The following is a 72,089-nucleotide window of genomic DNA, read 5'->3' on the forward strand; positions in this document are numbered from 1 at the left end:
TCCAAAACATCTTCCTCTTTCACATGATGCTACAGAACCGTTTGGATGTTGTAATGTAAACAGCAGTGGTTTTCAGAGTGGGGTCCCAGGGACCCCCAGGGGTCCTTGACAGTGTATATAACATCTGTTTTAACCAATTAAAAAACCAGAACATATTTTAAAAAATGCAAAAAAAACAACTATTTGTACTATTTCTGAAACATTTTAACAACACAACTCTTGTCATAAAAAAAGTTTGAGAACCAAAGTTGTGTGTGTGTGTGTGTGTGTGTGTGTGTGTGTGTGTGTGTGTGTGTGTGTGTGTGTGTGTGTGTGTGTGTGTGTACAGGTGTTGCTGAGAGACTGTGCTGCAGGCTTCGCCACAAGCAAACTTAAAGTGTGGTTAGAATGAAAGACCATTGTCCAAAAGGACGGCCGCTCTATGACTGGCCAGTCAGTTGCCAGGGGCAACAAGCCTGCCTCCAGTGAAAACCCAGTAATGCCAGTGTTAGTAATACCAGTGTAAACCTAGTCTATACATGCTAGGGTTAGTAAGGGCCAGTGTAAACCTAGTCTATACATGCTAGGGTTAGTAAGGGCCAGTGTAAACCTAGTCTATACATGCTAGGGTTATTAAGGGCCAGTGTAAACCTAGTCTATACATGCTAGGGTTAGTAAGGGCCAGTGTAAACCTAGTCTATACATGCTAGGGTTATTAAGGGCCAATGTAAACCTAGTCTATACATGCTAGGGTTATTAAGGGCCAGTGTAAACCTAGTCTATACATGCTAGCCTAGGGTTAGTAAGGCCAGTGTAAACCTAGTCTATACATGCTAGGGTTAGTAAGGCCAGTGTAAACCTAGTCTATACATGCTAGGGTTAGTAAGGGCCAGTGTAAACCTAGTCTATACATGCTAGGGTTATTAAGGGCCAGTGTAAACCTAGTCTATACATGCTAGGGTTATTAATAGAGGTGTAACGATATAGTAACTGAATCAAAAAATCGAATTATTTTGCAATGAAAACAATCGATTGTATGGAAACTAAGTATTTGTGCCTTGTCAATTTTAAGAAAGAAAATGAAAAAGAGGGGTCTAATTACTTTTCCATTCCATATAGCTACTCTTGGTCTATCGATAAATGTGTGTAATCTCTGTGTTCATGTCAATGTGCGGGTTTGTCCATATGTGTTGAAATATAATGTCCATGTATTTGCTAGAGAATCACAGTGTTTACTTATTTAACTCCATAATAATAGATTTTTACCTTAAAAACAAACCTGCACTATTGACACGTTTCACACTACTACTACTACACTACTAGTTAGTACTATATCGATTTTAAATCATTGAATCGTGTCATATCGCCATGAATTAACCAATATCGTCCATGTATGGTATCGTCAACCATGTATCGTGATACGTATCGTATCACTATTAAATGTATCGTTACACCCCTGGTTATTAATGCCAGTGTAAAACCTATTCTATACATGCGAGGGTTAGTAATGCCAGTGTAAAACCTATTCTATACATGCTAGGGTTAGTAATGCCAGTGTAAAACCTAGTCTATACATGCTAGTGTTAGTAAGGCCAGTGTAAACCTAGTCTATACATGCTAGGGTTAGTAAGGCCAGTGAAAACCTAGTATAAGTGTGGCGGAGAGAGTGGCAGCCCCAGCCTGAAGCCTCAAAAGTCTAGTATCTGCTCTCATTCCAAAGGGATGTCCCTTTGGAGTGATGATTAAGATATTGGACTTTAACGTGGGAGACCCGGGTTCGAAGCCGGATGGGGAGGTTCGGATGACCTCCGTTACATTGGTGCCGTGACCCGGATCCGGGCTTCCCCGTAGCAGGAGGTCAAAGGGGGATGAGTGTGGCGGAGAGAGTCGCAGCCCCAGCCTGAAACCTCAAAAGTCTAGTATCTGCTCTCATTCCATAGGGATGTCCCTTTGGAGTGATGGTTAAGATATTGGACTTTCCCGCGGGAAAAACCCGGGTTCAAAACCGGGTGGGGAGGTTCGGATCACCTCCATTACTTAATATGCTAGTGTTAGTATAGGGGCCAGTGTAAACCTAGTCTATACATGCTAGGGTTAGTATAAATCCAGTGTTTTGTGGACAATCATAAGTTAGCTGCAGTCAGTGGTTCTCAAACATTTTCATGTCAAGTCAGTGACCCCCCCTCACTCACTCACTCACTCACTAATAAGTTGACAACCCCTCTCTCTCTCTCTCTCTCTCTCTCTCTCTCTCTCTCTCTGCTCTGACAAATCAACTCTCTCTAGCCAATCCCAGCCTGGACCCTGTCTGTCTGGACTATGGGATGGTGGACACAGCAACACAAGTGGAACAGTGTGTAATCGAACCGTGGTGATGATGATGATGAAGGTGATGCTGCTGCTGGCATCATCACAACACACGCACGCGTGCGCGAGCACACACACACACACACACACACACACACACACACACACACACACACACACACTGCCACACTCAAACACACAAAAGCCATGGACACAACTGAACTGAATAACATTACAGCCAACGACATAGTATTAAACAGAACGTCACGTCACACAATAAACTTTAAGCTTTGTTAAGCAAGCCATCCTGTTTTTTCCCCTCATTTTTACCCAAATGCCCCCCGTTCGTCGTAATTACCTTGACAGAAGAACGAAAGGACTTCTCCCTCCTCGTGTCGTCCGTAGAAACAGTTGTCAGCTGCAGAATACAGTTGTTCTGCTTGTTTTAGGAGCTTAATGAGCAGTCCTGCTGCTGTGTGTACGTGCGTGTGTGTGTGTCTACTGTAACAATAAAAGCTGCTTTGCTGTTATTGAGCACACACGGCAGGGGGGGCGGGGCGGCGGGCTCACCGCCGTTGACTGACACCCGGCGCGGCCAATCGTGTCGTCGCCACGGCATAGCAACATTGTGTCCATTGGTCGTTTCTTTTTTTTTTTCCTTTTTTTTTCTTTTTTTTTTTACTTCGGCGCACGAGCGGTGTCGATAGCCCAAAAAAATTAGAACAGCTCTACAAGCTCTCAAGTCTCAACACCACGAAGTGTTTGAGAGCTTGTAGATCTGTTCTTTTTTGGGGGATTTATGCACGTCCAGCCATGTTTCTGTTTCATCTTGTGTTTTTTCTTTTTCATAAGTTAACACCTCAATGTAAAATATTATAGTTTGTCCATGTCAAAAATGTAAAAAAATAACATATGAGAAAAATGGTCCAAAATAAATAAATGTAAAGATACACTGTATCAACTTCTTGTTTGTGCCAACAATGATTGGATATACAGGTGTTGTAGCAACTGTAGACATATTAGACCTCATTTCTTGACAAATGCATTTCAATACGAGATAACTTGCTGAGCCACTTTCCTAATGGACATTTCTATATTCTGTATAGACTATACTGTTTGTATGATGGCTGATGGCTGCTATAGATAATTAGTTCAAATGACATCCAGCCATATAGCTATTATTATAAGGAACTGTTATCCCAGATGATTACAAACTATAATCTCAGTTGCGTTCATTCATCATCTATACCTTGAGTCATCTGACACCATGAAATAGCAAGGATTAAGTGATGAACATTTTTATCTGAATAATTCAACTCTGAATAATTAAATATGTATTGCATATTCAAGAATACCCAGTGTTAATATATTTATTATTAAAGAACACACACACGTTTGTATTTGTACCTTGTGGGGACATTACATAGACTTCCATTCATTTTCTGTGGCCTTACCCTAACCCTTTTCCTTGTGGGGACCAACTTTTTGTCCCCACAAAGTAGGGAGGTCCCCAGAATGTGACTGTGTTAACATTCTTTAGTCCCCAGATGGTGGGTAATACAAAACCACACACACACACGCACGCACACGCACACACACACACACACACACACACACACACACACACACACACACACACTATTGAAACATGTTTGTCACCTATACTGTACATCTTTTTCATCAAGCAAGCCATGGACAAATAAAGGCTTTTTAAAACTTCACTGAACGGAGTGCCTTGGATTGGAATTCTTTTAAGTTCACCTTCGCCTGATTTTCTCACAAAGATGTTGTGGAAAGAACCCCTCCATGACCTACAGACATAGTTAGTACACACACTGTGTATGTTTAGTGAGGTATCAATTAGATCACAGCCAGCTTCTGACTGGACAATATGAGCTGTCAACACCAGACTGTCAGCCTGTAAACACCTTCTGATTAGAATAGGGAGACATTGACAGATTTTTTAAAACTACAATGTTAATATTGTTATACAATAAATGATCATTATTGCATGAAATTAATTGAAAAGCCTCACCTGTAAGTAACTCGTTATATTAGCATTACTTTGACTCTAGCGCCACCTCCTGATATAAACAAATAATGTCTAGTTGTCTATAGTTCAGTGTTCCTAACCCTTCCTTTTTTCTGCATGGGCACACTTTTCATGTCCCAAGAATCCAGGGGCACGCCAACATAATACGGGGGTGTAAATATCGTCACTGTCGGGAAGAAACCTTGTATCTCCAAGTTTCAAATTTGTACGTTACTTCGCAAAGTAAAGCCCTGCTTCATCATACAAGGCTGTCGCACAACAGTAGTGAAAACAGCAGATCTACAAGCACGGTGCGAGGCGTTGTGTGCTTGTAGATCGTCTGTTTTCACTAGTTTAAATCATTTTTAAAATGATAAATACAATACTGGTTTTCAAGCAGTTTCAAGGGGCACACTTGACCCTTCTCAGGGGCACACCAAAGGTCCCCAGGCACAGTGGTTGAGAAACACTGGTCTAGTTGACAACTGAACTGAACAACTATAGGCTACATATAGTGTGCAGCAGTGCACACCAAAATAAGGCAAGAGAAAACACACAACAATATGTGATATGCCATCTTTCATTTCCACCCCGGCACTGATTATTATTTGACAAAGGTCTCATTCAGTCAAAGGTAGTTTAGTATGACCTGGCTCTCAATCATGTCATGTGCATTCCATCCAACATCCAGTTGGCCAACCAGCAGATTAGAACCAGTGTTGCCAAATTTGGCATGAAAAGCAACCAGGTATATGTAAACAAGCCCAAAAGAAGCGACTATAAAGTCCACATGAGCTCTATATAGCCCAATACAATATTTTAAAACATTACAACATTGCGACACGTTGCAACTGACATTTTTTTAATGAATCTCAATGAATTTCAGTAGGCTACTCATTGAATTGGGTACAAAGGACTTTCTTGGGTTTAAATCCTATTAGTAGACCTTGTACGTGAATTGTACAGTGTCTGTTTTTTCCTATATGCGGACTGCTGATGAAGTATTCAATCAATCATCAAGGGGGAAAAGTGCAAAATGTGTGATATTTTAACAACACAAACTTGGTATAAGGGTCCCTGGCAAATATTTTCAGATGGGGGTCCGTTGGGGGGTCCTTGACATGAAAATCTTTGAGAACCACCGATTAAAACAATATTTATGAAGCAAACCCTAATACTCTTTAGAAAGAAGCCCAAACGAAACCCACAACTACCAATATTTACAAGATACTTTACAAAAAAAACAAGCCCAAAGTCGCTTCTAATAACAGACATGGCAACACTGACTAGAACGTTTTCTGTACTATGGTTCAGTAGAGACCCTCAGGCTCAGCAGGAAATGATACGCTGTCAACATACGCCATCTAGTGGCCACAATGAATAACTACATGATCACAGAAAATTATGCTAGTATAGAGCCCTCTCTGGTCAACCATCATAGGGTTAAATGGTTAAGCACCAAATCCAGCTCAGTTTAGTAAAAGGACGACAGTGAAGCAACGGTCATGTTGTTTTATATACAGCACTTAATACTGGTAATCAAATCCAAAACAAAGCATCCCATTACAAGCACACATGATTCGTGAAGAACACAAAGGACTTAGTGAAAAATCCCTCTGGGAAATCAAATCCACTGATAGCCAGAAGGTCATGGCACAGATCAAGTGGATTATATAGATTAAATAACCCTTCGACTGTTGGTTGTTTGCAGTGGCAGACAGTAGCAAAGTACATTTACTTGAGTACTTGTAACTGTATCTGTATTAGCATCTGTATTTTTGGATAATTATGACTTTCAACCCAAGACAAATATAGTACTTTTGACTCAACTACATTTGGCAATGGAAAACGTGCATTATTAACAACTTACAATACTATGTCAAGATAAATAGCAAATCTCAGCTCATCTCAAGCACACAGCAGGCTGCAATGTGACTCATTGTGAACCTATAGATCTGCTAAATCTGGAAAAGAAATCGTTGAATTTATTTGGGGCAGGGAAAACTTTAATACAGCAATGCGTTTATGTTAACCAGAATATATAATTTGTAGTTTTGAATACTTTTGAAAAAGAAAAGGAAATTTACTCCAGTACTCTAGCACACATTTGACAGAGCAACCATTCACCTGTGGAGTAATATTTGAGCAGAAGTATCTATCCACCTGTTTCCGCGGGAGTTTACTGGAGATTATTTGGACCACACTTCCGGTTTAACAGCAGACATACAAGCTCACGTCGCGTCGCAGATGCAGCCCGTTGTGAGCTTGTAAATCACACTCGGCTGCGGCGCCAGAAGCTCGGTACAACGTCTGCGCAATGCACTGTGGGGCGTTGGAAACCCGTGGATACTTTGTTTCTGGCGGTGAGTACTTTGTGCTAGACTGGTTCGGAGTGGATCCATCTTTGAGGCTGCAGTATGTCTGGCTGCTGCCACATGTTCATCTCTTTCTACTATTCAGACGTAAGAGTTAACACTACGGATGGACATCTACACTACAGATGGAATTAATGGATTATTTATCCATAGTGTAAGTGGCGGTGACACTTGGGTATTTTAACTTCAATTATGTCCTTATTTTGAAGTTATTTATTTTCTTTATTATTTCTTGGTTTTTTTTGTTTACTTTATTTTGATACTTCGGTGGCTTTATTTTGGCATTTCCGGGTTTATTTTAGTACTTCCTGTTGCCAGACTATATAGTCGACGCCCACTAAATTCACTCAGATTCACACAGACTGCAGAGCTAGAGTGAGACAGTTGGAGACTGGAGACAATAGCATAATGCTTGGAAGCAACACAGCAAGGTATTAAATGTTTTAAGCCTTTCGACATTTACTGATTGTAAAAGTAATTTGGTTAAAGTAATATTGAATCATTTTGAAGTAATGTTGATCAGTTTGAGTAAGGTGTTCATATTGTATCCACAGTACCTGCTGCGATGCTGTGCCTATTATTTGAGAAGTTCCAAGGTGGCAATCGATTTAGACCTAGCATCCCCCGGTTAGCCGAATGAGGTACAGGATATTTCTTTGTTTGTCTTTGAGGTTCTTTTGATTTACTTTGGAGTTATTTGTAGTTGTTTGATATTTCATGTTTTGCGTTATTGTTACATTCTGTTTTGTTCCTTTCTTTGCTTTGATAATTTGTTTCCTATTTAAAATGAGTTTGAAATCACTGCATTATAATTGAATTATCTTATTGTTGAATTTGAGTTATTGAAAGGTCATTGATTTGAAATGCACTGATTTTATTGTTGAAACATTGAAAGTGATTGAAATCCATTTGATTGATTTTATTGGTTATGTGAAACTGTGAAATTATGGAATGATTTGTAATCTAATTTTGTCATATTTATTCTAATTTATACAGTTTTCACGGTGTTGACAAGCTTCATCTGTTAAAGAAGTTTCTGAATAAAAACACCCGTTGAGACCATTCAACTTCGTCATCTTTTCAAACCGAGGGCCGCTACAGTGAAAACTCATCGCAGAAGCCACTCAACGTCGGCACCAACACCTTGTCTACAGCCATCTTGCTTCAAGTCATCAACCCACCATCAAGTTTGTCTCACACCATCACAGAAAGGTCACTTAAAGGACAGTAGGCCTACATTGAAAAATATAAAGAAAAAAAAAAAGAGAGAAAAAAAAGGGTAAAAATGAATTAAACTAAAAGGGTGAAACTAATGTAGTTTCTGTTAAAGGTAATGCTGCACATGCCTACTTAATGTCAAGAGTCGGAACTATTCAAGCTGCATTGATGCATAGATGAAGAGATAATTAAAGGATACATTTGTAAGTTGCAAAGTATTGGTTTTGTTTTGACAGAATTCCTTTGGGGGTTAAAGTGGTAGTCTGTGGGGCTTCGTTAAAGGTTAAGTAAAGAAAATGTAAAAACCCAGACTAAATGTACCCCAAAGTATTATAAGTGGTCAAACAACAAATACGAAGTAAAGATGCAAACAAATGTCAACCCCTGATGAGATTGAGTTAATATGCAGCAGCCCATCAATTCTGAAAAGGGAATAGTCAATAAACAGAAGATGCAGGAAGCGGAAGTAAAGAAATATGGAGGGGGTTTCACAGAGGCCTATAAGGCCTGGATGGAGATGGCAAGAAAAGTTAGAACGGCTTTAAGGACACTTTGTTCAGAAGAGGACCTTCACAAGATGAAGCAAAGTATTCGCATTCAACATAATGCAACAAGTGAGCTTTATGAATTGATTCAAAGTAACTGCACTGCTAGTCCAGAAATTACTAAGAAAATGGATGCCTGTATCATCATTACCACAGAGCTGTGCGACCTGGTGCATAAAAGGCTGGAAACCATGGTTGAGAGGAGGCACGAGAGTGAGGACAGAGAAAAGGAGATGGTGGAGGAGATGACAGAGACCATTTCCCTACGTGGCCCTTCAAGTCAGGAGATGGTGGGAGAAATTGTGACGGTGGGAGAAATGGAGAGTGAGTCCACTTCCACAGATTGCCCTGCTGATCAGAAGAACCAGAGGTACATGGATCGAATTGCAGTAATAGAGATGCCAACTCCACCCTCTACCGAAGTGCTAACCGTCCCAGAACCAGAAAATGATGAAAATTGTGTAATCCAAGATGATGCTCACCTGGTGCAGCCTCTCAGCGATGACATCAGGCAGAAAGAAGAAGTAAATGTAATAGACAGCTCACAGCAGTCCAAAGCGCATGGGAGCAACCTGGACACCTACCAGGAAGTGAGCAAGAGCAGTTTTATGAGTAAAGCCGCTCACTTAGTTAAACGTACACTGGAGCAGAAAAGGAGAAGGAAGAAACCGGTTGAAAAGAGAAGGAAGAAACCAGTTGAAAAGAGAAGGAATAAAACAGTTCCAAAAACTCAACCACCCAAAGAGCGCTTTCTGTGGAGACCAGGAACCATTGAAGGGAGCCATGCAACTCCTAGTCCGGCCTTCCCACCACCAGCTGAGATGAAGAACATCACCATAGTTCCCCCAGTTCCGTTTGAAGCCACAGGCCCCGGTCCTCCTCAATCCCAGGAAGACCCAAAACGGTCCATGAGCAACAAACCCTTGAGTCCAGTCCACAAAAAGTCAAATGTTCAGACTCTGCCCAACCCTAACCCTGTTGTAAAGTCAGATAATTCCAACAAAGGGGATTGTAACTCCTTTGGTTGCAATTGGAAAGCTATCTGCCACTACGAACACACTGAGGACAATTTCAGTATTGACTTTGGCTGCTTCACCGCTTGGTAAGGGAGAACCCACCCTGAAAAAATAGAGTTCTGATTTATAAAAGCAAGATCTATCCTCAAACCTTTTGACCATATAAAACAATGTTGTGAATCATGTTATTGTTCATTTATTTATAACATGATTGGTGGGAGTGTAAGTGGCGGTGACACTTGGGTATTTTAACTTCAATTATGTCCTTATTTTGAAGTTATTTATTTTCTTTATTATTTCTTGGTTTTTTTTGTTTACTTTATTTTGATACTTCGGTGGCTTTATTTTGGCATTTCCGGGTTTATTTTAGTACTTCCTGTTGCCAGACTATATAGTCGACGCCCACTAAATTCACTCAGATTCACACAGACTGCAGAGCTAGAGTGAGACAGTTGGAGACTGGAGACAATAGCATAATGCTTGGAAGCAACACAGCAAGGTATTAAATGTTTTAAGCCTTTCGACATTTACTGATTGTAAAAGTAATTTGGTTAAAGTAATATTGAATCATTTTGAAGTAATGTTGATCAGTTTGAGTAAGGTGTTCATATTGTATCCACAGTACCTGCTGCGATGCTGTGCCTATTATTTGAGAAGTTCCAAGGTGGCAATCGATTTAGACCTAGCATCCCCCGGTTAGCCGAATGAGGTACAGGATATTTCTTTGTTTGTCTTTGAGGTTCTTTTGATTTACTTTGGAGTTATTTGTAGTTGTTTGATATTTCATGTTTTGCGTTATTGTTACATTCTGTTTTGTTCCTTTCTTTGCTTTGATAATTTGTTTCCTATTTAAAATGAGTTTGAAATCACTGCATTATAATTGAATTATCTTATTGTTGAATTTGAGTTATTGAAAGGTCATTGATTTGAAATGCACTGATTTTATTGTTGAAACATTGAAAGTGATTGAAATCCATTTGATTGATTTTATTGGTTATGTGAAACTGTGAAATTATGGAATGATTTGTAATCTAATTTTGTCATATTTATTCTAATTTATACAGTTTTCACGGTGTTGACAAGCTTCATCTGTTAAAGAAGTTTCTGAATAAAAACACCCGTTGAGACCATTCAACTTCGTCATCTTTTCAAACCGAGGGCCGCTACACATAGTGAGTGACGATTATGTCATATTGGGGTGAGATATATATCTGTTGTGAGCTTTTAGATTGGCTATTTGGGAATTGGGAATACATTTTTCAGCTATTACCAAAAATATCCACAATCCTACACAATATCTAGCCTCAAATCATGATATCGGTATCGTATCGACATACATTGACCAACCCTATTATAGAGTGGGATTATTTGTCAACACATTGCTCAGTTCTGTTACTTTTGTCCTGAAATGACTGAAAGATTGAAAACTAATCTCTCTGACAGACGCAAGGACCCTCCCTAATCCTCTGAACAAAAGAATGACCCACTGGATGCAAGTGCAGAGAGGCCAGTCTATAAATAAGCATCACGGTGCTCTCTCAATGGCAATCACTCTCTTTTTTTCCCCCTCTGTTTTTAACACAGTTTTTAACCACCAACTCCAACTTAATAATTTAGGCACAATAAGTGCCCAACACTCAAATAGCAACCAAAACCATACACAAAAACCAATACCCTCTTCCTTTGTTTCCTATTCACCAAATCCCTTTGCCGAAAATAGCCAAACTACAAGCCCATAAACACGTTGCAACGTACTGTGAGTGAGCTTGCAGATCTGCTACTTTCGCCTATTATGACACACGGCTGTTAGGTTCACGTGGTTACGAGAACTCGCAAGATTTGTCGCAGAAATTGCTTTAGTGTGCTCTGAGGACAATGTTCCTTCCAGTTGTGTGGTTGAGCACCAGTTCATTCAGTCAGACTCAGTACATACTGTAGATTCAGCCAGTACAACTACAGAGCTTGACAGTGCTTGCAACCAACCAGAGAAGCCAGTGTTGTTTTGGCCGTGGCATGGTGGTCGTTTCACTGTGCCGGTGGGCTCGTGGTGGTTGTGGCACGCAGGATACCTCGCAGCACCTTGTGGTTGTTGAGGGGCTGGTTCTCTTTCGGGGGGTAACAGGGGCCTCGCTCCGTCACATAGGAGTAGGGGAAGCGCAGCACCCACAGGCCATCGGGAGGCAGGACGATCTCGGTCTGCTCTGGGTAGAAGATGGGGCAGGGCGGAGGGCCTGGCTGGACCTGAAAACACCACAGACAAAAACGTTTTGTTTTACTGTAACTTATGTCACAATTAACTCATACCTCGCGATCCCCGCAGAAACCGTAGATTTCCCGCTGTACCGCGCTGCCATGCCCGTAGAGCCCGTAAAGTTTAATTAGCTTTAATCATTATGAAAGGATTAAAAGTATTAGCGCAGATTTTCGCTGATTCTGGCTCTTTAGGCCCGCCCCCCTAACTGTACCCGGTCATTTCCGGTCTGGACCGGATCCAGCTTTCCGTATCCAGTCTGAGCCTGGGCCATAGTCCCGCCTCCATTGGTTTACTGTGTAACAGAAGTGGAAGCTACTCGGCGATGGAACATGGGCTCGACACAAACTTTCTTAAAACAAATATTGACTCTCTGGTGGCACCAATCACACATCTGGTAAATCTGTCCATAAGAAAATGCACTGTCCCAACTCAGTGGAAAGCTGCTGTTATAACACCTATATTCAAATCTGGCTCAAAAACGGACATATCAAACTATAGACCCATAAGCATCTTACCTGTTATATCAAAAGTGGCTGAAAAGTGGATTGTAAAGTCTATTGTTAAACATCTAGACAAAGGCTACACCCCTCTGCATCCTATGCAGTTTGGGTTTCGAGCCTTCCACTCCACTGAGTCAGCAAATTGCTTATTCATTGAAAAATTAAAGTGTGCTTTGAACAAAGCCCCATGCGCAATGGCAGTATTTTTGGATTTCAAGAAAGCATTTGACTCTGTCAGCCATCAGGTCCTCTTGTCCAAACTAACACATTTCAACTTGTCCCCAGAGGCCATCAAATGGTTTACATCATACCTATCAAATAGAGAACAGTGTGTTAGTATAAATGGCATCAAGTCTCCTTATCACACTTGCTCGGTTGGTGTCCCCCAGGGATCAATAGTAGGACCAATTCTGTTTTCTCTGTTTATAAACGATCTACCTGATGTATGTAAAGATGTACATATTCAGATGTACGCAGATGATGCTGTTATACTGACTCATGGAAAGAGCTATGCAGAGGTGTCAACGGTTTTAACTTCTGTTCTGACCAGCGTTCAGGACTGGCTTACAGACTCATGCCTGCTCCTGAATGCAAAAAAGACGGTCTGCATGGCTTTTTCCAAAAGACCAGTTGTGATGGAATCATCAAATGTGTTTCTGGGTGGAGAGGAACTTGAACTTGTGTCAGAGTTCAAGTACCTCGGGGTCATGTTAGACTCAACCCTAACCTTTAAAAAACATGTAAAAAAGGTTACAAACACAATCAAGTTCAACCTTCAGAACTTTAAACAAATCACACCTTTTTTGGCAGTTAGTGCTGCTAAATCGTATCTCCAATGCATGATCCTATCACACATTGAGTACTGTTTCACAAACTGGTCTTGCGCAGGTATAACGACTCTCAAACCCATTGAACAGCTATATAAGAGTGCGCTTAAGGTATTCGATAGGAAACCCCACTCATATCACCATTGTAATATTCTTCAGAGGTACCGTTTTTTGAGTTTCGCTAATTTTAAGGTTTTTAAACAGGTCAGTATCATATATAAGACACTAAATGGTCTATGCCCACCTCCCCTAAAGGAATTCATAAAAAGGAAGCCTGATAGAGGACTCAATACTAGAGCAATCACTAGAGGGGATTGCGAAGTACCGTACCGGGTAACCGCTTTTGGAAAAAACACCCTTTCAGTGCAGGGATGTTCAATCTGGAATGACCTACCTCTAACAATAAGAGACTGTTTGTCATTTCCATCCTTCAAGTTCAATCTAAAAAAATGGTTAGTTGACAATCAAACCTGTGACCATGTATAGTTCTAAGAGTACAGCTCATGCCATGTACGTATATTTTTAACTATCCTTTTTTAATGTAGGGTACTGTTAGTAATATGTGTTGTTTTGTTGTTTTTTTTCTTGGTTCAGGAAAAATAGTATTTGTATGTATGTTCTTAGGCGCCCTCTCCTAATGTAGGGTTACTGTTTGTTGGTATGTATTGTTTTGTCTTCATGTGGGGACTACGGATGAAATTTAGCATTCTTGCTAATTCCGGCTTATTTACATTGCATTCATGTAGTGTTCATTAATATGCATTGTCCCGTCTAAATAAACAAATAAAGTAAGTAAAGTAAAGGAACGCTCGTTTTTCAATCGGATTTTTGCGTTTGGAAACTTTGATCCAGTCTCTACACGCCTGGATTATGATCCCCGCACATATCGTGCGTTTTGTGCGCGAACGTGTCCACGTGTTACCATAGCGCATGCCTGGCTTTTTTTCAATGTTTTTTCATGTAAACACTGGCGGATAAGCAGGAATACAGCGTGGCAACGGATATGTCTTTTTCAATGGGGTTTTTTGTATTCGAAAGCTTGTCACCGAGTCTACACGTCTACTAGATGAGTCGCGCACAGATTGTGCACGATGCGTGCGCGTGCCCACGCTAAAAGGTAAGGACAATTTGGCAGCTGCTTACTACAGCTATGTTTAAAATGGCAGAGAAATTGTTAATCACATTAAAAAGAGCTTCATGTACATTAAGACACTTTTGGTCCGCAAGAGGCTAACCATGAGATGGTCTTGTGAGTGTGTGTCTGCCCTGGGATTGGGGGATCAGGGTTCAATTCCCCAGTCAGATAATACTGTAGGGAACACTATACAAATAATTGTACCCAATGCCTCCCTGCATGGTATTCAGCATCAAAGGTTGGATTGGGGGTAAGTCCCTGCAACATACTAGGGTAATGGCTAATGCCCTATGGGCCATATGGCTCGGTAGAAAGTACTCATTATGCAGAATGTCCCGTTTCACAGGTTTTTCAATGAATGAAATGTAGAAAAATCATTTGAAAATAGACGATCTACAAGCTCACAATGCGTCGTCGGCTATTTTCGGCTATCAAATGGCAGAAATTGATATAGGGTTGAATTGATTTGTAATTCTAATCAAAATCTCCTAACTAAAACGAGTCTTTTAACGGCTCTTTGAAAGGAACGGATCCCAGAGATCCGTCTCACTTCGTAAGAGCCATAAATCCCATCTCTACCCCAGAGCCGAAGGAGGCGTCTACGTCTACGCTAAACAGCTTACCTGTGGGTTGAGCGTGATGTCCAGGGGGACGTCGGGCACCACCACGAACAGCCGGGTGAGCTGGGCGTAGTGCGGCTTCAGGCCTCGGCCCTGGGCGGGGGAGGGGACGTAGAGCGGCATGTCGGTGTTCAGCACCCGGGTGGCGGGCTCCTTGGGCCCGCCGGGCCCCAGCACCTTCACGATCTTCTCGGGCCCGGCGCTGAGGAAGCGCCGGCCGCGCACGTCCTCGTACTCGAAGCCCACGAAGACGCGAGCCACGTCGTCCCTCCTGCGGCTCCTCCCCCCGCCCAGCCCTCCGCCGCCGGCGGCGCCGCTGCCCCGCTTGCCCCCTGCCGGGGCCTTGTTGGGCGCGGGCCACGAGGACGACGAGCCGTCATCCAGCGGGCCCCCTCCTCCCCCCTCCGCCAGCCCCCCCGGGCCCCCTCCTCCTCCTTCCTCCTCGGAGGAGCGCGAGCGGATCACCAGGTCCCAGGGCAGCAGGAAGGAGGAGCCCGGGAGGAAGCCCGGCTGCTCCAGGCCGGTGTGGAAGTTGTAGGCCTTGGCGGGGCCCAGCTTCACCAGGGACCAGCTGGAGAACTTGGGCAGCAGGCCCTTCAGGCAGCCCGAGTGCAGCATGCCCGGGAGGTACTCCACTGTGGAGGGCTGCCGGTCCACCAGGCTGGGACGCTTGTGAGGCACCTGCTGGGAAAGCCAAAGGTTTTTTAGTAAAAGTTTCAATACTGCTGATGTAGAAGTGCTCTGTTACAAGTCAAAATAAAGTTGTACTTGAGGAAAAGTACAAAAGTATTGGCATCAAAATATACTTCTAGTTGCAAAGCTAAAAGCACTCAATATGCAGAACGTCCCATAGAAAAATGTGGCTAGTAACTGAAAGGCCCACTTCATCTCTGGGACAATCATATCTTATTTTATTGGGTTATTTTGCATCACTAGTCATGCTGAAATACTAAAATATCTCAAAACACAGATTGAACACAAAAAATAACTGATTGTCCCAGAGGTGAAGTGGGCCTATTAGTTTTCAATTAATTGTAGTGGAGTAAGTACAATATTTGCCTGAGATGTAGTGGAGTAGAAGTAAATCACACCTGGTGTTAAGTGAGCGGTGCTATTTATGAGTTAATTTCATTAAGCGTCCTGCAAAGCTTGCCCAATGTGAACCTGGGCGTACAAACAGACACCAATTTCAATTACGTTAGTCTTGTGTGACCGCAGCTGTTGGTACTGCATACACAGGGATATAGGGACCAAGTTTGCACCGCTCAAAAAGAATACCTGAGAATTTGCCTAAAGTAAATGTACTAGGGTTCCTACATTACTTTCCACCAGTGTACCTGGGCCTCGCTTCCCACGCCATCTCCGTAGGCCCCGAGGCTGTCAGTGGACTGTCCCAGGCTGAGGGCCAGGCTGAGGCTGGTGCTGTCCCCCGGGGTGTGGCTGTGGGCCATGGTTGTGGCGGTGCCGCCACCACCGGCGGCGGCAGGGGAGGGGTCCTTCAGCCGCTCTCCCTCGCCGCCGGGCCCAGAGGAGATCTCGGACGACGGGGGCTGCGGTGCGTCGTTGCAGGCGGGGGCAGGGTCCGGGGTGCTGGGCTGGAACACTGGGAACTGGATCCTCTCCAGCTTCCCGCAGCACTTCTCCTCCACCATCTACCCACACCAGGAAGGGATTGAAGAGTTTAAAAGCCCTGCTTATGGCTGATCTATACCTGGTTGTCAGTCTACAACAGTGGTTTTCAAATAGTGGTCCGGGGACAGGGGGTTCCACTTCCAGGTGGTCCCCAGCTACATGTTGGAGAGTTGGTAGTCAAATGGACCCTTATAGATCATGTTTAACTCTTGAGAGTGTAAAATGAAACCAAATGGACCCATAAGGGTCCATTTGGTTTCATTTAACGCTCTCAGGAGTTAAATTATTGTTAAGCACCTGCATTACCTAGAGCCCTTATCAGAGTCTGCGGTGAAGAGCCTATCACCGCAAATTTTAGGTGATAAGCTATCCACCTGAAGTGAGAAAACAAGTGGAGGCCATCATAGTCAGTCACGGTGAAGTCCTATCACTGTGACTGACTGGTCTAGAGATCGACCAATCAGTGAACGGGGTGATGGGCCGATCTGTCTGAAAGTAAAAACAGAGAGATGTGTCGGGGTTCTCGGTGGATAGCTCTTCACCGCGAGTAATGACGTAATGTTGTAGTTTTATGACTTAAAAAGACTACACCGCGGTGGATAGCTTACCACAGCGGTGCCTACTATGATAGGGGCATAAGTCTACACAATTAGAGAATGTAGAAGTTGTCTCTCCTAATGGCACCAACATCAATACAGCATGGAATTGTGGACAAAATCATATCCAACGACAACAAAATATTCTACGCTTTGGGTTGGTCTGTGAGGCTAAATCTCATCAAACGGCGGTCCGTGGTTCAAATGCCCCAAAAATAATGGACCTTGAGGTGAAAAGGGTTGAAAACCACTGGTCTGACTCTGCATACAAGCTCACAATGCGTCATGGACTCAGTGCCGCAGGGGTTGGGAACTGACTGACATCGAGTAGAGGGGACACATCTGAGAGACGTATGGACACAATCAAATCATATTATTCTTTTCAAACCAAATACCTCAATATCGATTTTGAGATGAGGAGAGGGCAACTGGACGGTACAGGGTTCCCACACATTTTTACCAATTCATTTGCAAAACCTTTCCAGAATATTTAACCCAATTTCCAGGACTATATAACAATCATTCAGCGCAATAACGAGTCTCTTACTTCCATGTGCAATGCCCAAAGACAGGCGGTGTAGCAAAAATAAAGCATAGAATTGTATAATTCCTTTCCAAATTTGTGCCAATTGTTTTTACTACACAGTTTGTGGATCTTGTAGATCTGTTCTTTTTGTCACATACATAAGGCTGCAATCACACCGCCCGTTGCGAAAAAACTACTAATGCTTCATATGTCGTGTAATGTTATACGTGTTTTAGAAAATGTTATTTTACTAAAATGTACTAAAGAAATATTTTTTTCCAGGACCCTTGATCAATTCCAAACTTTAAGATTTTTCTAATTTCAAAACATTTCCAGGAATTCCATGACCGTGGGAACCAGGGTTGGAATTTCGTCATTTTAGGGGCAAGGCCACTTGGCCGTTGGTGTTGTCCATTTTTTGGGGGCACAAAGTGCAGGAAATCCATCAAAATCTTAGTCCATTGAAATAAATAATTGAATTTAAGGGTTAAGGATGATTCTTAATGTAAAATGTAGACTGGAGTGAAATAAATCAATTGAGGTATTTACAATCTGATCCATGCTCAGCCATGCACCAATCAAAGTCACTGGATTGGTTTAAAGATGGGACACTGGTGTCTACCTGACAAGGAAGAGACATTTGTGTCTCCATATTGACAAGAAAGAGACAGTGGTCTGCATGGGGCATTAAGGCCACTGTGGCCTCAGGGCATGCCAGTTTTTTGGAGGGGCACAAGGCCACACTGAGGGCCTACCTGAAACTCCTGCTCTGGTGGGAACCCTGTGACTACTACTGGCCTACCAGGCTTTCTGGGGGAAAGCCTGGTGTTCGTTCACAACAGGCCGTTTGGTTTCCGCCCAACGCGGAAACCACTAGAAGAAGCGGCGTTGCTTTGATTTGGTTCCCTCCGTTTGTTTCCCCAATCCCTATTAAAATGCTCGAGTAGCCTAGTGTAGTCTTTCCAGTCGCTACGAGTTGGACTAAAAGATGCATATCCCAAACACATTTTTTCAAAAGCAAAACTACTCCTCATCAAGGAGTTTATTAGGTAGGCCCTAAAAGTATGTCCTTGAGCGCAGGGGAATTATTTTGGGTTAAAACTCTTTAAGGTGGATAGTTCCGGCGAAATTGTAGTCCTTTGAGTACTACGACATGACGTTTTGTGGTTTCCGCTCCAGACCGGTTACAAGCCCGAAAAGTGAAGTGATCCCAGACTACTACTGACCTGGTAGAAGTGGTAAGGTCTTCTCTGTACTACTGACCTGGTAGAAGTGGTAGTTTTAAAGGGGTCTTCTCTGTACTACTGACCTGGTAGAAGTGGTAGTTTTAAAGGGGTCTTCTCTGTACTACTGACCTGGTAGAAGTGGTAGTTTTAAAGGGGTCTTCTCTGTACTACTGACCTGGTAGAAGTGGTAGTTTTAAAGGGGTCTTCTCTGTACTACTGACCTGGTAGAAGTGGTAGTTTTAAAGGGGTCTTCTCTGTACTACTGACCTGGTAGAAGTGGTAGTTTTAAAGGGGTCTTCTCTGTACTACTGACCTGGTAGAAGGGGTCTTCTCTGTACTACTGACCTGGTAGAAGGGGTCTTCTCTGTACTACTGACCTGGTAGAAGTGGTCTTCTCTGTACTACTGACCTGGTAGAAGTGGTCTTCTCTGTACTACTGACCTGGTAGAAGTGGTAGTTTTAAAGGGGTCTTCTCTGTACTACTGACCTGGTAGAAGGGGTCTTCTCTGTACTACTGACCTGGTAGAAGGGGTCTTCTCTGTACTACTGACCTGGTAGAAGTGGTAGTTGGCAGCGTGGATGTCAAAGGGGTCTTCTCGGGGGGCCTGCTTCCTGCCGCAGTTGCAGGAGCTGGTGGAGCGCCCCCTGCTGTTGTGGTTTAGAATGGGCGGGTTGCGATCCATCTCTGGCTTCTCACCTGCGGGGAATGACGGTCACATTCATGGCTCATGATCGTACGTATGTATGGCAGACAGGCAGTTTTACTTGTCAAGTGATGATCGTAGGTCTACAAGCTCACAACACGTCAAGATACGACATGCTGTGAGCTTGTAGAACGGCTATTTTCACTATTTTAAATTGATTAAAAAATATATTAAAAAAAGGAAGAGTTTTGGACATACACCTGACAGCGACAATATAACAGGTGACCTCAACGAGGACTGTTTTACGCACCAAAAACTACCTCAAAGTAAGTCAAACTGTCACGATTCTTTCCAGTTGCTGAAATGAACATCTCATTTGTGTGTAACCACTAACACTGCTGAAGGCCTCTGAGCCAAAACACATCTGTTGGATAGACTGTTGCTGCTAATCATTATTTAAGAAAAGACTCCAGAGAGTGCGGATTGCATATTTTCTTTCTTGACAAACGAACAGAACATGGACATTGTTTGCAATACGTGCAATACATTGGACTGGCTCTACGTCTATACCAGTGGTTCTCAAAGAGGATTTCAGGGACTCTCTAGGTTCCTTTATGGGGGTCTAAATTGACCCTTACAAGTCTGTAACTTTGACAGTGTACTAACCCAGCAAGCACGCCAGGACCTGGACCAATCAGTGACGTCTCGATTGGGGCCAGTCAGATCACAACCCATATGGGGATGATCTTGATGTCATTACCAGGACGTCATATGGACTTTTTGTTTGACAGGATTATTGTTATTGTTTGTAATGTTAGTTGAAATATGTGCATATAAGGTTATATTCTGGGACATATCTAACTAGTTATGATATTTATCTGGCCTAGAATATCACCTGATTTCAAACAACATAAATCCTGTCAAACAAAAAGGTCCATATGACGTCCTGGTAATGACGTCAAGATCATCCCCATATGGGCTGTGATCTGGCCCCAATCGAGACGTCACTGATTGGTCCAGGTCCTGACCGTGCTTGCTGGGAATGGAACCAAATCCATTTGTACACTGTCAAAGTTAAGGGGAGACCTTCAAAAGTCAAAGTTTGACAGCCACTGCTCTAGTACTAATCTAACGCTACAGCGACTCACCTGGCTCTGGCAGCAGGTGGAACTTGTGCACGCAGTGCTGGTCGGTGAGGCTGCGCTCCTCGCACAGCTGGTGTCCGTTGCTCCAGAACTTGTAGCAGTCCTCGTGGAGCTGCAGCGCGTATCGCTGGAAGGCCACGCCGCGGGCGTGCTGGCTGTACACGCGCAGCGCCTGTGCCAGCTGGTTCTTGTGCACCGTGGTGGTGTAGTTGTGGGGGAGGTTGGACTGGTAGGCGCTGTGGGCCAGCGGCAGCGCTTTCTGGCACCTGACAGAAAATAGTTAAATATCTGCGATCGTTAGGCTTTTCTGGAAGATTGAACATGCATTCCATTGCTAGTTTGACCGTTTCAAATACGCTTTAATTTAAAAAAAATAATGACGAACCGAAAATAGGCCATCTACACGTGGCATTTTTGGTGGTCATTTTGGTGGTCGAGGCGTCTGAGAGCTTTACCTGTTCTCGGAGAACTTGGCGTCTGCGTCGAGGAAGGCCTCCAGGACCTTCAGCTGACCCTGCACCTTCAGGGCCAGCTCGGCCGTTTCTTCTTCTGTGTTGGTGATCATGACCTGGTGGAGCCTGGGTGTGAAGGGTTGTTGGAACAATTAATATTCATTCAAATAATTAAGATGTAATTGTGTTTTTTGTTTTAGTTTTTTTTTGCATTGAACAGCGGAACATAAATACAAGCAAAATTTAAGTTTTGGTTTAGCTTTAAGCTTTGTAAAAGAAACGCACGGGTACATTATGAAAAACTACGTAAAAATACAAAGAAATTACTGATCGGTACCATTAATCAATATAAAAAGATTTCATCATGGAAACAATTCTGACCAAGCAAAATAATTGCAATTATCTTAAATAACCCATTAAAACCGGGAAAGCATCCGTGTCATTTTAGATTTAAAAAAATAGCAGATCTACAAGCTCACAGCGCGTCACCTCGTCAATCTTTAAAGTGTGAGGACTACTGATTTAGAATGCATTTGTAGAGTAATTTAAATGTAATTCCTGACATGCCATGCTTACCTGTGTGCCACCAGTGCCCACTTGCCGTAGTTGGGCAGCTCAAAGTGCGCGGGCTGCGGGTTGCGCCCCACGCTGTCATCGAAGCCCTTCTTGGTGAGCACCAGCTCTATGTGCTGCCACAGGAACTCCTTCAGGCTGCAGTCCACCAGCTGCCCGCCCCCCGGCATGCCGCCGCCGTCCACGCCGAAATAGGGCTGCTTGGCCGCCGAGCGACGCATCTGCTGATAGCGCTTGGGCCCCGACAGCACGGGCGGGGCGTTGGCGTCTTGCTCGCGCAGGGCGCAGTTGGAGCGCAGGTGCCCGAGCAGCGCGCCCACAGGGTCCTCGTCCGGCCCCGGGATCACGTAGACGAAGGCCTGGTTGGCGGGCACGGTGAACAGGCAGTTGCTGCTCTGGTTGGTCAGGACGCGGCTCTTGCGGAAGATGCGGTAGATCTGGTCCTCCAGCGCGTGCTGGAGGCGCCGGCGTGGCGAGTGCTTCTTGGGCTTGTCGGCGTTGGCGCCCGCCTCGCCGCCGTTTCCCCCGGAGACCTTCAGGGTGCCGTTCATTTGGAAGACGAAGAGCAGGCGAGGGGGGCAAGGCCTGCAGTTGAGCTTCCACTCCTTGGACACGGGGCAGTCTTTGATGGCGGCGCGCACCAGAGGGAGGATCTTCTGCCGCAGGGCGTCCAGGGCCCGGAACAGCCTGTCGTTAAGAGATGCACAATTAGTCGCCTAGTCGCTCATCATATCAGTGTTGGACGGCAAAAAAGTCGGAAATTAACTAAAATAATCAGTTTAAAGCTTCATTCCCACCAGACGCGATAAAGATAACGATATGTCGGCGTTCACATCAATTATAATGGCTTTATCGTTGTGGTGTGGATGCTGCCATCCACTTCAACCATATTTTCTATCGTTATCGCACCCAGTGGGAAAGGGCCTTTAATGTTGAATATATAAAGTTAGAAGAGAAGTCCTTATGCACACCTACAAGGACAGGTGCGTCGGAACAGTGAACTCAGACATGCCTGATGAAGGTCTGAATGACCGACGTGTTGCCTCAATAAACTATTGAAGACAGTGTGCAGGACTGCGTTCCTCTATTCATCGAATATATAATGTTGAAAAAGCCGATGAAGGCTGCAGATTCAATGTGTGTTTTCTGGAGAGCTTTCAAAAGGGTCCAGGAGGTCCCCAGCAAGGTAAATAAAACTTTCTGGCAGGCAAAGTTTGCTTTCAGGTTGCCCGACCGGACAAGTGCTCATTTGAGAGGGAACACAACAACCGTCTATAAACACAACACCAGATATCTGTCTAAACACATGAACGTTGCCAGCGCGCTCGATCTTCTGCTCTGTGGAATGTAACAAGTGTGAAACCATAGACATATTCAATCATAGCTATGTAGGTATTTGGATTTGGAGGTATTGAGGTACAACATTTTTTATCGCACAGCCCCAGAAAGTAAAGAAATAAGTGTTAACTCATTGACTGCCAAGGCACGAGTTTCACGAGTTATTACAGTACTCCCAGGCTGCCACAGCCCGAGTTTCCCGAGTTGGAAGCCATTTTGAAAAAAAAAAAAAAAAAAAAAAAATTTTTTTTTTTCAAAATTTTTTTTTATAAAAAAATTTCTAAAAATGCCTCAAATGTATTAGGCATGATCGCAATTGTGAAATTGCATGTTTAGCCCCATAACAAACACATCTTTCAAAATGTCAAAAATGGCTGTTTTGTCTGACTTTGAAGGCTTGTATCTCATGAATGCCTGAACGGATTTCCAAGCGGATTTTTTTGTTTGAAAGCTGTTAAAAAGTACTACACATATGGTGCATGATCTAGGCATGGGCGTGCACGATCCGTGCACTAAAAATTGATCCGTGCACTAGAAATTTGGAAGGTGGCAGTGTTTGTTTTGTCTGACTTTGAAGGCTTCTATCTCATGAATGCCTGAACGGATTTCCAAGCGGATTTTTTTGTTTGAAAGCTGTTAAAAAGTACTACACATATGATGCATATATGGTGCATGGGCGTGCACGATCCGTGCACTAAAAATTGATCTGTGCACTAGAAATCTAGGATAGTGGCAGTCTGGTACTTGGGGGCCATCTTGAAATGGCATTCAATGAGTTAAATTTAGCAGTAATTAAAATCTTACCTATCATTTTATAATGGACAATTTACTTTTCGGGCAATTGGGCATGACCTTTGGTCAAGTAGAACATGACCTGTACTTGCCCGACGGGCAAATGCCTCTGAGACCTTAGTGTCAACCCCTGCAGGGTTCAAATACATAAAACTTTGTGGGTTTCCTTGACATGAAACAGTCTGAGAACCACTGCCCCCTCCTCCTCACCGGTCGTAGGTGACATCGAAGGTGCAGTTGGGGTGCACCAGGAGCAGCACGTGGCACAGGGAGAACAGGTAGAGCAGCTGCAGGCAGTGCTGCTTGTCCGTGCCCTTCCAGAAGTCCTGCGCGTCGGCGTGCGCCACCCCGGCGCTCAGCGACTCGCACGCCCGCAGCAGCTGGCGGTTGTCGCAGACGGAGGTTAGCATCAGGTACAGGACGCGGTTCTCCTGGCTGTAGTACGCCTGGATAGAGTGGTGGACAAAAGCATTGTTTGGCTAGCTGGTAGTGTCAGCGTGTCTCTCGTGTGTCTCTGGTAGATCAGAGGCAGGAACGTAGCCTCACCACACCGCAGGGAGGCGGGACATGTGACGTAATGGGAAAGCAATAGAGATGTTACCGATCAATCGGCAATGGATCGGATCGGGCCGATCAAAGCGTGATCGGCGATAATCGGTGGTTTAGATCAAAAGGTAAATTCACCGATCCGATCGGATCGGTGCATCCGATCAACCAGCCGTTCAGTATGCCCACTTGAGGCCATTTTGGGGTATTGATTTCCAAAGTGCTGAAGGAATAATTAGTTACCTCTATGATAATAAATACATAGTAATGCTGGTAAATAACTATAAGGCAAATATATAAATGAATTCATGAGTGAATGAATGAATTAAAGTTAAAACATTAACATTTAGAAAATATAAATAATAACTTGATCGGATCGGTGATTGATCGGTATCGGTTGATCAAGCTTTTGTGATCGGTGCTCGCTGATCGGTTCCAAAAAACCTGATCGGACCATCCCTAGAAAGCAAGAGACAGTTTGGAAAAAGCTGCTAAATTTTCACAGATAGATTAAAAATACTTAACGGCAGCGGCAATTAGCGCCGATACGCACACGTTTCCGCGGTCTCCTTGTGCAGTTCTGGGTATCTTTAAAGAATCTCAAAAACATCTGAGCGACGTTGTATTCGTCCGAGACCAGACAGTGGTAGCGTTGCATATCAGAGATACCCAACAGACGAATTCTTCCAAATATAAAAAAAAGGTAAATACAGTCCCGAAAGGGGCTACAGATCTGCAAGGTTGACTGTACTGCCCAATCACAGGGCATCTTTTCGGGGGGAAAAAGCCTTTTGACCACAACAAATTGCAAGTAGCAATTATGTAGCTTATTATGGGCTCCACTCTATGCTAGGGTAATATAAAGGGGAACACACACTGGACACGGAGGCGGCACGGAGGTCGGAGGCGGCACGGAGGCGGCGCGTCAAAAAATACGGCCCCGTTTTATTTTCTAACCCACACCGGCGGTGTCAGACGCGCGCAACCGCGGGTCTGCCGCGCCGATACGCCACTGTTCTATTTTTCCACCGTTGCCGCGCGGTGAACATGTTCTCCCATGGTTCTCCCCACCGGGGGAAATGGACGTGCTGTGTGGCAGCGCGCCGCATCCAGTTGGGGTTACCGTGCGGCACTAACGTGCGTCGATACCGCGACGCTGCGCAGCCGTCCGCGTTCAGTGTGTGCTCCCCTTAAGTAGGAAAATGAGCTAGATGTTGTTTAGTGCGGAACAGAGCCCTAGAATGGAGAGTTGCGTCACTCCCGTTCACTTCATGGGGCCAGGTCTTCTACGCACACATCTATTGGCGTATAGTGACAAACGGCGAACCGGAAGTTTACAAAATGCATTGAAGTCTATGAGGTGTAAAGTGACAATGAACCACGTGACCAGCGCTGTTTCTGACCCCGCGGTGACACCACTCTCTGATTATACTGCTCTGGTGCGGAACTGTCCTTTAAAGGTGCAGACAATGAGCAGACACAATCTAAACTAGAACAATATCACTAATAAAAAATGCCATTAATTCATTGAAATTAATAATTGGTCTTTGCGGGAGCGTTAGATTTTAGGTGTGTCAATACTGTCCATCATGACATGCCTTTGGCTCTGGAAACACCTATGAAAATATTAACACACTCTAATCAACTCATGTGTTTGTTGCAGCTGTGTTGCTCACAAGTCTGTCATGTTTTTTGTTAAATCAGCTGTAGTCGTTTAACCTGAAGTGGAAAACCAAAACTACAGAATTGAATGAAACCCCAGGCTGATGTTGTAGTTTGTTTTCCAGTAACTAAAAGGGTATAATGAAAGTTTCATTGTTATCAGTTGTTACTGTCCTGTCCACCACAGCTCACCTGTATCAGACTGCCTCCTTCAGATAGCATGCTGTTGTAGCTCTAGCCGCAAATTGCAACACTAGATTTTTTTTTAATCGGATGAATCTAGGGTTGCAATACATCCCACAGGCAGCCAATGCATCAACACATGTTTTTTTTTTTGCTATCTTATTGTAGTCCTAGTCCTAGATTCATCTGATTAAAAAAATCTAGTCTGCTCCTCCAAAACAGGGTACAGTCTGTCCCTCGCTCCCCAACAACAGCTGGTCAGTACAGTAAGTAGTCTAAGTACAGTCAATTAATTTGATTGGCTTATAATTGCGCATTGAATCCCACAATGACATCATAAACATATTAACTCATATTTTAAGATGACTTTTAAAGTGACAGTACCCCATTTAGGTGACAGTACCCCTTTAAGTACATTACATTAAAGTAACTAAGTACGTGTACTACATTACCTGTATCAGGCTGCCTCCCTCAGGCACCATGCAGTAGCTCTCTGCTCCTCCAAACAGGGGGAAAAGGTGCTTGTCTGCCAGGGTGTTGAGCAGGGACTCCTTGGGGGGTCCGGGCTGCATGGAGCTCTTCCCGAAGATGCCCAGCACACACAGGCCCTCGTCCCGGTACAGAGCGTCCTCTATCACCTCAGACTGGAGCAACGAGCCCACGCTCACTGGGACAGACATGTTGCTTTATTCACTATGCCTAAACCTAACGCTATCCCTAACCTCAGTAAAACTATGCCTAAACCTCAGACTGCAGCAGCGACAGACATGTTTGTTGTTTTAACGCTGCTTAATTCGTCCCTCGTTGAGTCAGACTGCTTTTCAAATGCATTCAGAGGTTGTACAATAGCTGTCTGGCAACGCGAGACTGTTATTACATTACTAACTATAACGTTTAGTCGCGGGCTCCACATAAGAAGCTTAAATAGGTGTTTTGGGACGGTTTCCTCATAGACATGTTGTCTACATTGATGGATAAATCATGCAGGTTCCAGTTTTCTGTGGCTACCGGTAGTTTGGTTTGTCAACTTCCGGGGTCCTTCCACAAAATAGTTCGTGTGGGAACCGTTTCCCACAGAACAAAACGGCCCATGTAGTTTTTCTTCATATTTTTGAATGTCCCTCCCGTTATATATAACTCTATGCCAGTGTTTCTCAAACGTTCACATTTCAAGGTCTCCTCATAACTCTGACATGGTACAAATGGAACCAAATGGACCCTAACAGGTCCATTTGGTGCATTTATACCATGTCAGACAGAGTTACAGACTTGTAAGGGTCAATTTAGAACCCCCTAAAGCAGGGGTCTTCAACAGGGGGTCCGGGACCCCTAGGAGTAGTAGAGTTACTACAGGGAGTCCTCCAAATCTTTGTTTGATAGAAACTTTAATTTTATATTAACCACTGGCATCCATATTCGGAGAACTTTAGCCAAAAATAGCAGATCTACAAGCTCACAACGTGAGCTTGATCAGCCATTTTTGGCAAAGAGCTTTGGTGTAGGGGGGGAAAAGAGCAGACTAAACACAGAGTGAAAGTGAAGTTTTTAAGTATTGACGGTTCAAGTGGTTAAATATCTGAAAACACAAATTGACATGAATCCAAAATACACTGACGATTGTGCTGTCAAACGATGAAACTATATGGAATCTATGAACAGGTTGTGGGGGTCCCTGCTTCATCTCTCGCTCAACTAAGGGGTCCTTGGCCTGAAAACGTTGAAGACCCCTGCCCTAAAGGAACCCAGAGTCACTGGAATCCACTTTGAGAACCACTGCTCTATGCAGTCTATGGTCCCTCCTCGTTATTAAAATGAAGTAATTGATGTAGTGTTCATCTGGGAAGTTGTTTCCTATTTATTTTGTGTAGAATAGATGATATTCTCATTAGGCCTATATGATTTTTATTTTAAATATAGCTAAACAAGTAAAATAAAGCTCATAGCTTATTTTAGTTTTTATTATATTGTTATTATACCCATAATCTAGCCTTACAATTTACAATTTGGGCATTTAGCAGATGCTCTTAATCCTGATTTACAGCACAAGGTAAATCAAATCATTAGATTTTTACCTTGTGCATTTGAGTCAAATGCACATGCAGGCTAATCTAAAAACATAGAATAACCTAATCTGAGTTCCCAGAAGTTATTTTTTTTTCCGCCACTAAAGAATAACCTATTCAATAAAATCAATAAACAAAACAATCAAAACATCAACATCAATAATCTGTACATGGAAGCTGTATACACACTATATAGCTTCAATAGGATGCCAAGTCCGGTCCAACGTGCCTAGCATCAGTCTATATAAAAATGCTATCTAAATTATATTTTAGCCTTTAAGCACAAGCCTTGAATGATTCAAGGATAACTATTAACCCATAATCCTGATATTACTGTGTGTAAAATTGAATTTGGATTGTCATGGTCATCACATTAGATGTAACAATGGTAAATGGCTCACTGGTTTGTATTGTATATTGTTTTACTTAATAGAATCAGTTGAACATCAAAACTATAGACTTTAGTGAAATCATGAATGTTATGTCCATAGTTTAAAATCAATCTGCGGCCAAACGGCCATTTAGCAAAGCTGAAAATGGGCCTGAACCAGAGAGAGAATGCGTTGTTTCTTGCAGTAGGCCTATATGTGTAGTAATGTATTTGAGTATAGCAGCCTATATTATAGTACTGCTCAAAGAATTAAGGGAACATTTTGTCCCTTAAATTCTTTGAGCAGTATATAGCACAAACAGTATAGGCCTACACAGTAAAGAAATAATCAATTAATTCAATAAATATCTACAGAAGTTGTATTTATGACCCTGACACACACTTTTACTGTTAAAATTCAAATGGCTGAAACACGGACCCATACATATGCAACTTTGTTGCAGAATTCTAAGACCTCACAACCATGCAAATGGAACTAAACTGCTCTCTGTCGAGGTGCCACTCGTGTCCATGTATGGCCTACTTGTGTGCCAGCAGAGAAGCCTTAGCCAGGGGCGTCACACCAAATTCTGGGCCCTGGGTACAAGGATTCACTGCGGGCCCCCCATGAATGTTAACTATTGAAAAATAGCAGATATACAAGCTCACAGCGTGGCACCGAGTGCCGCGCTGCGAGCTTGTAGATCTGCTATTTTTGAAAAATCGTGAAAATGTGTGCAAGAAACCTATGTCAAGGACCCCCAAGATGATATGTATTTGGCCACGGACCCCGATCTCAAAATATTTAGTTCCAGGGACCCCCAGAAGCTAAATTTGAGTTAAAAATGTTCGCTTAAAAAATACATATTATTCAAAGATTTTCACACATTTTCACAACTTTTCAAAAATAGCAGATCTACAAGCTCGCAAGTGCAGCGCTGTGAGCTTGTATATCTGCTATTTTTCAATAGATAAAGTTATTAGGGCCCCTCCACCTTGGGCCCCAGTAACTCAGTCCCACTTTCCTACCCCTTGTGACGCCCCTGGCCTTAGCCAATCAACAATTGTGACCTGATATAAATAGCAATGGGAAAACAGATATGGCACTGAACGCAGGACCATTTTGTTCACGCACCGCTAACTCCCAGCTGTTCTTGTATTATTTGCGCGTAGTCAAGTATATAATGTTAGGAATGAGTTTAGGGTTAGGCATAGTTTTACTGAGGTTAAAGGACAACTCCGCCCTAAATCACTTCTAGGCTGATTTTCCTACTTATATTGAATCCCAAATGACTGTCCATGGGGTCCATTAGTCAGCAATGCCCCTGTTGTCCAGTTCCCCCAGCAGTTTATTAAGATACCTGGTGGCGACCATTCCGAGGTCACTGGTTTGACCCGAGGCCAGTGTTCTTGCGTTCCCCTCAACCACCCATAGGTGTCCCCCGATCCCGGTTTGAGAACCACTGCTGCCGGTTTCTCCTCACAGTATTACCGGGCATCATCTTCTTGATCTCTGATATGGCCTCCCCTGGGTTCAGGCCCTTGGGGCAGGACTGAGTGCAGTTCATGATGGTGTGACAGCGGTAGAGTTGGAAACTGTCCTCCAGCTGGGACAAGCGCTCGTCTGTGAACTCATCTCGCGAGTCAACCATCCATCGGTAGGCCTGCATTAGAACGGCCGGCCCCAGGTATTTGTCGTCGTTCCACCAGTAGCTGGGGCAACTTGTGGAGCAGCAGGCGCAGAGAATGCATTCGTACAGGCCGTCCAGTTTGTTCCTGTCCTCTACGGTTTGCAGGTATTGCTCCTTCCCTTCTCTCGTCTCATCTTTCCTCTTCAGATAGGGCTCGATGTGCTTGTACTGGGCATAGAAGTTATTCATGTCAGGCACCAGATCCTTGATCACGTACATGTGTGGCAGGGGCCGTATCTTAGCCGGCTTGTCGAGGTTGGTGTCGATCTTGTCCAGACAGGCCAGCGTGTTGCTCCCGCCGATGTTCATCGCACAAGAACCACAAATGCCTTCTCGACAGGAGCGGCGGAAGGTCAGCGTGGAGTCCATCTCGTTCTTGATCTTGATGAGAGCGTCGAGAACCATAGGCCCACAGTCGTTGAGGTCGATCTCATAGGTCAGCATACGGGGCTTGACCCCCGGAGTGTCGGGGTCCCAGCGGTACACCTGGAATTCTTTTACTCTGGGCTGTGGTGTTGGAGCTGCTGCTGCTGTTTGGGCATACCGAACCGCCACTAGCGTGATGGGGGAGCGGAGCGCCAAAACACCACGGCGACTCAAGGAGGACAGAGCAGAAACCAACATGTTGGAAAAGGGTGGTTAATCTTTATCGACATTTACGGCAAGTGCTTTCGGCTGTAATTCAATCGTCGTAGAGACAGTTTAGACTATTAGACCATAATGTGCGATGTCAGGGAGCTATAGCTATGTTTATTTGTTGTCTGTTGCCTAATCGCTGTCGTCTCGCCGACTGTTCTCATGGGTCTATGAGAGATAAACAAACCAAATGTGTCTGTCTGATAATGTATTCTGCTACACAGACAAATCCCAGGTCTGATGTCAGACACAACAAACTGTTGCCTAACAACACTGATTTGTGCAGGTATGCCGTAAACCCACAAATCTATGACGTCAGCCATCTATGACGTATGCCTTCATATTTGGGCAAGGGTTCTGCCTGATCCAAAATCCATTGCTGTGATACGAGTCACGGTTGCAAATGAATTCCGTCTTAGCATTTGAATCTTCCACATTCAAATGGGGAAAATGAATTCACTACCGGTAATCGCCATAATATGGAGATCTCTGTCAGTCCTTGTCCCTTTTATGCCCATATATGGAGATCCCTGATGTCATTAGCATGTAGATGGGCTATTTTCACAATAGAACCGTGTTATACAAAATGTAATGCCTCAACTCTGAGTGCTCGTCATAATATGATTATTTTGGGGGGGTCGTGGCCTGAAAAGGTTGAGAACTGGCCTAGATCAAGTTAATTGTACTGTGTAAAGTCTATCTGCAATATTAATGCATACCAGATCTGTAATAACATTGCTTACCAATACCAAGCTCTCTCTGATGCTATTTATCAACCCAAGACTCAGATGCCTGATGATACATTCTAAGTGCAGCTAAATCATTTTTGGAAGACTGAATGCCAAATGTGCTCGATCTAGTTTTGAAGGAATCGAGTTCCTTGAACCTTCATCCACCAGGGGAAATAATAGCTCCTTTCAGAACCTCTCACTCCGCTGCTCTGCAGCTCCGAGATGAGCGCATGCCCCGTCGTATGCCAGAATCGACCTGCTGGGTGGACGATCCGCCGTTAGCGATCACTTCTTACCTTTGGTGAACATGCTATCCAAAAAGTGAAGATCTATAATCGTTTTACTTCTTTAACGTGGAAGAAAATCAAAACAACGTGTTGAAATAAAAAGAGTTTATATCGCTCAAAAAGCAGAACCGGCTGACAAAATGAGCCATATAAACTCTTTATTTCAACACGTTGATTCGATTTTTCTTCCACGTTAAAGAAGTAAAACGATTATAGATCAGCAGAAAACCTTCACTTTTTGGATAGCATGTTCACCAAAGGTAAGAAGTGATCGCTAACGGCGGATCGTCCACCCAGCAGGTCGATTCTGGCATACAACGGGGAGGAACCTAATCTCGGAGCTGCAGAGCAGCGGAGTGAGAGGTTCTGAAAGGAGCTAGGGAAATAAATGACAACAGAGACATTGTTATACAGAATTAGGCAAACTGTATTTTACTTTGTTATAAAAATCCATAAAATATACATAACTTACTATTTGCACAATATAGCAGAGCATTACAACATAATAATGCAATATCATGTCAACACAAGAGCCATCTGGTATAGACTGAATAGTGGGACACACTGCTGAAGCGACAAACCTTTTCACTTTCTTGTGCCACCGGCGGCTACAGCCAGCGCTGAATGCAATGATGCACAATGATGGCATTCACCTGAGAGTTCATTCTACTCTTTAGAGTGTGTACAAACGTAATAACATGTGGTTTTCAAAGTGGGGGCCAGGGCCAATTAGAAAGAAAATACATTATATCGCGTGTATCAAAACAGCATCCCGGTTCCAACATTGGAAGCTTGTGATTGGCTGAACCGGAGGTAGGGAGCACTCCGTTGTATTTGCCTGGACCGTGCGGAGTTGTCGAGAGCTCACTCGTGTATAGGTTATAGGTAATATAATAGGCCTACATGCGATGTTTCATAACATATAACACAAGAAATAATCATAAACATTCTATATTTATAAGGTCAAGTATTATACTTAATAATTGGGACTTACAAGAAGTTAAGAACCATTATCATAGTTATAATAGGCCATTAGGCCTAAATATTTACAGTAGTTTCAAGGCATTTTGGTTTGATAAGGTTGTGGGCAGAACAATTTGTCCTTGTTTGTTATTTGACTATTTTTACTTTAATTATAATTAAAGACACTTGAATTAGTGATTAGTGAATTAGTGATTATAATAAATAGCCTATATATAGCTAGATCAGATTGTGTTTATATAATAACGCCTGGCGCGCCTCCGTCATCTCCACCGAAAACAAGCACTCCCCCCTTGTTCCATTGCTGGAACCGGGATGCCGTTTTGATTCACGCCATTATATCCACAACTTTCCAACGTCCCATCGTGCATTGCGCAGAAGGTGTGCGGCAGATTCCGGCGCCACAGCCGAGTGTGATCTACACGCTCACAACGGTTGCATCTGCGACGCAACGTTAGCTTGTATATCTGCTGTTCTCCGGAAGTGTCCCACAGATAATGCTACAGTAAATTGTCGCGGAAACAGATGGATAATACAAATTCTAAATACGATTACTGTTCCAATTCAACACTTTGAACCTGACGTCCCTGTGTTGGACATTCCGTTATTGTCCAAAAACGCAATTTCCATTGTTTTGTGTTTTGTACTTTAAGCCATTTCACAATAGAGGGGCTACATTTGGTCCATTTGGTTACATTTTGTACACTTTCCGAGTAAACACTCGCGCTCAGGATCTGACAGTGAAGGGAATGAAGAGAGCCATAAATAAACATAATATCCATAAGGGTTGTTAAATTAATGATACCTGCAAAACAACTAAAGTAGACCCAACTATAGCTTTTAAAAAAGGGGACGGACACCTTACACTACAGTGATTGTACCAGCTAACTCATTGGACATTTTCACCAGTCACTTATCAATCATTAAAAAAAGGAAAACAAAATGCATTGTATTGTAATTGTGTATTTTGGGCTCTCCATTGTCAAATGAAGGTTGGGGGAGGGTGGACATACGTAAAAATAATATTATGGAATGCAAATAATTTGTGAATTACAGTAGGCTACTAGTAATTTGAAAACTGCAGTGCCATAGTGAGAAGGCACTTAACCTGGACTTAACAGATTTCCATGAAACACAGATTTATTTATGACATGGTGTGAGTGCAGCTGTTTGCTACGGTACCATAAGAAGGTTTTGGAAGAGTGCTGCGTTTACCTTCAAAGAAGAAATCAGGGGTTCTCGAGTTATTGTCGAGATCTAGATCTAGATCTCCCCACTGTTTCCCAAACAGTGGGTCAAGACCCATGTTTGGGTCGCTGACACATTTTTATGGGTCCCAAGTACAGTAGATATCCCCTATTTAACTTTTCCTACATAGAAAAAGAAAAGATTTCAAAACATTGAAAACAAAAATTTAAACAGAAAAAAGTCACAATTTCTCATCAATTAAAAACAATTCCAACATTTTTCAAACGTAGCCTATTTCATGAATAAAATACAATAAAATCAAACTTCATCAAATTTCCATAAATTAAAAGAAAGAAAAATAAGAAAGAAGTAATAGCCTAGTAGAAATAGCAGATCCACAAAGGGCTTATGGGTCAGCTATTTTCACTAGTCCGGGGAAAAGTCTAATTTCTCTTTTGGGTCTTGAGCTATAAGGTTTGGGAACCACTGATCTAGACTCTTTCTGACATCTTTTTCTCATGGCAACCTGAGCTTTTACTGTAATAATCTCCGATATATTTTCTCTGTGCATCACATCCACCGGAGGGCGCCATTGCATCCGTTTGCAGAGTTTGTACAAAGAAACCTGTTTGCATCCAACACTCATGCCAATGTACCAGACAACAATAGCTCACAAAAATGTTCCAGTTAGAAGCGTCATAACATTTTGTCATTAATGCACTTAAAATAGACATCAAATAATCAGACATTTTGAACAGTAAATAATGTAATAGCCATGTTGATTTGTACAGTATATGCTGATATCCACCGTTTACTCTATAGGACTTCTAAAATGGAAAATAAATGATTGAAGAGTGCCATAATCACTGCAAACATCACAAATCACCGATTGTGATTGAGCTTTGTGTCATTATGATGTGTCATTATACTTATAGGCATTTGTCCTCTCTTTCTATCCTATGTTTTCAGAAAGATTTACCCAAAAAAAAGAGATTTGCAAACATAGTTCGAGCTACAAGCTTGTAGATTGGCTATTTTCACCTTTTTTTTATAAGACAAAGTACTGTATATACTAGGGCTTAATTGGTCAAAGAATCTACCATAGCACCACAAGATCAGTAATCTGGTGATAAGGCAGTACATCCTAAATCCCTTTCAATTGCTGTACAAATAAGACCAACAAGTAGTATGTTGGCAGAAGGCAAGGCAATAGCCACCACCTTTCTTGATTTGAACAGATAAAAAGTCATTAACTTGGACTTTGCACAAATTTAAATGAATTACATTAATTAGGGTAGTACAGAGTGAAAAAGACTAGCTGACTTAGCTGTCATGTTATCCCTTTAGGAACAAATTATCCAATACAGATGATCAGATACAAAATAACCGTCCAATATGCTTTCAAGCTGGCTTTGGGTTAGCGTCAAATAAAGCCAGAGCGTTACTTAAACTATTAGACTATCTTAAAGTGTGCCTGAGAGTCCTTCAAATCATTAATAATAATGACAATACCGAGAAGACATCTCAATAATGAGAAGATGTCAACAGTACAAGAGAATGGTTGACATCATAAGAAAAACAGACCAAATTCATTTTGGAGATGAATGCAATACACTTCTGCGACAAGCAAGAATTGTGACGCAGTAACGAGAGTTGGTCAAATACAATCTTTTTCATGTCCTGGATATTCTGACACAATCAAACATATTAATATTACTATGATTTGAGTACAGTGGGTTGGATTGTTGTGTCTAAAACCACATAAGTAAATGTGTTTTGGATTGGGGAACACAATTTCATATGGATAATAGGATTCTGTTCTCAAGTTAAACAAATGCAAACAAAGGCCCCACGTTGGCCAAATCAGATCCCCTGTGCCACGCTGCATTGAGATTCATAACCAACTCTCCTTTCAGGACCCACCATGCACATTGTACGCTGCAGTCGACTGGTCTTCTTTGACATCGTGCACGTTGCAACACTGGTACAACTTTATAAAGCTATGCTGGGTGATCTCCCCTCTTATATTTCCTCCAGATTTAAATGGGTTAGGAATGGTTTAAACCTCAGATCAAATACGAGGCTAAGTTGTGAAGTATCTGAGGGAGGTAAGAGATGTCTCTCTTTCTTTGGTCCCTGGTCTTGGAAATGATATACAGACCAGACTCAAATTGGCTGCGCTAATTCCTCTGAGAAGATTCTAAACCAGGGGTCTTCAACGTTTTCATGCCAAGGACCCCTTAGCTGAGAGAGAGATGAAGCAGAACCTGTTCATAGATTCCAAATAGTTTCATCGTTTGACAGCACAATCATCAGTGTATTTTGGATTCGTGTTAATTTGTGTTTTCAGATATTTAACCACTTGAACTGTCAATACTTAATAAACTTGACCTTTCACTATGTACTTAGTCTGCTCTTTTTCCCCTCTACACTAAAGCTCTTTACAAAAAAAAAAAAATAGCAGATCTACAAGCTCACAACGCCTCACGCTGCGAGGCGTTGTGAGCTTGTAGATCGGCTATTTTCGGCTAAAGTTCTCAGAATATGGACACTAGGGTTCAAGTGTTTAATATAGAAAAGGGGAAAAAAGGTTCTATCACTCAGTTTTGGAGGACCCCCTGTAGTAACTCTGAGGACCCCCTAGGGGTCCCGGACCCCCTGTTGAAGACCCCTGTTCTAAACTAAAGGATCACCTCAGATACATACACTATTAAACTATTGCACTGGCTTTCTGTGTGCAGGCTGTACATTGTGGGAAGTTCTATTTCATGTATGAGTACATTGGCTTTTTTATACGGTGTAAAGTGTATCCCTTTGGAGTTATCTTAGGTACTTGGTGTATCATGGATGTCCTATTTTGTTGTTTGTTTGTTGTATTGTATGTGTAGCAAATATTGTGTAATTTCAGTGCCTCTTGGCCAGTTCCCACTTGTAAAAGAGACTGTGTCTCAATGTGATTTTACTGGTTAAATAAAGTTTAAATAAATAAAAAGTGTCAGGGGCTGTAAATGGACAGTATGTACCAGTTACACCACAACGTGCACTGACAAGACGCCTATTCCACAAAATATATCCATTTGGATGTATACAGAAACTTGGAACAAAAACATGGATTTTGCTTAATGTAAAACATTGCAAAATGTAAGACATCTTGTAAGCCATACGTCTTTCTCTGTGGTGTCAGTAAAGAGTCTAGGAGAGAGGTTGATTCATACTTAGTTGTGCATTGATTTCGTGCAATGAAAACATAAAAGCATAACACTGCAACGTGTGGCAGCGTTATGTCTTTGTATGCCTGTACATTGGCTGTTTTCAGTGTGCAACATGGCACACAACTTTGTATGTGTAAATCCAGGGTTACTTTACTAACTGTAGTGTACAGCTGATTCTTTAGTATATGTATTTTATACTATAGAAAGGTTTCCAAATGACTACATGTAATAAAGTATATTAGAACTAAGATACTAGCATATAACATTATGAACTTGACGTCTCATTTGGAAGCTCTCAGTACCAGATTTTGTCATCTTTCAGAAGCCACATTCCTGCTTTTGAGACCGGTATGAAATCGTTTGCCACTAGTGCTTGCATTAACAGCTCACGATTGGGAAATGGTACCATATGTGGTGTTAGCAGAAGAGGAATGTCACCCTACCACCCAACAGCTCCAATATTTAAACACAAAGTAAGATCCTTATCTCAGCCAGACTCGCGTCATTAATCCATTTGGGGCCTAGAATTATTGAATGCTTTAACCAGTGAAAAATAGCAGATATACAAGCTCACAGCGCGGCACCAAGTGCCGCGCTGCGAGCTTGTAGATCTGCTATTTTTGAAAAGTCGTGAAAATGTGTGAAAATCTTTGAATATATGTATCTTTAAAGCGAACGTCTCAAGTAACTAAAATTTTGCTCCTGGGGGGTCCCTGGAACTAAATATTTTGAGATGGGGGTCCGTGGCCAAATAAATATCATTTTGAGGGTCCTTCACATGAAAAGGTTTGAGCACCACTGACATAGTAGTCTCTCAAGAACAGACTAACTGAACTCCAGTTAAGTGAAAAGGACCTTTTCTTTGACGATGGCTGGCCAGATTGCCGACATAGAAACATAGGGTTTTTCAAAAAAATCTTAGAAGGATTCAAAAGACACTTATAGAATCGGGTCAAAATTCAAATTTTCACGATTTTTCAAAAATAGCAGATCTACAAGCTCACAGCACGGCACTCGGTGCCGCGCTGTAAGCTTGTATATCTGCTATTTTTCAATAGTTAAAGCATAAAATAATGATACACAATATAGTGTACCCGTTCTGAATGGGTTAATATGGGCGGTTTGGTGTTTATACTTTCGTTGGAGCTGAAGTTACACTTTATCCCCGTCGGGTGAAAACCTTGTATTGCTTGTAAGAAGTGGAAAGAAGTCCTGGACTTTATTGTGTCATATCCACCATTGGTTATAACTTTTGTTATTACAAAACTTTTCAGGACATGGAGAAAAGAACCCGTGATCCAATGGATCCAGGCTCTTGTTAATACGGTTCATATTTAGAAAAACCCTCAGATTACCTTTCAAAATGTTTCAAAAGTAGAGAAAATAGCTTATCTACATCAAGCTCACCAGCGTCGCGTTTTAATTAATGAAGGTGCTCCACTGCCGACGTCGGACGACCAAATTCGCCCGGTTCATTTTTTGACGCTATCCGACGCCGGCACGACGCCGTCTTTTTGGTGGAGCCCTAGCCGTAGATCGGCCATTTTAGCTAATTGTATGTGATATTCTTGTATGACGAAGTAGGACATTTATGAGAAAAGAAACTAAAAAGGAAAACAAGGATATACAAGGTTTGAGGCGATTAATTGAGGCCATCTTATAACCGTGTATTGTTTATGAAGCTGGCTCTATTGGTATAACTTAGGCTATTAAGAAGATGAATCGGTGGTATATTGATCATAATCTAATTTTAGTTAACCTATGTGAAGGATAGATGTCAGAAAAAGGACCGCATCAGAACCAAAAGAGTTATTTACATATACTGTATTATATATATAATATAAATTCAGACAGCCCTGGCTACACTGAATCACGGTTGAATTTTAAGGCGTCCTCTCATATCACAGATAGCCTACCAACAGGATGGGACATAAAGAATTAAAATATGAACTTACCCTTAAATCCTAACAATCCTTGGACAGACGAATAGAAGCTTATGGTTGGAGGTGTAAGGAGAGCTTGCAGATCTGCTGTTATTCGCAATTTTCAAAAACATTCCTCGTTTTTGAAAGAAGTTAAATGTGCAGATCTCCAGGCTCACAACGCGTAGCTAACAGCATACATGATCGATCACTGATGCCAACAGGAAAACTGAAAGCAAATGACACAAAACGACCGGCCTACAAAACCTTCAACTTGCTCATTCATTAAAATATTACAGTAGCAGCACGATAAGATTCTCAAGAGATTTTTTACAAAAGAAATGACGGAGCCTACAGGCGAACCGGTTCCCAAGGTCAGGTCCGGGGACCCCCAGGGGCCCGAACGGACCCTTGCGGGTCTGTAACTCTGATGGTGTACAAATGGGAACGCCGTTTTGCAGTGTAGGGTTAGTTCAGAAGATTTGTTCATTTCAAGGACATTCATTCATTTCCAGTGATGCACCATTGAGGGCTTTTCACGCGTGCCTTGAAATTCATCTTCCATGAGAACAGTGTTGATTTCGTCGAAACTATGACGAGAAATGTTTGTCGACTGCGTTTTTTTTTTCACTGCCGAAAACTAAATATAAACTAAATAAAAACTAAGCTGTGATGACTAAAACTAAGAGTAAATATATTGACAATTTCGTCAACAAAATAAAAACTAGACTAAAACATTAGGGAGGGACAAGAGGAGAAGAGTCATTTTATGTTCGGTTGCTCTCAGCTGTTGCGTGCTGAAAATAGCCGATCTACAAGCTCACAATGTGTTGTGAGCTTGTAGATCTGCTATTTTCAGCACACAACCAAGCGTAAAATCAGTCATTACGATGCCTTCAAGGCCTGCCAAAATACATTTCAGTTGCCTAAATCAACTGTAGATTTAGTCGCATAAAATCGAATGATATTTAGTCGACTAAAATTTGACTAAAACGAATACTTTTCAGGTGACTAAAATTACGACTAAAACTAAATGACATTTTTATTCAAAAGACTATGACAAAAACGATATCAAACTTTGCTGTCAAAAACAACACTGCATGAGAGGCGAGCGGGGCAGGTAGGGAGGCGCGGGCCGGAGGAGCGATAAGCGGGTGCACTCCTGTAAAACTGTCCCATTCGCGCACCACAGCCGGTAGCACAGTATGACCTCGTTATGGCGACCATGCATGCAGAGTTGCAGACCCATGGTCATTTGTTCTCGTTTTTTGGAGCTGTGTGGAACACAAGCTCCCTATACGTGGCCGTGTGTGTGGGTCTGTCTGTCTCCGTGTCTCCGTGTCTGTCTGTAGCCTGCAGTAACCTTTTCTGACCACACATGTTAAGGGAGGGGCGCTGTTGCACACACACACACACACACACACACACACACACACACACACACACACACACACACACACACACACACACACACACACACACACACACACACACACACACACACACACACACACACACACACACAGCTCCACTTCGAACAGAGGTTCGATTTTTGTTTCTAAGGCTCGGTTTTCTTAACCACATAGTAATAATGTTGATAACACATTATTAAAGGAGTAGTTCACCCCCAAAATGACTTTTTTTTTCTATTGATTAGTCACGCCATGGAGAGTAGAGTTCAATAATATGTTTTGGTTTTTGTCACATTCCTAAGACAAAAAATTGATTAGAGTAAATTTACCCCCATTGATTCCGGATTCCGGAACGAATGGGGGTAAATGTATTGTTATCACATTTTTGTCTTAGGAATGCGAAAAAAAAACTAAAAATATTATTGAACTCTAGTCTCCATGGCGTGACTAATCAATAGAAGAAAAGTCATTTTGGGGGTGAACTACTCCTTTAAGACAGATGCTAGGTTCATTGTTTACCTGCTAGCCTATAGTTTCAATGTACAGATTATTATTATTTCCATTGTATATTGTTTGCTAACAGATGCTAGGTTCTTTTAGTTTACTCGTGATCCTGGTTTACTGAGGCACTACAAAGTCTCTCTGCATTTATTCATTAAAAAATGTATCCCACGATTTTGTAACCCGTTTTTCACCCTTTGCCAATTATCTAATGTAATCCTGGGCGCTACACTCCCTCTGTCAACCTGGGGAGAGCAACGGACTGACCTCATGCTTCCTTCTATGCATGAGGAGTCCAAGTTGCTTCTTTTCACCTGAAAGGGGTGGAGTTTCCCCGGCTGGACGTACAGTAGCGCGTGGAAGGAACACGTTATACACCCCAGTTCCTTTCCCCTCCATCAGGCGCCCCGGCTGGCCAGGGGGAGGCGGTATAGAGACCAGGATTACTGCATGTTTTTTTGTGATGTATGTGTTGTTTACCTTGCATTTTGTTAAGTCGCTCCGGTTAAGGGCATCAGCTAAATGCCTAAAATAGTAAATTGTGCAAACTGTGCAAAAACACATCCATTCCCGCAAGGAGCCAAAGTGAGACCAAGGGAGGCGTCTGAAAAGCCCCTTCAATCCACAAAGCCCTGTTTAAAACTATGTTCCTGCTCTGGGACCCCCCAAGTCTTGTACCGTTTGTACACACTCAGAGTTACAGACCTGTAAGGGTCCATTTGGACACCTAGTAGTGGTCCCTGAACACAGAAACCATGTCCTAGATTAGAAGATCCTTTCTGCAATCTTTCTGCAATTTCTTCCGTTATCTCTTTGTCGTCAGTTCTTGTAATGGGGGCGATCAGCCATCCACATCAACGCAGGTTGGGACGAAGACAAAAGCACCCATTCATGACATTCATAGTGTTTGGTGGTCCACCCCTCCCCCCACCCGGTGTCCGTAAAGGTGAACATACAGCGCGGTCAATACTCCTTCCAACCTCCCATCTTTTCTTTGGAAAGGGAGGCGATATATAACTACCAACTGTCGTCATTCCGAGCTTCGGACAAGGGGGCGATCCCAGAACCTTTCCTCTGAACCCGTGCACCTCCACGATGTCCCGGCTCTCTCTCTCTCCTGAACTACAGTTCGGGAGAGCCTTTCCGAAGTCGGAAGGAGTATGCGTCCTCCCCCCACCTCCACGTTCTCACCACCAGGTGATCTTAAACTCGTAGATGGGCCTCTTGCAGTAGTAGTGGTTGATGAGGTGCTTGTCGCAGACGCCGATGCACTGCTGGTCGGCGGTGATGCCGCGCTCGGCCAGGTCGCTGACGATGCAGTGCAGCAGGTCGTAGACGTCGGCCACCGCCTCCCACGGCCCGAAGGACACGTCCACCTCGCAGTGGTGCTCGAAGAGCTTGGCCTCACTGTCGCTGCGCTCGAAGCGCAGCGAGTTGAAGAGCGGCCGCTCGTACGGCGTGATGGGCATCTCCTCCTTGTACACGCAGATCTTCAGCTTGGCGAAGCGCGCCTTGCGCTGCATGGCCCGCAGCTTGGCGATCTCCACGATGCGCTCCAGATTGTCTGGGGGGGGAAAAGTCGTCACGTTTTTATATCGATTCAGGAGATCACAAAGAAAGTCTTACGCCATTTAGACCGGTGCGCTTTATTTTATGCTTTAACTATTAAAAAATAGCAGATCTACAAGCTCACAGCTGTGAGCTTGTAGATCTGCTATTTTTTTTAAATCGTGAACATTTGTGCAAGTCTTTGAATATTTGGACCTGATTCTCCTAAATCCTTTTTTCTTTTTTAAACCTATGTTTCTATGTCAGTGGTGCTCAAACCTTTTCATGTCAAGGACCCCCAAAATTACAGTATTTTCTGGACTATAAGGCGCACCTGACTATAAGGCGCACTGTCAATGAATGGTCTATTTTCAAACTGTTTTCATATATAAGGCGCGCGCACCTGACTATAAGGCGCACAAAATAGACGATACCGTTGCGTTATGCGTCCAACAGATGGAGCTGTGCTAAAGGGAATGTCAATGTCAATGAATGATCCATATATAAGGCGCACTGGACTATAAGGCGCACTGTAGTTTTTTGAAAAAATTAAAGGCTTTTAAGTGCGCCTTATAGTCCGGAAAATACGGGTATATGTTTTTGGCAATGGATCCCCATCTCAAAATATTTAGTTCCAGGGACCCCCAGAAGCCAAAGTTGAGTTATGTTTGCTTGAAAAATGCATCTTTTCAAAGATTTGTCCATATTTTCACGACTTTTTTCAAAAATAGCCGATCTACAATCTCACAGCGCAGCACTCTGTGCCGCGCTGTGAGCTTGTATATCAGCTATTTTTCATTAGTTAAAGCATTAAATAATAGATTTACGACCTCCGGCAGGGCGGGCACCTACTTATCCTTCCAATCTCTGCCAACCAGACTAGATTTCTTTGGATTCCATTCCATAAAGTGAACTTAGTTATTACAAATACAAATGAGATAGTGAATGGTGTAATGGTGAACTCACGATTATGAAATAGTATTTCATCACTCATTGTAACAATTATTGTCGATTACATTTTCATTTTTATCTCGCAGTAGCAGGTTTTGTTAAATGGTATTTTAATGGGGTGTCATTACACAATATCAGTGGTTGCTTGCAGCACATATTCAGCACATCGGTCTTATATTACTGACAACAAATCCTAAACTCAGCTAACACGTATGGAGGAAATGCCAACCTGGAACTTAAAATGGAAACAGAAAATGACAAATGTCTTTTTACTGTAGTAATAGGAAAATCATAGTGTGTGTGGCACTCGGATAAAAAACAAATAATTTATGAAAGACCATTCAAAACACAAGAGTATAAAATGTATTTTAGGTTCCTATAATGAATGTCTGGATGATAAGCAGATGTTCTGCCCCAGTGCAGAGACATTCAGTACGAAAGGCCTCGAAGACTTTCTGAATGAATGAATGAATGAATGCATTTTTATTTTCGTGTCTTGCCAAAAAGACCCATTCCTTACGAGATTATAAGACACGATGAATATCTGAATATCTCTTCAGATATAGACCACTATGAAATGCACGCACTGCATTGGTTGTGAATTTGGGTGCAACCCCAGCAGTCATCAGGATGTAAACGTACAAGCAAAATCACAAGTGTTCATTTATGAAGAAACATTTTGCCAAAGTATTATTCCGATACACACACACACACACACACACACATAAATCATATAGTGGGGGGGTTTAATACCCTATGACTTCTTCTGTGGTTTAAATAGCATGTGAGGGGTCTATCTAGGGGGTTTTCATGATTCTGAATCCATTGCAAGCATTTGTTTTGCACGAAAAACATTCCTTGGGCTAAAAATGGACCCTACACAACTGTGAAAAGTGATGACTCATCACTAAACCATAGTTTTGTGGGGTCCATTTCTTGTCCAAGGAATGTTTTTTGTGCAAAACAAATGCTTGGAATGGATTCAGAATCATGAAAACCCCCTAGATAGACCCCTCACATGCTATTTAAAGAAGATTTTGGGGGGTCTTTTTTCCCTGTATGGTAAGTGAATTAGAGAAAAGTGAATTTGAGAAAAGTGCTTGGGACCGTCAATTTTTTAATTCAGCGCACAAAAATACCCCTAGGTGCAGATTTTCACGCTTTCTGCTGGAAGTGAACACCTTTTTCACATATTTCTCCCACTACTCAATCAAGAGTTAAACTAGTGTCACACCTTTGTAGTAGGGTAGCAGGTCCAGGAAGGCCTGCCGCACCTTCTCTCCGGTGAGCGGCTGGCGGTCCTCCAGGCGGTCCAGCAGGGCTCCCATGGCGTAGTACTGAGCCTCCCTGTGCACCGCCCTCACCCGGTCCCTGTGGGGCAGCTCGCCTTCACGCAGGAAGTTCAGGATGTCACTTTGAAAGGGAAACCATATACACACCGTTGGCATACTACTACTTGGGTTCCCCAATTAGTTTTCCCCAAGGGCCGAATCATGTCTAGGGTACCAAGCCGAAGGCCACAACATTGCAGGGGGCGACGGTGGCGTTCCCGCTACTCCAGCGACAGTTCAGATATCGTCGTTGTCGGGTGAAAATCTTGTATGTCCAACACCATTTGTTTTGCATTTATTGTTTTAAGCAAGATCTGCTGTTTTCACTACTTTTGTGCGACGGCCTTGTATGATGAAGCAGGGCTTTACTTTGCGAAAGAACATACACATTTGGAGATACAAGGTTTCCACCCGACAACGACGATATACTAGTGTTGTTGCTGCTCTTATACCACCATTATTACTGGGGTTGGTGGGGGCCAGACAGTAGCCCCCTGCGGGCCGCAAATGGCCCACGGGCCGCTTATTGGGGAACCCTGGCATACTGTATGAGGCCTGCGTGACTTGCAAAGGCAATATAATACTGGCAAAATGGATATGCAGTTCAATAGCTACAGCATCTGAATCAATAACGCAATAATAGAAAGCTTATTGTACCCATGCAGAAAAATTCCTCTTGGCTTCATTGTGGTGTACTTATTTAGAATATAACATACAAGAAAATGGATATGCCTCAAACGCCACAGCAACATAGCATAATGTCCAGTATACGTTCATGTTCAGAATCAGGATATATAGAAGATAAATGGCCAAATGCACATACAACTAGACTGCACTCTGTCGAGATGCCGACTTGTGCCTTGTTGCACTCCTGGCCATATATGGCCTACTTGTGCACCAGCAAGTACTGCAATCGGCGCTGTTCGGTGCTATCTGTATGTATGTGGGTGGGCAAGTGGGCACTCTGCCGAGGTGCCAACTTGCCCCTTGTTATTTATATCAGGTCGCACTTGTTGTTGGTGATTCACTAGGGCTGTCACAATTATTACATAATCGTCTATTATTTTTCATAATCTTCATAATCGTTTCCATGTTGAAAAACGTTCATGTATTAAAAAAAAAAAGAGTCAAAAATAGTGGAAATAGCAGATCTACAAGCTCACAACGCATCGCATCGCGACGCGTTGTGAGCTTGTAGATCGGCTATTTCCACTATCAAAGTAATTTTTTAAGTAGTAAGTTGTCAAATATGTCAGTAATTTCTTTGTATATTTAGGTTATGTGTCATATCTGCCATGTACAACTTCAAAGCCTAAAAGACAAACAGAAATGTAATTATCAACGATAAAAACACAATTAAATCGTTAATCGCCAATTATTTGAGTGACAATTAATCGTCATGTAAAATGTCATATCGTGACAGCCCTAGACGTCACCCTGTTTTTTCAAGGGTTTTCCCATTGGTTGACGTAAACACAGATGCACGGGGGGGGGGGGGCACAGATCCACCGAACACAGTACTTGCGTGCTTAGCTGGCGCAAGTACAGTAATAAGGTAATAATTCATCCTTTGTCAAGTCCTGCCCGTTGTCCCGCCGCCCCTCTTCACACCCATTGGTTGTTGTGTCTTGATGGGACAAAAGTCCTTTCTCTCCATCCACTTCCATTGAAATTCAGTTGCTTCTTATTGTTATTTTGTGTATTCAGTGCTTAATTTGTCAATGAATAGGTGCCGGGTTTTATATCTGTCAATTTGGAATGATTAATCTGAATAACTGGTATATTAAAAAAATATATATTTTTGATATATGGATATATTTTTATTGTTAACAAAATTCTGACGCCATGTATGTGTGTATATAGCTTGTCTGTTGTGTGTGTCACTGTCACCTATGAAGCACCACATCAGAAAAACTATAAGAAATTTTACAAAAACGTGAAACTATAAAGTAAAGTAAAATGCTGCAGCCAAAAAGGTCTCTATTTGGAAGGATGACAGGGAAGGTCCCAGATCCAATCAAATAGGTGCCAGATCCACCGGACATATGTGCCGGATCCAATCAAAGAAGTGGGGGAACATGTTCCCCCTTGTTCCTCCACAAATTAAGCAAGCATGTTGTGTATTCAATTCTCATTTTAAACTTGGTTTCAGTTAAAAGGAGCCTCTCAGGTGCAGTATAGTGACTGGGCATTTTTTTTAATATTTGTATTTCTCCAAAAATGATGTTTTAGCAAATTCAACACCCGGCGGGACAAGGCAGAAAGAGCCTGCTGGTCGGTCAGTCAGGGACCAATCAGAAGGCTGCCAAAGGGTGAATTGCTCACCCGAAGTACGCCCCGTCCCGGTCAATGAAGAAGCGTCCCTCGGCGTCCCGTGGGATGTGATGTCGCCCGCTGAACATGGCGGCCAGCATGGTGTCCTCGTAGCGCCGCAGCGTGGACAGGCGGGTGGTGAAGTACGTTCCCCCCACGTTGAGAGGAATCACCTCTGGGAACTGCACGGGGTCAGAGGGAGAGGGAAGTGGGTCACACTCTGGAGAAAACGAGGGGTACGATAATTAATTTACTCTTGGTGTATTCAGGATGCTGGAAATTGTAAGATAACACGAGATTAATCACATTAAGCCTGGCCGTCCCTCTTTCTTTCCTTCTTTTTTTTTAAAAACAGATTTTCATGAATTGCGAAAATAGGTGACCTACAGGTTTGTCGCGATGTGATGTCTTGTGAGCCTGCAGATAAGCTCTTCTCTCTGATAGTATACTAAGTACCGTATTTCTCATTGAGTATAAGTGTATAGGGCGTAAGTTATTAAGAGAGCGGTTTAGACGGTGACACAGTCGTATATCTAGATTATAAATTCATTGTAAGCATGTTCAATGAGAATTATAAATTGATTGTAAGCATGGTCAATGCTAAAATGGTTTTCCTGTTACATATAATTTATATACATTATTTATTATCATCGCAAATTACAGGATCTCTTCTTTCCTGCAATGCATAACCATAATAAAGATGGCTTATTCTATGGCAAAGATTAAAAATGTAATCTTGTGACAAGGAAACAGCAAGATTTAGTCCACTTTTGTTGGTGTTTGTGGACATATTAATTCAAACATATCTCACTTAACAACTGGTGTCTGTGTCTGTATACATATACTTTACACATGCATCATCAAAAATATACAAGATTTCCACTTTTCTGTAGTGCAGTATACTCCAAAAGTTTATGTGGTGATAATTGACTGAAACTGGCTGACTGACAGATTCACTTTTAAAGGCGTTAATTGAAAGTGTGGATCGCATCATTCAAGAAGCACAGCTTGGATTTTCTAAATGCTGGGCGACATAATAGCCTACTGTCAGCTCAACCACTTAAACCCCAGCGTCCTCATTGTGAGGAAAGCTTTCGGAGGAAAATAGCAGATCTTGTCGATCGGAAATCTTCAGCAAATAGTCCACTTACCAGAATCTGAACCCTGGCATATTGAGTACAATAAGGTTTTATGTTAGAAATGTTGAGTATGGGTTCCCAGCATTTAGAAACTGCCGGATGCTAACTTGCATATGTTGAGCAATTTTCATAATTTGCATAATTCGATTTATTTAGCATAATCCCCCATAATAATGGATAATATGTCAAAAACTGATTGGCTGATTTGAACAATATTGGAGTGGTTTTGGGGGTTATTGAGAATGCTGAATCCATTTCTGACATTTTCTAAATTCAAAATGGCCGTTTTAAACCGGAAATGGCCATATACAACATAAAAAAGTATCGAAATCACCCCACTTTAAGTTGGTATAAGGCCATTTCCGGTTTAAAACGGCCATTTTTAATTTAGAAAATGGATTCAGCATCCTCAATAACCCCCAAAACCACTCCAATATTGTTCAAATCGGCCAATCAGTTTTTGACATATTATCCATTATTATGGGGGATTATGCTAAATAAATCGAATTATGCAAATTATGAAAATTGCTCAACATATGCAAGTTAGCATCCGGCAGTTTCTACATGCTGGGGACCCATACTCAACATTTATAACATAAAACCTTATTGTACTCAATATGTCCGGGTTCACAATGGGGCTCTATGGGCTGGCAAGTAGACTAAAAAGCTTTCCCCACAAGAAGACAGAAAATACACTACTATAGAGCCCTGAGGAACTCCGGTCAACCATACAGGGTATAAGTGGTTAAAGAGAGAACAGGAGGATTATCCGCCTGCAAGCCCAACACTGTTGACACTGACAGGCCATATGGGGAGCCATCAGCTTGGCTTCAACATTATGAGAGCTGACACTTAACGGGTAGACATGATCCAGCAGCTAGTGGCTACAGAGCACTGCCATGTGAGAGACAATATACGACTGGGGAATACCTGTGTGTGTAATATCATTGATCAATCTGTTGCATATACTGTAAAAAGTGTCTGGAGAAACAAGAGCTATTTGAGAAAATATGGGGGAATTTTATTCAACTAGTTAAGGGAAATGATCTTTCCTATTTGATGGAGGAACCGGGAGTAGGGTAGCTGCTTTTTCTTTTTCTCTCTACGGTCGTTTGTCTGGCCTTGTGGCATAGGAGTCTGGATGTTGATGTGTTGTATGTGCTCTTTGTATCATAGTTATTTTATAATCTTATGTGTCGTGTTGATGTCAGGTGGTTTTTTTTTTGTGTTTTTTTTGTATATTATCTGAATTTTGATTGTGGTCTTTTATTGTATTGTATATGTGGTTTTGTGTGTCTTTAAAAAAAATAAAAATAAAATAAATAAACATATTGTTTAAAAAAAAGTGTCTGGAGGTATAGAGGTGGACAGTCAATGAAAGATGATTGTTTTGTCTCATAATGGACATTGCATTTTCAATGGATTGCATTTTTTATAGCGCTTTTCCAAGTGCTCAAAGCGCTTTACAATGGTCCATTCATTCATACACTGGGAAGTGAAGCGGCGAACAGTCAACGCCAGCGTCCTCACTTCCCACGTTCACACACCAATGGTGGCAGGATAGCACCCACCAACTCATTGGATAGATGCATAGATGCATGCAATACAGTAGATGCATTGCGTAGATGGTTGATAGATCGATAGATTGAAGATCAATCTTTGATGCGTGATTCGTGAAACACAGAATAAGTAGGCTATTACAGTAAGTGAGAGTCGAGACAGATTAAAGTAAAAGTAGACTTAAAGTCTGATTAATTAATAAATAGGTGTTAGCCTACCCTACAAGTACACAAGTAATGAACAACATATGCTATATCGTCTATGAATTAATATTATGTGCATGTATACGGACTGACACTGGATATGAGGCTGATATACCTGACTGTATGTACCCAAGCAGCAGGAGCGGTTTTGCAGGCTCTGAATCGCTGTGAAGAAAAAAAGAGTTGAGCCGTAAGGCAAAGCTCTCTGTCTTTCGAGCAATCTTCGTTCCCACTCTCACCTATGGTCATGAAGTGTGGGTCATGACCGAAAGTATAAGGTCTCGGGTACAAGTGGCCGAAATGAGTTTTCTCAGAGGGGTGGCTGGTATCTCCCTTAGAGATAGGGTGAGAAGTTCAATCACCCGAGAGAGACTTGGAGTAGAACCGCTGCTCCTTCACTTGGAAAGGAGTCAGCTTAGGTGGTTCGGGCATCTAGTACGGATGCCCCCCCGAGCGCCTTCCTAGGAAGGTCCTCGATGCACGTCCCACTGGGAGGAGACCCCGTGGCAGACCTAAGACCAGATGGAAGGAGTATATCTCCAGACTGGCCTGGGAACGCCTCAGTATACTCCCAGAGGGAGTGGAGGAAGTTGCGCAGGATAGGAAATCTGGAAGTCTCAGTTGGAACTGTTACCCCCGTGACCCGATTCCGGATAAGCGGTTGAAGATGGATGGATGGATGGATATGTACCCAGTGTGTGTGTGTGTGTGTGTGTGTGTGTGTGTGTGTGTGTGTGTGTGTGTGTTACCCAGCCTACCACAGTGGGTAGGCTATATGGACATACATACATACATACATACATACATACATACATACATACATACATACATAGCCTATACAGACACACAGTGAATCAGTAGTGAATATAATGAGTGCCATCTCAACAATGAAACATGTATCCTAACAGCAGTCATCTGTCATGGTTGTGTAGTGTACAGAACAACATCACTGCAGGTCCATCGTGTGCAAAATGTGTCACAGAGAGTCAAGTAGGAGTCATTCATCCAGGAACAGAACACTAAAGGAATGGGGACACGTCAACCCATATGAGCCCTGCATGCTCCACCTAAAAGGAGCCTTCCTCTGTGACTGTACTGTATGCTAGCAGTAACAGTAGCAATAACACACACACACACACACACACACACACACACACACACACACACACACACACACACACACACACACAGAGAGAGAGAGCAGGCCCCCTGCCCTGCTACTTACTGTAAGGGTAATGATAAATACCTCCTGTGATGCACTGAAGGTGGAGCGCAGCGCCTTGCCCAGGCTCATGTTGGCAGCCTGGGAGGAGCAGGGGCTGCATGGGGAGCCCGGGGCGATGGCCAGCGGTGGCTTTCTGAAATCCTCCTCCCCAGAATCCGAGCTCGCCATGGCGGCGGCGGCGGCATGATCGCCCGCCCCGGGCTTGGTGGTGTTGGTGGTGCTGCTCTCGCTGTGGTCGCTGGAGAACACCACCATCACCCTGGGCAGCGGCAGCGTCCGCTGCCTCTCCTGCACGAACCGCCTCACCCGCGACGTGGTGGAGGAGCCGGCCAACAGCAGCGGGCCGCCGGGGATGTTGAACGAGTGGGACGGGGGTGACGATGGTGGCGGTGGCGGTGGGTGTTGGTGGCGGTGGCGGGGGTCGCCGTTGTTGTTGGCCGGTGGTTGGTCGGAGCCATTCTGCTGCATGCACGCACACCAGCCGGACAGCTGATCGGAGCTGAGCCGGGCCCCGGGGTGTGAACGTTAACGATCCGATGCGATGATCGCTATGGAAACACCGCGGTTCTCCTCCTCCTCCTCTCCTCCACAGACAGACAGCCTCCTCCCCGGTCCCAGCCAGGCAGCCTAGCCGAGCAGAGAGGCTCTGGTCTGGGTCAGGGGAGCCTGGGAGCAGTGGGAGGGACCCGTCACATTAATCCACTGGAAAGAAAGTCCTCAGTTTTGCAGCGCAGGGTTATCCGTTAAAGTGCTTTCTGCAAGCAAGGATATTTCATATGTCATATGACAACTGTGATATTAAATATTAGTAATTGTATTGTATGACAGGTTACAACCACACACAAACCAAACATCAGTGGTTGTAGCAGTCAGAATGAATGCCGCACAACAGACACAAATCACGTGGTCGACAATAATAAACTGGGCTTCTGAACTGGTGTTACGTCGACATTGGTGACCTATTATGAAGAGTGGCTGTACTACAGCGGTAGCCGCGGCGGTAGCAGCTCTTCGCGGCTCAGGGTTTCACTTAAATGAAGAGGAAACATACCAGAACGAGGTGACAACAAAGTGGGATTGACGCTGACCACACAGTAAGGGCTAGGGTTACATATTACATATTCTGACAGGTCACCAATTCTTGTATAACCAGAGGGCGGCTCTGTGTGATGCATTCGAGTAGTTCTCTAGGCTCGTAATATTAAGTATAAACTGATCTGTCAGAAAAGGTAGAATCAGTTAAACATTCCTGTTTTCTTTTTTTAAATCATGTTTTACGATTTGGTTCATTTAAATCACGTATGACGGTATTATCTTTTAAGTTTCCAAGTTGAATTCCCCCAAAGAAGGCTAGGAGGCCTTAATTAGCCTGATAAATGGAAATCATTTTCAATGGAAATCATTTTCATGTTTTTCAAATCATTTTCAAATCATTCAAATCATTTTCAATGGAAATCATGGTAATCCGCGTATTTAACTTTTCAAATTTAAAACATCTTTAAAACACAGTCTGAACTTGGATGTAAATAACAAAATAGCAGTAGAGTAGCATATCTTTGGAATTCAATGAATTAATCAAACAGTTTAAGGAACACACACACAAAGTATGACCCTATACTGTAGGCCTATATGAATATGATCAATCAAATGATAACGGATTGGTGACACATAGAACATTTTGATAAATATAGGTGCAAAGAAAACACCTTTTGAAAACGTTGGATTCCAAATTTGAATCTCTGAGAAGTTAGGCTATTTTAACCATGTCAAAGAATGTGACCTTTTCTGAAAAATATCGAGGCAACATTGATTGCACTCATGAATGACCTTGTGAATTTGTTACCCAATTAATTTAATTCCAAATTTGTCTCGTGTCATGAGGAAAAAAAAGGGCGAATAGGATTTTGCGACTTGTGTCAGTGGAGTCAATTACCGTTTTTGGGCCCACGGGGGCCCTAAGCGTGATTCAACCAAGGGGCCTTCCTGCGGCCGCGAGCGTAGCGAGCGCCCGCGAAAAAATAATGTTTTTTTTGTTTTTTAATCAATTTTATAATGGGTTTAATTGTTTTTTTTTTATATAAATATGCCAAATTGCAGAATTGTCATGCAATGTAGCATCAAGTAGCCTAACATAACAAAGGACTGGACAAATATCCCAAAATGAGCATGTAGGCTATGCCAAGGAAACATATTATATCTGAAACATATTATAGTAGACTATATAATTTGTAAATTTACATATAGCACTAAATCCTCTGCCCCCCCAAAACATAAATAGGGCTAAAGGAGTTTATGTATGATTTATAATATCATAATGATAAAAATATCATCATAATGAATAGTAAAGTTACTAAGGTTTTCAAATGAATTTGAGGTTGAGTAAAAGTACAATATTTAGATCTGAGATGTAGTGGAGTAGAAGTAAAAGCAGCAACAAATAACTCAAGTTGTACTTAAGTAGCCTACAGTACTTAAGTAAATGTACTTAGTTACTTTATATCACTGCACACACCTCACAACAAGTCAAGAACCCACAGCAGCTAGTTAGCAACGATAAACAAACAGAACCAAAAAACAACCAAAAGCAGAAACAAATCACAGACATCGGTCACAGAGAAAGAGGCGAGCGCACTGTCACTGTCAGCGCACTGTCAGCGACAGACAGCGAGGGAGGAGAGATTACATAACAGCAGCAGTACATAAGTGTCCAGTCGTGACACGCAAGGCAGCTAAACACCCTAGCCCTTGCATATCGCCACTAAAGCAGCAACGTGGCTCCAATTACAACTGACAGTGCAAGAATGTTTATTTACCTGTTTGCTGTTGCTGCAGTTCTGTTTGACGCTTTTTCTTTTTCTTTTTCTCATGTATCCAGAAAGATAAACGTGCATTGTCAAACCGAAAGTAAACAAACACTGAAAGGGGGCGGGGCGGAAACTCCCAAAGAGTTCCAATTAGAAATAGTCAGTCTAGAGGCTAATAAACTGAGAAATCGGACAACCTCCTTAATCCTTTCTGCCAAAAAAAACTACTTGGATGAGAAAGTTGAGGAAAACATCCACAAACCACGAGACCTATGGAAGCTATTTAAAACCCAGCTAGGCTGTGGTGCTAAACTCAGATCCATAGCCAGCAACATATCCATCCAAACTCCCATAACCCTCCTCACGGATAGTCTTGATGTAGCCAAAAATCTCAACATCTACTTCACCTCCATGGCCAAAAATCTGGTCAATAAACTGCCCGCTCCATCTGGGCTGTTTGGTGTTAGGCACATCTTGAAATTCTACAGGAACCTTGGGGTATGCAAAGACAACTTTAAACTTGCCACGGTGTCAACTGATGAAGTGTTTAAAAAACTGCGCACCCTACCTCAATTCAAGGCCGCTGGCCATGATAAAATTGCCCCCAAATTTCTCATAGACTCAGCTGCCACCATTGCCCCAATCATTACCCATATTATTAATCTATCTATCAAGCAGGGTTATGTCCCCCAGGACTTCAAATTAGCCAAGGTAACCCCCCTGCACAAAAAAGGCAGTAAACTTGACCCTGGCAACTACAGGCCAATCTCAATCCTTAGTTCCATCTCTAAGGTAATGGAAAAAATTGTCTATGAACAGGTGGCTAGATATCTTGAAGAGAATAAACTGATCTACGAGTTCCAGTCTGGCTTCAGAGAGTCCCATTCCACAGATACATGCCTCATCTATTTGAATGATTACATCAAACGTGAAATTCACGATGGCAAATATTGTGGCATGGTCATGCTGGACCTCCAGAAGGCATTTGACACCGTCGATCATTCTATTCTGATCGAAAAACTCAAAGCTATTGGTCTTGATAGCACAGCAGTGAGATGGATGCACTCTTACTTGGTGGGGAGGGAACAGATGGTGGAAGTCAACGGAACCCTGTCCCCCCCCCTCCCAGTAAACTGTGGAGTACCTCAAGGGAGTATACTAGGACCACTGTTGTTCTTAATATACGTAAACGACATGTCATCTGCTTGTGACTGCAATCTGTTTCTGTTCGCGGATGACTCGGCTCTCCTAGTCTCAGGCAGAGACATTTTGCAGGTTGAAAAGGCCCTTAACTGTGAACTTAACAAGATCTGCACCTGGCTCAATGACAACAGACTCTCAATTCACCTAGGCAAAACTGAATGTATCCTCTTTGGATCTAGTCAGAAACTTAGCCTAGTTGAGAACTTCACAATTAAAGTAGGTGACACTGTGATAGAAAGAAAAAAACACATCTGCTACCTGGGTTGCATCCTGGAGGCTAACCTATCCAGTGAAAAAATGACCACCAAGGTAATCAATAAAGTCAATCAACGAATTCGCTTCTTGCAAAGAGTTGCCCCACTAATCAATATTAAATCCCGAAAGACACTAGGAGGTGCTCTTATTGGGCCCCTCATTGATTACGGAGTCCTTGTCTGGTATCGCGACGCCCCAGCTGCCTTAAAGCTAAAGCTCCAAACAGCCCAAAACAAACTAATTAGGGTTGTGCTTGGTCTCCCTCCTCTGACCCACCTTACCGAGCATCACCACGAAAGCGTGGGGTGGCTCAAAGTAGCTGACAGAGTACAGCATCTTGCAATGGGCCTGGTGTACAAGATACACTACACCTCCAAGATTCCCATGTACCTGACAAACTACTTCTTAAAGGTCAAGGATGTTCACGATCATAACACCAGAGGCAGCTCCACTAATCATCATCAGCGTAGATTTAACACTAAACAAGGCGCTAACTCGTTCTCCTGCTATACCATCAACATGTGGAACGCCCTTCCACAAGCCCTAAAGGAGAGCAAATCCCTAGCCTCCTTCAAAATTGGTATGAAAAGTCACCTTCAGACAGCAGCTACCCGTGACTTGTAAATAGACTAAGCCCCCATGCTCCCCCCCCCTTTTTCTTTGTATTCTGCCTTTTGTATTTGATGTTATGCTTTTGAAACTGATATTATCCTAGATAAAGTACTATGTTCTATCCGTCTGTCTTTCAATGTTATATGAGATACTTAAAGTGTGGTTCCTGTGGAAATAAGCCTCGGCTTTCTAGGATCTCCTTTTAGTTGACCTTGTACCAGTGATTTGTACTGTCATGAAACTGTACTTTTTTCTATTGCAAACTTCTAATAAATTCTTCAATCAATCAATCAATCCAGAGAGTCAAGAAATGTTGGCTCTTTTTCCTTTTTGGCCAATGGGACAACGGCATAGAGCCGGGACAGCCAATCAGGGACATGAGTAAGTCTGGCTATGCGAGGTTAATCAGAGATGTCTCATTCAGGCTAAGATGGCAGTAGTGCTGGTGTGAAAAGTCAGTTCAGTACGTTCTTTTCTGCAGAGGAGGGGGCTGTGGGTGGGGGCCTTCTTTGGTCGGGGGCCCTACGCAGACTGCGTAGTCTGCCTATAGGGGGCGCCGGCGCACCTCCGAGTCCCACGTGTTAGTGCATGAATAGGGTGTGATACTGATAGCGCCACCTGGTGTCTTAACACATTTACTATATTGATTTTGCTTTCAGTTGCAGTAAGCCTATGTAGGCCTAGACATCTCTTTCAAAAGTGACTTAAAGCAGTAGTTCACCCCCAAAATGACCTTTTTCCTATTGATTACACACGCCATAGAGAATTGAGTTCAATAATATTTTGTTGTTTTTGTCAAGACAAATTTGATTACAAAAATGTTACCCCCATCCATGATTCCGGATGTGGACCCCAATGCATTTGGGTCCCCATCCGGAATCAATGGGGGTAAATTTACTAAAATATACATATTTTTGTCTTAGGAATGCAACAAATAGGAATATTATTGAACTCAAGTCTCCATGGTGTGAGTAATCAATAGGGGAAAAAAAATCTTTTTGCGGGTGAACTAAAATTTTAACAAAGAAAAGGACTTAAAGGGATATTACACTTTCAAAAAAACTTTTGGTCATTTTATCATCTAATCAGGCTTTTGGGAACACCCGGGACAGTTTTTGAATTTCTTCATTCAGTATTTAGATATTTATTTGATATTCATTTCCTCCCATTTTCCCACTTCCAGGACCTTCCTATACAAACCCACTTCAAACTCCATTTTAACCATGATATTCAATGAAAACAACTTTCCTTTTTTTCTGGTGACTCCTGACACCCTCCGAATACGTGAGCAGGCCGTGTTTCTTTTCATAACTTTTTTCATTTATTTTTTATAATCTTTTATTGTATTTAATAATTTTCATTTCCCCAAACAATTTATATAAATCAAAGGATGATTTGATTGATATGATATTGATATGATATTGATTTGATTGATATGATGATATGCCACCTCCGCTTCGCGTCGGTGGCATATCAACTTGTCGGGCTCCTATCACTCTATAATGACTGCTGAGCGAGATATGTTATCCCTTACGCAGAATATAGTCACGTCGGCAACACACTGCAGTTCTGGGGAAACTTTATTTTCACCACTAGATAAACCTTTTGTTGAAGCGGTGAAAGCCACTTCCAAGGTGTGGCTTTGTCTGTCCCGTACATGTCCCGTACATCTGATTGGTCTATTTTGTCTGTCCCGTACATGTCCCGTACATCTGATTGGTCTATTTTGTCTGTCCTGTACATGTCCCGTGCATGCTTGACCAATTGAGGATTGGTCAAGCGTCACATGCCAATTTGGCCCTCCAGACAAAATCATTCATTCATTTAGAATTCATAAAAATATAGAACTAAAACACATAGAAAGTATAGATCTAGAACACAGAATGTATAGATCTAGAACACAGATTTTAGGGATGTCCCGATACCACTTTTTTGCTGACCGAGTACAAGTACGAGTACTTCATTTTGAGTACTCGCCGATACCGAGTACCGATACGGAGTACCGATACGAGTACAATTAATAATACAAAATGTCTTTAAATTACGTTTTTTTTTTTTTTTTTTTTTATCAGATGTTCCTCACTTTCTGGCTGTATATAACACATTAAATTGCATTGCTTTCCCAGAACATGGCACAACTGCCACACATTTCACTTTTTTTTTCAGGTTTAGCCCATGGAAATTCCTGTACTGTGCATGATCTTCTAGATCTGCTATGCTCAAACATTTTGTATTTTTACTTTTGATATTTTAAGAGAGAGAGAGAAAGGCGAAGTGGCGGAACACACAGGGTACTCGGGCGCTTTGTGAGCAGTATCGGACGAGTACCGATACCGCAAAATAGGCCGGTATCGGAGCGAGTACCGATACCATGAGTACCAATACCGGATCCCTAACAGATTTCATAACTCTAGAACACATAGAATAAAAAATCACAGCTTCACTTCAAACCTGATTTTTGTGAATCAGATGCAATTGGAAATTGAGGGGAAACCATTCGAGGAGTGGTGCTAGCTTGAGTATTGGTTGAGCTTCACATGACAGTTAACTTGCTGCAGAATACAGTCAACCACTCTTTAACTTGCTGCAGAATACAGTCAACCACTCTTTAACTTGCTGCAGAATACAGTCAACCACTCTTTAACTTGCTGCAGAATACAGTCAACCACTCTTTAACTTGCTGCAGAATACAGTCAACCACTCTTTAACTTGCTGCAGAATACAGTCAACCACTCTTTAACTTGCTGCAGAATACAGTCAACCACTCTTTAACTTGCTGCAGAATACAGTCAACCACTCTTTAACTTGCTGCAGAATACAGTCAACCACTCTTTAACTTGCTGCAGAATACAGTCAACCACTCTTTAACTTGCTGCAGAATACAGTCAACCACTCTTTAACTTGCTGCAGAATACAGTCAACCACTCTTTAACTTGCTGCAGAATACAGTCAACCACTCTTTAACTTGCTGCAGAATACAGTCAACCACTCTTTAACTTGCTGCAGAATACAGTCAACCACTCTTTAACTTGCTGCAGAATATAGTCAACCACTCTTGCAATTTCCAATTGCATCTTTCTAGCATTGTTGCAACCTAAGGTCACAGTTTACCATGAGTCTGTCTGTCTGTGTCAGTGCACATTGTTACAGTCAGTCTATGGGTTGGTTCCCTTGTCACTGTGACATCACAGGTGATATCACAGGTGACATCACCTATGTAAAAGTCCATATATGGATATACCCCAGAATCCCTTTTCTGCCCATATATGAAGATCCCTGATGTCATCGATATATATAAACTTGCCACAAAAAGTTCGGAAATCTAACTTTGGTCGATTATATCTCCCCTTTAATAAACCCAAATGGTGTTGTGTTTTATATCATTTTTATCGTTGATTTGTCACCTTTACAACGAAGTACAGCTTGTAAGCATCGGGCATTCGAGGCATGAGCTACACAGCCAAACGTGTGGGTAGCGCCGACCAGAATTTTGCCAAAATGGCTTGCAACATACTGTTCTGCTGGCATTTACTCTCGTTTTGGGCTTCCCTGACACTGAGCTTAACATTAATAAAGTGTAAAAATTGCCAATATGTGTTGTTTTTTCTTTTCCTTATTACTGTGGGAGAGTGCAATCATTCAATGCCCCAAGTAACAAAGGTGAAGACCAAAAGAACAGTATTGCAGGCCTGCCAGGCCATTTTGACAATTTTTGGAGGAGCGCTACCCACACGTTTGGCTGTGTTTCTCATTCCACGAATGCCAGATCCTTACAAACTGTACCTCATTGTAAAGGTGACGAATCAACGATACCAATGATATCAAACACAATACCATTTGGCACAATTAAAGGGGGGATATAATGGACCGAATGTTGGCAAATTTTGGGTCAGCGCAACCCACACGTTTGGCTGTGTAGCTCATGCCTTGAATGCCCGATGCTTACAAGCTGTACCTTGTTGTAAAGGTGACAAATCAACAATGAAAATGATATAAAACGCAATACCATTTGGGTTTATTAAAGGGGAGATATAATCGACCAAAGTTAGATTTCCGAACTTTTTGTGGCGAGTCACTGGCCAGATGGCCAAGTCATGGCACATATCTGTGTGGCTGGTTCAGATAGGGATCTCCATGTATGGGCATAAAATATATTGTATGTGTATGGATACATATTATTAATAATAAAGGATAAAATTAAATAATATCCATATATGGGCATTCCCAGAAACAAAATCCCTTTTATACCCATATATGGAGATTTCTGATGTCATCAATCCCAGGCCCTAACTGGCCCAAGCCTGCTTTACTGTGATTTACACCCTACCTTCCCCTAAAACGTTAATATTAAGTCCATTTACAGTATGGGCTGTCACGGGGCAACCCGTGCCCTATATACAGATACAATGTTTGAGGACAATGTACACAAACCCAACTAAACAGTGGTTTCCATTTGACTAACTTTGCCGGCCGGCTTTGGAAATTACTGTGAATGGTTGGTTCATGGACAAGTGTTCTTAAGCTTGTGTTTCAATGCATTTTAATGTTCTAATGTTTATTGAATCATTGGTGGTGGTAATCAGGGGTGTGGTCACCTCCCTAGTTGTCTCTTCTCCACAGCCGGTGGCAATTCCTTGGTTAATAGGAATGGGCCAAGTGCTGTGGAGGAGAAGGGGTTCCCTTTGTTTTTCAGTAATGTGTTGGTTTGAAATGTCATTCTTTTGAAGTGAACCCAACCCAAAGTTTAAGTGTAACGCATCATGTAGTATGCTTAGGTTACTCTTACTAGCTGCGGGTTATTGAATGTTTATTTGGAAGTATATGGAAGTATTGTTAAGGCTAATTGGTGTCCTGTGGTAGGGCCCACTCCTTATTTAAAGGGAGGCTACAGGACAGGCAAGTTAGTTCTGATGTAGACAGACACAAGAGAGCATTCCCTGAAGGGAGAGCTACGGGGCTGTGCTGTGATCATGGTTTTTCCCGAAGAGAGTTCTTTGCCTGTTGGGTTATGTTAGTGTCTGCCTGAGTGTTTATTTTTCAGCGCTGTTCAATTCTTTTCTATTTTTGGTCTGTCATATTTTTGGCTATTGGAATTCTTGTGAACGACACTGCTTTTGGGAGGTGTTTTGGTGAAATAAAAACCCTTAAAGACAATCCTGAGACTATTTTTGAAGCCTGGCCGCTCGGGCAACCTTACATGTGGTGTCAGAAGAAAAGAGAAACGGTCCAGAAGATCTTGAATGCCTCCCAAGAACCAGCACAAGCAGCAGCAAACGGCCTTGAAGGAAGAGGGTGCCACAGGGCGAGCCATCGAGGAAGGTTTTCAGCCCAAGGTGGACACAACCACTTCCAGAGAGACGGGCATGGCCAGGAGGAAGATTGAGCAGGAGGGGAACCAGCAGAGGCGCAATGTTCTCAACTACCAGATCACCCGACTCCAGTCGACCTCGAGGCAACCAAGGCGCAGTCGAGGGTGCCTGCAACACAGCTTGTCGGTGGCAGCGACACATCAGAGGCGGCTGCAGGAGCAGCAGCAACACCGGTGCCAGAGGTGGAGCCAAACTGGGTGGGTGGAAAGACTTGAGCGAAAAGGCCAAATAATTTGGTTCCTTTGCAAGGCGGCCTTTAACTTCTGTGCAGGAAAGGTTCAGAAGTGTACAGAAGAAGACTTCCTTTCCTGGACGCCACAGGGGGCGTCATCAGAAGGGGGGGGAAATGTCACGGGGCAACCCGTGCCCTATATACAGATACAATGTTTGAGGACAATGTACACACACCCAACTAAACAGTGGTTTCCATTTGACTAACTTTGCCGGCCGGCTTTGGAAATTACTGTGAATGGTTGGTTCATGGACAAGTGTTCTTAAGCTTGTGTTTCAATGCATTTTAATGTTCTAATGTTTATTGAATCATTGGTGGTGGTAATCAGGGGTGTGGTCACCTCCCTAGTTGTCTCTTCTCCACAGCCGGTGGCAATTCCTTGGTTAATAGGAATGGGCCAAGTGCTGTGGAGGAGAAGGGGTTCCCTTTGTTTTTCAGTAATGTGTTGGTTTGAAATGTCATTCTTTTGAAGTGAACCCAACCCAAAGTTTAAGTGTAACGCATCATGTAGTATGCTTAGGTTACTCTTACTAGCTGCGGGTTATTGAATGTTTATTTGGAAGTATATGGAAGTATTGTTAAGGCTAATTGGTGTCCTGTGGTAGGGCCCACTCCTTATTTAAAGGGAGGCTACAGGACAGGCAAGTTAGTTCTGATGTAGACAGACACAAGAGAGCATTCCCTGAAGGGAGAGCTACGGGGCTGTGCTGTGATCATGGTTTTTCCCGAAGAGAGTTCTTTGCCTGTTGGGTTATGTTAGTGTCTGCCTGAGTGTTTATTTTTCAGCGCTGTTCAATTCTTTTCTATTTTTGGTCTGTCATATTTTTGGCTATTTGAATTCTTGTGAACGACACTGCTTTTGGGAGGTGTTTTGGTGAAATAAAAACCCTTAAAGACAATCCTGAGACTGTTTTTGAAGCCTGGCCGCTCGGGCAACCTTACATGGGCATTACCAGATGATGCCCTGTTAGGGTAGCCTACCCCTTTATGCCCATATGGAGATCCACAGGCATCAAACCCAGGCCCTAACTCACCAAGGCCCTGCTTGGCTTTACTAATTAACATATGTTTTATGCCCATATGGAGATCCCTGTCCCATTGTCATCAATATTAAGGACATATCTGGGAATGCCCATATTTGGTAATGCCTATATACCGGTATATGGGTATGTTTTGAGTTTTGACATAACATTGTTGACTATCATGCAGGGGTCTCCAGGGGTAACTGGCCCGATATACATCACTGGCCAGATGGCCAAGAATTGGCATGACCTCGGTCGCATGTCGCCCTGAGGCGTCTGGTAAGACGCAGTTCAGTTAACAGTTTATTCCACAAGGCCACTAAACTGCTCCACAAGACGCAAGCTGGTATAAAATGTGCATTTTGGGGGGAGCGTGTCGCTGTTACTACATCTCATCTTTTCGACACCCGACTCTAACCCTCACCTAATCTTAACCTCCGTGGAGTGAGTCGCTAACCCTCCGGTCGAAATGATGGGCGTTCGCAAAAGCGAGATTTTCCCTTTTTTGAAGCGGTGAAAGCCGCTTCCAAGGAGTGGCTTTGTGTGTCCCATGTCCATATATGGTAATTTCAGTCCAGAATGAACAGGTTTTATCAAAAACAAAATGTGAGTCCCATGTCCATATATGGTCATTTCAGTCCAGAATGAACAGGTTTTATCAAAAACAAAATGTGTGTCACCTCATGTCCATATATGGTCATTTCAGTCCAGAATGAACAGGTTTTATCTGTCCCGTACGTCCAGAATCTGTCCCGTACGTCCAGAATATATGTGTGGTGTCCGTCCCGGTCTGATGATTGGATATTTTGAGGATTGGTCAAGCTTCACATGACAATTCGGCCCTCCAGATAAAAAACATTCATTCATTCATTCAGAATAAAGAATGTATCTATGTGTTCCAGAGGGAACATAGAATAAAAGTTCACCGCTTCACTTCGAACCGAGGTTTGATTTCTTTTCTTAGACTGCCAGCTGCCTCTACTTCCAGGTTAGGTCATCAACTTGCTTCAATGATTCAACTAAAAAATACCAGATGGATGAATTGCAACTGTCACATGTGCAAATCGGTGTTACTAGGAATGATGTCAATGGTTTGTGGTGTGTGACGTCAGACCAGAGCTCTGTCTGGGCAACCTGAATAAGAAGTGACGCAGTTTCCAAACGTCACATTTAGTCTGGGTACTGACCAAGAGCAAGTATTTACAGGTATAGTGTACTGTGAGAGTCAGAGAGGCCGGCAGGCAGCGATATATAGAGACATAGAGGGGAGAAATATATTGACAGAGAATATATTAGTCTTTCCAGCCTGCAAGAGACAAAGAAACGCCTTCCAATTTACAGTCCAATAGCATCGGCGGTGTCCATGAACCAATCTTCCAAGTGTGTCCAATACACCTTCACGTCTCGGGTCACCCTCCATGACGAGGAGCCACAACAACCTCTGCCGTCAAACGATGAGCAATGGACGGCTGCCCTCATCTTCCTGTCGGACAATCACCAGCTGTGTAACCAGCCAGCAACAAGGAGACACAGACAAACCAAGATCTTGCGAGGACTTCAACGCAGCCAGGAGACGTAAAGAAACAGTTGAAGACCTACACATGAAAGAAAACCTCTTATGTGATAAGAGTTTCATTGAGGTATCGGCACAGCATGTCCAGCATGTCCACACCAAAGAAAAGCTTTTCCAGTGTAAACACTGTGACAAGGGTTTCGGTCAGTTAGGTAAGCTGAAGATTCACCAGCGTGTCCATACTGGTGAAAAACCCTTTTTGTGTAAACAGTGTGACAAGGGTTTCAGTGTCTCAGGTAACCTGAAGACACACCAACGTACACACAATGGAGAAAAACCCTTTGTGTGTAAACAGTGTGACAAGGGTTTCAGTGTGTTAGGTAACTTGAAGACGCACCAGCGTTTCCATACTGGAGAAAAACCCTTTGTGTGTAATCAGTGCGATAAGAGTTTCAGGCTGTTAGGTAACCTGCAGACACACCAGCGTGTCCACAGTGGAGAAAAACCCTTTGTGTGTAAACAGTGTGACAAGGGTTTCAATGTGTTAGGTCACCTGAAGACACACCAGCGTATCCACAGTGGAGAAAAACCCTTTGTGTGTAAACAGTGTGACAAGGGTTTCAGTGTGTTAGGGAGTCTGAAAACACATCAGCGTGTCCACACTGGAGAAAAGCCCTTTGTCTGTAAACAGTGTGACAAGAGTTTCAGTGTGTTAGAAACGCTGAAGACGCACGAGCGTGTCCACACTGGGGAAAAACCCTTTGTATGTAAACAGTGTGACAAGGGTTTCAGTGTGATAGGGACTCTGAAGGCACACCAGCGTATCCACAGTGGTGAAAAACCCTTTGTCTGTAAACAATGTGACAAGAGTTTCAGTCAGTTAGGTCACCTAAGGAGACATCAGCGTGTCCATACAGGAGAAAAGCCCTTTGTCTGTAAACAGTGTGACAAGAGTTTCAGTGTGTTAGGTCACTTAAAGAGACATCAGCGTGTCCATACAGGAGAAAAGCCCTTTGTCTGTAAACAGTGCGACAAGAGTTTCAGTGTGTTAGAAACTCTGAAGACGCACCAGCGTGTCCACACTGGGGAAAAACCCTTTGTATGTAAACAGTGTGACAAGGGTTTCAGTGACTCAGGTAACCTGAAGAGGCACCAGCGTCTCCACACCACATAAGAGCTGCATGGGAGTTTTCAGCGCTACCGTTGCAGAGACTTTGAGGAGGAAGCATTTGAAAAATCAAACCTCGGTTCGAAGTGAAGCAGTGAACTTTTATTCTATGTGTTCTAGAGTTATGAACGTACAGGACAGATAAAACCTGTTCATTCTGAACTGAAATGGCCATATATGGACATGGGACACACATTTTGCTTTTTCAAAAAGCCTATTCATTCTGGACTGATATTCTGGACGTACGGGACAGAAAAAACCTGTTCATTCTGGACTGGAGTGACCATATATGGACATGAGGTGACATACATTTTGTTTTTGAAAAAGCCTGTTCATTCTGGACTGAGATGAACATATATGGACATGAAACACACATTTTGTTTTTGAAAAAACCTGTTCATTCTGGACTGAAATTACCATATATGGGCGTGGGACACACAAAGCCACTCATTGGAAGCGGTTTTCACCGCTTCAAAAATTTTTCCTTTGTCATAATAGAAGTCAGTGAAGCAAACTGTCATTCAGCGTATACTCTGGGGTCATCAACTTGATGGCAATAGAAGATTCTCCTCACTAACTACCTCCAGGAATGAAGCCCCTTCAAGTCATGACCTTTCTTTCTGGCCTGGGCCCAAGCTTGTAGTAACAGAGCTGAATTCTGAGCTGCACCGCTCACTTCACACTGGTGTGATTTTTTTACCAGCTTGCAAAGCTGGTCTACAGATAGTCAGCTGATGACGTCATCCAATATGCCAAAAAATCCTTTAACATATATTCCATATATTATCCTTTTTAAGATACCATCAAACCTCGGTTTGAAGTGAAGCGGTGAATTTTTGCCAGACCCATGAAATGGGTAGGCCTACATAAGCAAATGTCGGTCTGTCCCTTTTCTATATAAAGGGTATATATGATGATGACATGATGATGACATGCCTACAAAAGGCATGATGTCATAAATGATGATGACAGACAGGGGGTTGGCAGAACCGGGGTCTGGCACAACCAGGTTGACCTGGTCTAGTTATTCTATGTGTTCTAGAGCTATGAAATCTATGTTCTAGATCTATACATTCTGTGTTCTAGATCTATCCACGACTTTCCAACGCCCCATAGTGCATTGCGCAGACGCTGTACCGAGCTTCCGGCGTTGTTGGGCGGATTGCACAGAGACAGTTTCAGACTGTTTGAGGATGCACAGAGAGACCAGAGAGACAGACCACATGAACTACTGTATCATACTATTATAATTTCGGGGCTGACAGCGGACCTTTAATTAAAGATGGGGTGCCATGAATGAATGGCGTAATGGGCATAATGAAATACTGTCAACCTCCTAGACACATGAAAACCTGAAAAAGTACAAAACTATGGCACCGCCTCTTTAAAAGCCTGTAACCTGAAGACACATCAGCGTGTCCACACTGGAGAAAAGAACCCTTCGTCTGTAAACAGTGTGACAAGAGTTTCAGTCAGTTAGGTCAGGGGTTTTCGCACCCTGGGGTGCCGCGACGGCAGTCCAGGGGTGCCGCGAGATAATTTGATAATAGCCGATCTACAAACACACAAGTTGTGTGCTTGTACATCTGCTGTTTTCACTAGTACATTTTATACAAAACGAACGGTTTTGGACATACAAGGTTTCCACCCGACAACGACAATATGCTATAAATATAAGGTGCTGGGAGTGAAAATTATAATGTAGGGGTGCCTCGGCTTAAAAAATATATTTATGAGGTGCCCTGAGACAAAAAGGTTTGGGAACCCCTGAGTTAGGTAACCAGAAGAAACACCAGTGCCAACAATGTGACATGGGTTTCAGTGAGTTATGGAATGCTGAGGAAAAAGGCTACAGACACACGCACAGCCACTCTATGGAGCGGTTTACTACAGACACACGCACAGCCACTCTATGGAGCGGTTTACCACCGCTCAAAAACCTTCATCTCCACACTTCACTAATTGAGTTGCCCACCAGATGGCGCTTGTCATAAACAAAACAAACTATTATGAAAAAATACAATAAAAGGGGCGCCTGCTGGCCAAGGTGCATACCACATACTAGGCTATGATGCCTGCTGGCGTCGCCGGTTCGATTCCCAATCCGGACAACCTTTGCCACATGTCATTCCCCATCTCTCTCCCCATTTCCTGTTAATCTACTATCCTATCAAATAAAGGCATAAAAAGCCCAAAAACAAATCTTAAAAAAAATTAAAAAAAATAAATACAATAAAAGTGCAAGTAAAGAACAAAATCGTTAAAATGGCCTTGACATTGATGAATTACACATGTCAGAATTAGTTGATTTAGACCTACATCACCTGTTTTTACTATTAACAATGGCCAAGTTATGGCCACAGATTTCGGAATAGCAAAATGACCTTGAATATGACCTTTCAAGGTCCAAATCACCTAAAATGGTCAAAACAATATCGGAAATGAATTCCCCACACCCCAATTAGTCGACATGGACGTATTACATGTGCATATACAACCAGAAACAGAAAGGTTGGATTTTCATCATTGCCGATGGCGGCCATATTTGATTTGGCCATTCGTGGCACTATGGTGGACGAGCACCTCTGTGATTTTTCATGTCTAGGGACCCACTGACTCAGTTCAGGTGAGAAACTCCTCTCACACCAAATTGCGAACAGCAGTATAGGCCAGATACTGCATGTACAGTACTGAGTTGGGCTTATTTCCCTCTCAGGTGTATTTTGGTCAAATATGCTGTACTGAAATAATTGAATGTAATTCAAAATGAATATATACATAATGATGATTGCAAACTTGCTACCGTCAGGTCGCATTTACTATGAAAACCTCAGCTCATCTGTCCGTCCGTCAGTGAGTGAGTGAGTGTGTCACACTTGTGAAGGCAGCAGGGTCTGTGCTTTTGGGGTTTGGGGGTTACAGAAATGGTTACAGGAAAAGGTCCATTGAACTCAATGTACTTCTGGGGTCAGAAAATGTTACAGATAAAGTCCATTGAGTTAACTGCTAAAAGCTGCTGCTAAAATGTTACCATTCAAAATGTAGCTAAAATAACTTAAAGCTGTACTGTGGAAGCTGCTCAACTAGTGGTCAGTAGCGGTATTGCTTTTTTCGGCCGGAGTCGCTGCGGACCACCGCGGCCGCCGCGAGCACCTCCGCCTCGCCGATACGCATCCGTGGAGCCGTCTCCCGTCATTTTTAGACCAGGATTGAGGGAGTAGCAGGCAAGATTCCTTCACCAATGTAAACACAGTTGCTGAGGGAAGCTACTTCCTTTAGAGACAGCAAGACTCTCTGTGATTGGCCGGTGGTGTATGATCCGCGCTGTGATTGGCCGGTAGTGTATCATGTGGGAGATGACATCATTTTGCCGGGAAATTCTACCCCCCTCACAACTCATAGAAAACAAGAGAAGGCTTCAGAAGCTGAAAATAACAGAGTGGGTGTTCTAAAACTTTAGCGATTTAACAGTTAGGACAATTTTAAGATTTGTTTTATAAAAAAAGTTACATGGTATAACTTTAAATATCCAAAAAGTCTATTGAAGGTGGGAAACATAGACCAGACCAGACCAGACCAGACCAGACCACTGGGAGGTATTTTGGGCTAAAACACAGTTGGATTTGACTGTTCCCGTGCTGGCCATCCCCTGACAACGAAAAAGGCTTGGCCCCTCGAATTATTATGAAAATAAATAAATAAACTAGAAAGATGCAATTGGAAATTGCAAATGTGGTTGCCTTGAGGCGAGTCACATCTCTGTATCTGCCAGCCCTTGTCCCTATTCGAGCGGTGTTCCACCATTCCGTCCTTGTCCCTTTTATGCCCATATATGGAGAACCATGATATCATCAATATTAAGCCCATATCTTGCATTGCCCATATGTTATGTCCACTGACACATACTGTGTCAGTATCATGTGGTCTAAGATGTCAGACATATATATGATGTCAGTCATCTCCATAATTGGGAAAAGTTTAATTTTAAGCTCTGCCGACTGTCTGTCAGTCTGTCCGTCACACGCCACGTCACACTTTTGCCCTACTCTTATCTCCGGCACCGTTGCCCCTATTCAAACTTTGCACAGACACTCTTTGGATCACAGATATAAAAAGCTAGATACCTCCTCCGCCGCTGCAGTTCATTGGCGCGACTGGTAAAACAGGACTGGCAAGCTTCCGGAATTCTGAAGATCAGATGCGGGACTCCCTCTTTCCAACTGCAGGGGGCAGAGTCATATAATCTATGGGCAGAGTGACTTCCACAGTTTCCGACAGCGCACTTCTTGCCGGACCTCTTTTACCAACGCCCCAGAGCTGAGGAGGCGTCCACCTTTATATGTCTGATGCTTTGGATGGCAACTCACAATCTCCACCCCTCATTTCTCACATGGCCCTCTTCTAGCGCCACCATCAGGCCGATTTTAACACATTTTTGGACACTGCTCCTACAGATTTTGGCCTAAAGTCACGTAAATCGGTACACAATATCTCTAAAGTCACGTCATCAACATGGATCAGTCCAATTTCCCATATTCCCTCCTGATTGGCTACGTTTGTGTATGTCCATATATAAATATCCCTCGCATGCCCATATATGGGCATGAAAGATGTCACGTCTGATGTCATCAGTATTATATTTTGGAATTCCCATATATGGAGATATACTGTGTCATTCTCATGTGGTCTATGATGTCAGACATGATGATGTCAAACACCAAATCCATATTTGTGAATAGTAATTTTTTTAAGTAAAGTCAATGGAGAAATGTAGTTCATGAATACAAATTAAACTATATTACACGATGCAAGTACAGTTATGGCAGGTAAATAGCTAATGTCCATATATGGGCATGCCCATATTTTGGCATATCGGTCGGATTGACGGTTATGGACAACCAGATCTCCATATATGCCCATATGGGCACATATGGGCATATCGGTTGGATCGGCGATGCAAGTCGGGAACAATGCTAGTTGGGGAGGGAGTGTAGCGTTATTACGACGTTCGATAGTTCAACCTCACCACAACGCTGGTGAATGCTAACCTGGTGAAATGCTAACCTGCCACCGCTGGTGAATGCACAACTGGTACAACCTATCCCTAACCTCAGTAAAACTAACTCTAATGCATGCCCCATACAGATATGCAATACCCACTGTACCCATTGTCAGACTAAAGCCCTTTGCACACAGGACAGTTGCGTTTTCTTTTTGTTTTTGTTTTTTCGTTTGCTGCATGAATAAAACGCATTGGATATGGTGTGCAATGCTGTGCGGAATCGGCGCTGCGGATCCCAAAAGGGGTCATAAAAGGAGTGATGAGTTTTTTACCGCATGCGACAAGACGCACGAATCGAACTGGGTTCGATCGAGAAAAAAACGCGCCTGTGTGCAAAGGGCTTAACTGTTGTACCCATATGTCTGTCTGTGTCCCTTTTATGCAAATATACGGAGATCTCTGTATCTGTCTACCAGTGTTCCCTTTATCCCCCTTTATATATGGGCATATGGGTTGGATTGGCAGATCCGGACTGGATATCCATATTAGCCTATGAGCATATTGGTTGGAATCAGCGGCTCTGGGCAACCGCCTATCCGAATGACTCTCCCTCGAGTCAGTCAGTCTCATACTGTATGCCCATGAATATACAGTATGGGACGGGTATAATGGTCAGATTGGTGGTTTTCATGTGGCAAGTTGGTTTTCCTGATGCACATTTGCTGTGGTTAGACACATTATCTGATGTTCTTGTTTTCTGTCTCCTCCGTAGGCAAACTGATCACTTCGTTATTTCCGAATGTTGTTTTGGAAACCCAACTGGGAAGAAGTTTATTTTGATTTCCCTGAATAAAAGTGGTTTTGAACTTGACACTGTCTCCATGAGTTGGCTTGGGTCAGACTTCACCATAGCCCATATGGAGATCTCTGTATCTGTGTCAGTCCTTGTCCATTTTATGCCCATATTTGGAGATCTTTGTATCTGTCATTCCATGTCCCTTTTATGCCCATATGAAGATCCCTGATGTCATCAGTATATGGCCATATTTAGGCATACTCCTTTATTTTTATTTTTATTTTTTTTGCGCCTGATGCCTTGACGAGGCTCTTTCTTCTTTTGTGTATCATCGTCCTTAATGATTGGTTGACAACATTGTATTTCACGATTTATTGTTACTTAGGGGAGGCCATGGGCTGGCTGTCGTCTTCTCCCCCTTGCGGCACATTGAGGTTAGACAACACACTCCATATTTGGGCGTAGCTGCATTGGGAAATCCTTATTTGGTTATGGCGGAGTCAAGCTGACATGAGCACAATGAGTCAGAGGTGCTTGATGACCCATATATATATAGTACATAAATAGATGGCAGATATATAGTACTGCTCATGCATTGATCTGTCATACCGATACCATGCTGAACGTTGTTAGAAACATTGTTAAGAATCCATACTGGAATGCACTTAGAACCCTTTCCAGGAGGGCCTATGCATCTGAGGCCCCCAAAGGCACGGTCATTGGTAT

At 42.9% G+C, this 72,089-nt stretch overlaps 3 protein-coding genes and 1 pseudogene across 4 annotated transcripts in view; 1 reads left to right on the forward strand and 3 right to left on the reverse strand.

Annotated features, from left to right (window-relative positions):
• Window positions 1-9,776: 9,776 nt before the first annotated feature.
• smg8 (SMG8 nonsense mediated mRNA decay factor) lies at window positions 9,777-27,059 on the reverse strand. Its single transcript, XM_080748760.1, has 9 exons — window positions 26,576-27,059; window positions 23,943-24,178; window positions 21,606-22,289; window positions 21,033-21,155; window positions 20,581-20,843; window positions 19,340-19,485; window positions 16,146-16,460; window positions 14,812-15,489; window positions 9,777-11,713 (listed from the first exon to the last, which is right to left on the reverse strand). The coding sequence occupies exons 1-9, from the start codon at window positions 26,801-26,803 to the stop codon at window positions 11,498-11,500; spliced, it is 2,889 nt and encodes a 962-aa protein (XP_080604886.1). The 5' UTR covers window positions 26,804-27,059; the 3' UTR covers window positions 9,777-11,497.
• Window positions 27,060-28,974: 1,915 nt separating this feature from the next.
• Window positions 28,975-30,871, reverse strand: LOC308304887 (succinate dehydrogenase [ubiquinone] iron-sulfur subunit, mitochondrial-like; annotated as a pseudogene). The gene is made up of 2 exons: window positions 29,918-30,871; window positions 28,975-28,982 (listed from the first exon to the last, which is right to left on the reverse strand). The product of its transcript is annotated as a succinate dehydrogenase [ubiquinone] iron-sulfur subunit, mitochondrial-like (transcript).
• An 11,433-nt stretch (window positions 30,872-42,304) lies between these two features.
• Window positions 42,305-51,855, reverse strand: kctd7 (potassium channel tetramerization domain containing 7; the record flags this gene model as incomplete). The annotated part of the gene is made up of 4 exons (XM_080749515.1): window positions 42,305-42,681; window positions 44,851-45,029; window positions 47,273-47,442; window positions 51,409-51,855. 4 exons carry the CDS (start codon window positions 51,853-51,855, stop codon window positions 42,305-42,307), a joined length of 1,173 nt encoding a protein of 390 aa, XP_080605641.1.
• Window positions 51,856-71,979: 20,124 nt separating this feature from the next.
• LOC308304889 (stress-70 protein, mitochondrial-like) overlaps window positions 71,980-72,089 on the forward strand; it is a gene marked incomplete at both ends in the record, with an annotated part of 1,968 nt that continues 1,858 nt past the window's right edge. Inside the window, one exon of the mRNA XM_080749516.1 lies at window positions 71,980-72,089. This exon is cut by the window's right edge and continues 1,858 nt beyond it. Within this exon, the coding sequence (XP_080605642.1) occupies window positions 71,980-72,089 (110 nt within the window).

This window comes from Nannobrachium achirus (genome assembly GCF_963921795.1).
Source record: "Nannobrachium achirus genome assembly, chromosome: 19".
In the NCBI taxonomy this organism is placed as follows: Eukaryota; Metazoa; Chordata; class Actinopteri; order Myctophiformes; family Myctophidae; genus Nannobrachium; species Nannobrachium achirus.

Excerpts from the sequence above, each read along its gene's own strand:
- smg8 (XM_080748760.1), bottom strand. The coding sequence starts at position 26,803 with ATGTCTGTCCCAGTGAGCGTGGGCTCGTTGCTCCAGTCTGAGGTGATA. Across the intron at positions 21,156-21,605 it reads TGGGCACTGGTGGCACACAG|GCTCCACCAGGTCATGATCA; the intron begins GTAAGCATGGCA and ends CTTCACACCCAG. Across the intron at positions 16,461-19,339 it reads CCAACTACCACTTCTACCAG|ATGGTGGAGGAGAAGTGCTG; the intron begins GTCAGTAGTACA and ends TGGTGTGGGTAG.